The sequence below is a fragment of the Rutilus rutilus genome, assembly GCF_951802725.1.
Source record: "Rutilus rutilus genome assembly, chromosome: 1".
Taxonomy (NCBI): Eukaryota; Metazoa; Chordata; class Actinopteri; order Cypriniformes; family Leuciscidae; genus Rutilus; species Rutilus rutilus.
In genome coordinates, this window is record NC_140209.1 from 54,202,879 (window position 1) to 54,264,648 (window position 61,770).

Genomic DNA, 61,770 nt, shown 5'->3' on the forward strand with positions numbered 1-61,770 from the left:
GCATCTGCCAAATAATAACATTAATTTATATTGTATTGGATGTGTGAATCACAATCATCTTAGCCTTTTGTCAAAATGAGACCATGTGGTATAGCCTGTCATCACCATTTCAACGACCTCTCTATTTTAAAACTACAGTTGGCTCAGAATTCTCCTATATGTAGGCCTTCACCTAACAAGTTTGATTTCTCATTCTCCCCATCTTCATATGAACAGTTTATTGTTTTCTCATGTTCTGTAAAGCATCTTTGGATTTATCTTTAATCATTTTTTTTTAATAATGAGAGTAGGGTAGAGTGGGGGAAAACGCCCCCCTGGGGTAAAACGCCCCCCACCTGTTTTTCCCAAAATAACCACTAAAAGTAGTCAATATAGGTTTTTACTGTTGCTATGCACTACGTTGATAACGGGGATATACAAATCTCTATGGAGAAGCTGACACCAGCGACACATTTGAAGAGAAGAGGATTACATGGTAAATGCTATAATTTTCAGATATTAGTAAATAAGTGTTTAAGAGAATATTGTTCTGCAGGATATCGCAGTGATGTATGATAGATGAATAGTGAAGTCTGTAGTTTGAGATCATATGTTATTTATAAGGAATATAATTATATAAAAAAAATTAAACATTTTTTTAAAAAAGTCATAGCTTGTGGGGTAAAACGCCCCCTACGCTGAGGGGTAAAACGCCCCCCTGGGAGCATAGTTTCTCTATCATAATTACTATAATAAAATATTTCTGTCTATCAAATCCTTTGTTTTACACTTAATGCAGTATAACTAGGTGGTAAAATCAAAATATTTGAACAAAACATGAAAAAATTACCTCAAGTGAACATTAACTAGCTAGCTTGCTAGCAAAGTTAGCTCACTGATGGAAGGTAGTTAAATTTGGCTATTTTGGACATTGCTGAAATAAATATTAATATATATACATGTTGATACATTACTTGCCTTTTACCTTTAGAGATTAAAAACTATTGTCTGTTAATTTTGCTGTTGATCTATCAAGCAAACTAGTTTGTAAGAAAGGGGGCATTTTACCCCACCTTGGGGGGCGTTTTACCCCACCGCTGGGGCAAAACGCCCCCTTTGTACAAAAACATTTTCAGTCAAAATGCTAATTAATTATGAAGGCTAAGCAATTTTTATATTTGGTGAATAACTCCTGCCATAGTCAGTCAAAACCGGGATGGCAATTCTAGTCACATTTATGTTTTGTTTCACTGTAATGTCACATTTTCCTTAAGGGGGGCGTTTTCCCCCACTCTACCCCTATAAACTTGGCATGGTTGCATGAATAGGCTACATGTCCCGCTTTAAAAATTCTCGCTGAAACTTTCCTGAGATGCAATCTGATTTCCACTATAAATAATGCAGTTTCTGGCTGTCAGGACTTCGGAGACTGTGGAAATCCCTTATCATGCAAGTCAAACTACACGAATGCAGCCACACGATGGCACTGTTATCTTCATAAAGCCCCGGAGTTCCGCTCATGTTCAGGTCCCAGTGGAAATTAAATAACATTCTCAAAACCATATCTAGTATTTGTTCAGCTCCCAGTGGAAATAACACAACGCAAAACTAATATCGAGTGTTCATATTTTGTAAAGTGTATATTTTTCTTTCTTTCTTTCTCTGGTTCTTTAGATAGGCTGTGAACAGCATTTTGATATCCTGGGTTATCTGTAAGGCCTACATGTTTTTACGGCTCATAGGCTATTTAATCCTGGGTTACAGCATTAACGTCCTTATTTGCATATTTAAGGTCAACAGCACTGATTGGACAAATCCAGCGACCTGTTTTAAATCTTCTTCATCTGCAAAATTGTAGCCAACCACATCTGATAAAAACAGCAGAAAGAGTCTCTAAAAAAAAAAAAAAAAAATGGAGAAAAAAAGAGTAGCTATCTTCATCACTCCATTTACCGCGTTGAATAGGTGCGTTTACATGCAAGATTTTTTAACAGATTATTAATAATATTATGCTTAATATTGCGACACTGTGTAGTAGGCCTAGGCTATTATACCATAGGCTATGTATGAAATTGTGTGCCTTTAATCTGAAAAGGTCAGAATCTGCTTAAGCAAACAAACAAACAAACAAACAAACAAATAATAGTAATAATTTTGCCTATTTACTGTAAAAAAAAAAAATATATATATATATTATGACAACATATGTTTTTACATTGCTTTAACTCATCAAAATAACTTAAGCAATTTTCAGCTTTTTTCATAATTTTCAAGATTCAGCTAATTTTAAGTCAGTTTAAAGCAATTTAAGTTGTAAAGACTTAAACATCCAAGTTGACTGTACTTAATTTAAGGCAGCATTTTTATTTATTTATTTTTTTACAGTGTTCTTGCTTTGTGTTTATAAAATGTGATTTTTTTTTTAAATAAATAATATGTGCTGATGTGCATTCATTGTCCGACATTTTCCTCAGATATGGAGACTTTAAACACAGCGGGAAAGTTGCTGCTACTGGCCTACAAACTTCATGAATATTTAATGAGGTAAGACTGGTTGTCTGTTGCTAGGATACACTGTATTTAGAGTTAACCGCGACAAAAGCGATGCGAAACCTGCTCTGAAGCAGAATTTCACAACCCATGGTTAAAAACATTGCTACTCCAATTAAAAAAATTACTTGACTCTTTACCTGGCGTTTAAGTAGACTATGAAAGTTGTATCATATAGGCTACAATAACCTATTATTGTAAGACCCTTTTGAATCCAAGCATTGTTTGTTTACACAGTGTTTTGTCTACAAGCATTATTTATTCTACCAATGAATTGCACTGCAGTACAGACTAAACGCTATCAGCTCCACTGAATACCTGTCCAGCATTAAAAAAAAAAAAAAAAGCACATGGATCGTGTGTAATAAGACTACATTTCCCATGCTACACCGCGCTCGCGTCGTTCCGCTGCTGTCAGTTCGCCGATGCGAGAATCGCCCAGCAGCATCTCAACCGAGCAGCAGCGCAAACATGCACTGAAACACGCATCTTAGGACATTTCCACCCTCTTTCGGTTTGCCATGAGGGCGTGTGATGGGAATAACGGGGATGTTCGCACCGGATTACGTCTCTTTATTTTGAGAGAAATGCGGATTGTTTTGCGCTCGAGGTTTTAACGCAGAAAAAAAGATATACAAAAATGAAGAAGCAATTCAATCGGATGCGACAGCTCGCCAACCAGACTGTTGGCAGGTGAGAGCTATGATCTTAAATACGATCATTTTACTGCGTGACGGAAGTTTTTTTTTATCACTATCATTTATTTACAGAAACGAATGGGAAACCATTCTTAGCTGCAGTAGCTTCCTATTCACATAGGCTATATTTTCCCATTCAAACTTTCAGTGTTTCTTAATATAAAGCAAAATGCATATTTAAACACACAAATGCTGGTCTGAGCCATCACTACTGCTAATAGCGTCATCTTGATTGCGCAATGCATCTGTAAATAGCTTTATTCATTATCATACCCATGCGTTATTATAAAGGCATAGCTAATTAAAGGTTGTGCATCCGTGCCTTGTGCGTAACGGGTTCACTGCAGAGGCAGTTCTTCCAGCAAAAAAAAAAAATGCTTCTCGGAGGTTCCCCATGGCACTGACACAACACCCCCCTCATGCACGAGCCTCCCGGATGCATTTCCATCAAACGCAGCTTTATGTAGCACTGCTGTATCAGCACAGGTTGATTTGAATGAGGAGAATGACATGTCTCCAGTGCCAGCTGATGCAGTGGATGGATGCGGATGAGTGGGGAAATGTGAAAGGCGCAATGTTTTCATTGCACACTGATCTCTGAGAGAGAGAGAGAGAAAAAAAGAAGAAAAAAAAGGAGGAGTTGGGTGCAGTACATCAGCAAGATCTGTCAGTGATGGAGAAGGTCATCGTTGCTTCAGAATGCATAGCTTTGAATTTCCCTGCACACAGAACTTATAATGCAGCATGCATTGCGGATTGCAAAAAATAAGTTTGTTTTAGAAAGGTTGCTGCCTTGCTGTCCTGTTTACGCTGGAGTGGGTGTGCGACGCTTGACCTTTCGCTCCCCCCTCTCTTCTCACCTGATAAGGAGGGCTTGTCGTGCACAAGGCGTTGCATGGGGCCAGAAGGTGTGCATCGCTATCAGGCAGCTCCTTGCTGGGTGGTTATGCCAACGTGATGTTGTGGGTCATCATTTCAGATGCATTCTCACTGGGTGGGCTAGTAGGGTCGGTTCTCTTTTACCGCCTCTGGCTGGCATCAGCAGGCCAGTGGAAAATGGCAAGCCCAGCTCCCCAAAACCATTTCCAGCTTTGCTCAGGGCGTCCGATTTTGTGTGTGTGTGTATTTGTGCGTAAGCTCTGCATTAGTATTCCCTACCTTTCCTTGGTAATGTCCAGGGAACTGTGGCAGCGGCCCACGGTGGCATTCTGTCTGTATAGCTGTGCGGTAATGAGAAACAACATGTTTCCTGAACAACACAGTGTCCTGACTCATTAATAATATGTTCCAGGGCCGGAAAGGGCATGTTGGACTGATGTTTGCTTTGGAAAATAAATTTGCATGTTCCTGTCAGGAGTACAGAGTCGCATCTCCCCATATCAGCTGGGAGTGACACTTAGAAACCGTGTTCATGACCTTGACAGTCTTACAGAGGTAATGCAGTGCAAGAGATGTCCGATGTCTTTTGTTACGTCACTGACATATGTTAGCCATTATCAACACCATTTTACTTTTGCTTGCTACTTAAACAAATTAAAGTCAGCATGAGATCAAAGTAGACTTTATTTTATTCATTTGTGTTACTGATCTCACTGTGAACGATTTATGCATGCATAAATATATTTGAATCATTTATAATGTTATATCTTATTCTTCCTGTGATGACTGTCTTCGCTCCGCTGACGTGCATTCAGATCTCCCTTCATTTCATCATGCAATGCTTACTTTTTTATGCGCATGGAAAGAGACGCTAAAATGAAAAGTAGAATAAAATAGTAGAATAGAGTAGTAAAATAAAAAAAACGCTCAATTGAGGCGAAGGAAAAACACATTTACGGAATAAATCCTCAACAATGGATGTGATTGGATAACTGGACTAACCAGTGGACCAATCGCATCGCAGCATCTCAAATGTTGGTTTGATCGTTCTGAAATGCCTGAGCCAGAGTCTGTCATCAGAAAGATTTGGTTTATTTCCCTCACAGAAGCGTCTCACACGATTGCACTCACAAACAACAGCATCCAAATAACAGACAACATGTCAGTGTTTATTGCATTTCATCTCTCATATATGATGTAGCAATAAAGAGCCACAATGGCTTCTCCGATTGCAGCAAAACACATGGAAACGCTACTTTATTCTCAATTGTTTTATGCGCATGGCACGGATTTTTGAAGCATTTGAGCCATTTTGATGTATTTCAGAGTGAAATGATTTGATTATTTTCTGTTTTTATTCGGAACTTGATGAAGGTAAACTTAAAATATACAATTATTTATTAACTTATGAATGATATGTCTCCCATTATTTAACACTTGAGTTAAAAAGTAAAACCAACATTATAAACAGTACGGTTTAAAAGTTTAGGCTAAGTATTTTTATTTATTTTTGATTAAATGAATGATGATAATTTTAATCTTTTAATTTAATAAGGACACATTACATTAATCAAAAGTTAAATAATCCAGAAAAAAATATTATATTGATTTTTGATATTTTTTCCACAATATTTTATCCAGTCTTTTGAGCTGCAAATTAGTAATGATGCTGAAAATTCAGCTTTAACATCACAGGAACATTATTCAAATAGAAAACTGGGTAACACTTTTATTTTAATGTTACGTAGTTATGTTACTACATGTATTTACTATAGTAATAACAGTAAATTATGCATTACAAGTAACTAACCCTATAAATGAACCCTAACTGTAACTGAATAAGTGTAGTTAATTAATATTACTCAGTACTTATTTGAGTAAGTACAATGTAACTACGTCACCTTAAAATAAAGTGTAACCAAAAACAGTTATTTAAATAAGTAATCATATTTCACAATATTACTTTTTTTTTTTCTCTATTTTTAAATCAGCCTTGGTGAACAAGAAACGTCTTTCAAAACATTAAACTAATCTTACCGATCTGCAACTTTTAAACAGAATTATTGTAATTCAGACCAAATTCTGTTTGGACGAGTCATGCTTGAAGCCATTGCAACAAAATATATTTATCACACTGTACTGTGATACTGTCATACTGCAATAATGCGCATCCCTTTATGTATTTGACATTTTGTCCAGATGCTTTTATAGCTGTGTCACCCACCCTCCCTACTGTTTTAATTTGTCATCATTTGTAAATCACATTTCCTCTCGCCCTCTTTGAATGAGAACGACTACCCGCTGCTCTGTGTGTGTATTTGTGTTTGTCTAGCTCAGGGGCCAGTATTTGTGAACCTTCTCTGTGTTCTCATTCAAACTATATTTATAGTCTTCTCATTCATGTTTTTGTGGCTGTGAGTGTTTGTGGGGGTTTTTGGTGGGGTTGTGCACCATGCCTCTAGTGTTTTCTCTCTCGGGAAGTATGGCAGCCTCCCTCTTCCTTCAGATTGCCAGCTTGGTTTTACTGGGAACAGTACGTCGGAAGTGCTTATGGAGCTGTGTGTGTTTTTCGCCGTCAGCAGAGAGATTGGGAACAGTGTGTATGTTGATTAATGGCCCCGCGTTACAAACGTGCCCACACAACAGTTAGTGCCCACATGTTGCAGGGGAATACTTTTATGTATAACTGGGTGAATCTGATCTTTTTCGAAGTCATGAAGTGGACATGAAGTTTTAGACCACTGGCCTCTGACCTGGCTTCATTGGTTAAACTGCACTTAGCAGGGATGGTGTCCAGAGCTTCTATGATTGATGGCAAGTGGTTTGCAAAAGGTTTAACTGCAGTTATGCGTGCATCCCACCTGGTCTCGGACAAGCGTTGAAGGGAGCAGTCTTTTAAGGATTGCCCTCCGCTCTGGACTTGCACTAAAGAGATTGTATAAGCGGTTCAAACAGCCCAAAAATGCTTGTACACCAACAAGATTCAGAGGTCATGATTCAGAGGTCTACTCTGCACTGATTGCTCAGATGGCCCAGTCTGTTGTGATTGTTCTACTCTACTCAGACTAAACCATTTTTAGGGAGGGGAGAGGAGAACTTTACTCCTCTTTAGGGGAGAGGAGTATTTACAGAACAAGGGCCTGTATTTTGTGGGGCCTCTATAATTGTCATAATCTTTCACTCCATTAGGAACAGCCCTGCTAGTGCTCATCTTTTACATTTAAACAGCTATATCACTCACTACATGGAAGGTGTTTAAAAACTTTAAACTAGGCACTTTAAACTAGTGGTCAAACGATATATATCTCCAATATTTCAATGTCGCATTCTTTTTTTAAATAACGGCATCAGCTGATATGTTTTTTCTCTTCTGCTGGTAAGTGTCATAAGTGGGACTTTTATTTTGACAGTGCTGAGACTGTACATGCACAGGAGCTCCCATTCTCCGTCTTCATATGTTTATTGTATTTGTGCAACAATTCTAATAATTGCAATAATTCAAATAATACTTTTAATAATTTTCTAATAATTGCAAACACTATCGGTGATATCTTCGAAAATCCATATCAGTCGACATATAGTTTAAACCAGGCAATCAAACAGGGCTCTCCTGTAGCATACAGAAAATTATCAGATTAAAACTAGGACTTTTATTGTGTTTTAGCTTGTTGATTTTGCTGATTTGTCATTTTCCAGCTTAATATGATTAATGCTCCAAATGTACTTGATTTAAATGTTATTATAATATTAATTAAGATATAACTTTACCACTAAAACCATAATCAGTAGAAAAAGCGTATCATTATTGAATTTAATTTAATTTAATTTAAAACTAAAGCCAGACTATGGTCTATATAGTCTCCAATATATCGCACATCCCTGTTGTCCAATGGTTTAGTTTATGTATTGTTTCTCTGACATTATCATTCTTTGCCTTGTAAACAATGTGATGCCTCCCTTTAAAGGATAGCCTGCTAGAAAATGCTTTAAAGTTTCGCCAGTTCTAAAACTTCTCCTAAAACAGGCAGGGTCAGTGTGTGCCAGCCTGGGACAGAAGCTGAGCCTTTAGCCCCGCTACTGTAGCTCTATCATTAGCCTAGCCTATATTTGATGTAAGTCAGAGGGACAGTTTCTTTTTTCAGACATCATGGCGACCATTCGTCTATCTGCAGTGGCCTAGTTTTAAATTAGATGGGATACGCTTCTATAAGGAAGTTCTCCTTCCTTCTCTTCTCTCCCCCAGTGTCTCTGGGGCCGTGCAGGTGTGCAGTGTCAGCAGCAATGAGACTAAACTCATGCCAGTGCTGCTGGTGTGTGTTCACTGGTTAGTGGCAGTCAGTTTCTGCAGTGGGTTCACACACAGAGAGAGAGAGTAGATGACCGATATGAGTTTTTCAGTGGCAATCGAGTACAATAGTGACCACCCTCTTTTTTAAGGTGGCCTGGAAGTAAGTCAGTAAGGGGTTTGAGACCTTTAAAGGTGATATAGGATGCCCCTTTTCACAATAGGTAATATAAATCTATGATATCCCCAGAATGTGTCTGTGAAATTTCAGCTCAAAATACCCCCCAGATAATTTATTATAGCTTGTCAAATTTGCCCCTTTTTGGGTGTGATCAAAAACGCGCCGTTTTTGTGTGTGTCCCTTTAAATGCAATTGAGCTGCTACTCCGCACCCCCATTCGTTCGGATACACCAGGAATAACAAAACACGTGAGTAATCTCACTCATCCAAAATCTCAGAAATAACCAGTAGCGGAGTGCACCCTTACAGAGAGACTCAGAAAGAGGTTGTAACTTTTAGACACACCTGGACTGAATGGTTAGTGGTTACATTTATGTAGTTGTTGTGGAGTTACATTGATTCATGTTTAACTTTTACACAAGTTGACACAGTTCCCTGAGGTCTTTACAAGACAGACTTTTAATAGCTGTGACGTCAAATAGTACTGGTTACACTGTTTTGTCGCTTGCGAAAACCAAATGGCGGCGCCGTGGGTGGAAACTTGCAGATTAAGGGGCGGTAATATTATAATAAGATCCCCTTCTGACGTAGAAATCTGATCAGCTTCTTTTTTAACATGCTTGCAGAGAAAGGCTTACCAAAACGAAGTTACTGGGTTGTCACTTTTCACGTTTTCTGGGTTGGTAGATGCACCGAGGACCCGATTGTTGCACTTAAACACAGAAAAAGTCAGATTTTCATGATATGTCCCCTTTAAATTGAACTTTGAACCAAATTAACCTTCTGGATGAATGTTGTGTTGAAATCATAAAGCAACTTTGAAGTGTAATTGGATAAATACAGCACATCAAGATTCTTTCCACGGATTCCAGAACATTCCGGAACAGAACATATTAGCTGAGACCTCTAGCGTCAGGTCCTTGTAGCCACCAAACAGACACTCTTCCCCCTTTTTTTCTCTCTCTCACTCACTGCTCTTGTTCCAAAGCCCAGGCCTTTTGAAATAATACACGTTGCTGCGCAGTAATAGATGTCTGTAGCAATTAAGGGCAGGCGGCCCCTCTCTAATGCACGGTCCAATTACCCCAACAAATCCACTGTTTGGAATGGACAGTCCTCTTTTGCACTCATTGTCTCTGTCAATCTGTCTCGCCCCTCTGCCTGGCTCAGAAAGCACACACTCTCAAGCCGGAATACATTACCGCTGAGTTGGCACACAGGCTTCTCATGACGTCCCTCTGACCACAAGCAAGCATTTGCAGTCGCAAATCGAACCCAGATTGACTAGGGTTACTGAGCAGGGACTGTTGACTGTTCAATCGCCCTATTGCTCTTGTACAGGGGTTTTCAGACTTTCTGATGCCCCCAAATATGATGATCCCCAATGTGAGAGACCCTCTTCCTAAAATATCAAGCCAACTTTATAGTATAAATGTATTTTTATGCATTTTTGTGTTTTATTTGTCAATATTATAATATAATTTGATTACTCCTGTTTCCAACCTCTGTTTTGCCCGTAGAATTAAGCTGTATGTTACATTTTAGCATACAGTTGTTATTTCTTTTTACACTATTTTTCTTTAATTTCCTATCCAAGCAGAACTCTAAAGACGTACCTGCACATACAGTTCACTGCAGTTTCCAGATGAAATGAACACTAGTGGCAGTAAAACACCAACAAATGTTATTCCTTTTCAACAAATTATGAGGGGCAGATTATCAGTTATTATCATAAAAACTTATTTTCACGCGGTTCCTTGTACAACGCTTTTTACCATAGTGTATGATTTGTAAACTAGAACATCTTGATGTTTGCATGACATAACCAGCTCCATATGGATGGCTTTTCTGAAATAGTAAACTTACTCAGTTGGATACGAGTCCCATGAAGCATGATAAAAAGACCTGAATGGCATGGTTGCTTTAACAAATGCATTTTATCTCATGTTTCCTTTTGTTAACTCTATCGGTTATGTTTAGGGTACAGTTTAGTGTGGGTGGTATGTTATTTCCAAACGCCATATATAGAGCATTAACCTTTTATCACCACTCACCATACATTTCATTTCCAAACTGCAGCGAAACAACAACGTTGGCAGATTCTCATGCATCTGTTGCGGATGAAATTAAACAAGCTTTTAGCACAACTCACTGGACATTTCACTTTGAAAGTGTCGCTAAACATGCAAGATGCAATGTATTATTATTTTGCAGAAATGTCGCCACATGCATGTTTTACCATTGAGCCAGTGTGGTTCAGTTCAGATTTTTAGCCTAATTTCAGCTAGACATAGTTTATGAAACCATATTTTTATGTTATTATAATCTGAGATTGAAGTCTTTACCCCATTCACGGAATACAAAAGATTCAGTGTATCATCAACAGCATAGGTGGGCAAAGCTTTGCAATTAAGCTTGCATAACAAGTGATTCACATGATCGAAGGTTCTCTGTTTGGATTTGGCAGCTACAACAACAAGATGTCGTTCCTAAAGCTCCAGGTAGAAGATCCAGATTTGATCTGGAATGTCAAACCAACTTTGATTTGCCAGTTTAAGATTGATCAGTGCCGCTTTTAAACGTAAAGATGCGTTCCTGACGCTCAAACAACGGAGCATGACCATAACAACGGCAACGGTTAATTTTTTTATAGAAAGATTTTTAAAAAATACGGGAGAAATACAGGAAAATATTTAAACGGGATGATAGCGGGATAGCAAGGTAAAATACGGGAGAATCTTTTCTCAGAATTCTTTTCTTACGAATCAAACTTTTCTGTTGTCATGAAAATCTGTAGCACTTCTCTTGTTTTCATGACTTTGCACAAGAATCAACTTTGTGCATCTACTTTGAACATTTTGAACTTGATTCATTTTTTCTCGGGAGATGAGCTGTTCGGTGAGACCCAGATAGCAGATGACATCTGGCCCAGTTGTGGCCCACATCTCCCATATTCTTCTGGCCCACATACCACATGGAATGACGGCGATGCCTCAACCTGACTGTGTCTGGCAATAGCATACATATCCGGGCCTCATCTGGGCCAACTATGGCACGTATGGCTCAGTTCTGGCAGCGGCAAAGGTCACATGGGCCACATCTGGGCCACACACAGCAAGCCACAACTCCCACTAAAACCGGCTTGATGTGTGTGGGGCAGATACGACCCATATGACCTTTGCCGCTGCCAGACCTGAGCTATATGTGCCATAGTTGGCCCAGATGAGGCCCTGATATATGCTATCTGGGGATCATTCAGTTCTTGAGGCCTAACAAGGCTTTCTCGGTCAGGATTTCTTGCTTGATTGGACGTTTGGTTGAATCAGGGATATGTCATTACTGTTCAAGACTCTGCAGGACTTTTCTTACCTGCATTTAGCAGCGCTCATTATTTGACTGACTCATCCATTTCTCATTCGCCCATTTGGAGCTCTTACCGAGCATATGATTTGGATAACTGCTAAATTGCCGCCTTCCGGTAGCTAACTGTTCTCGATGGCTTCAGGATCATGCAGGCCACTCTGGGGGGCTTTGTTTTTTTTTTTGTTGGTGATGAAATTGTTCAGAAGGTTCCAGACCTCATTCATAAACCTTAGTGTAGTTTGCATGCCTCAAGTCGCATATTTGTTTTGCATCGCAAGAAATTTAGAGGAGCAAAAAAAAAAAAAAGCTTTTTAAAACTTAAAGCACGACATGTTCTGTGCACAATTTCTTTGGATAATCTGAACATGCACAAGCATTTGGTAACAACTTGGCTCCCCAAAGTGACATTGAATGGTATTTTAAAATGCCTTTTTAAATTATTCAAGTTCTTATATGCATAAAACATGGCCATGTTTCTCAATGAGCAGTAGAAGGAAAAAGCAAAAAGAAAGAAACTTCTCACTGCAAAGTCGAGGTATTGCCTTCTCATAGATGTAAAAGCTTGAAAGCTGTTCTTTTTGCTGGTCTTTGCTGGAGTTTCCAATAAAAGATAGATTGCTGAGTTGGAGCGGCCGTCAGTTCAGCTGTTTCAGAACATTATACAGTTACTGAAATTGAAAATGATTCAACCGTACAGCTGCTGACTGATTAGTGCTGGCAATACAAAAAGATTTAATCAACTTACAATTACAAACATTTAACCAAGTGCTAGCAGGTGAAGCTGAGTCACAAAACTGCATTTGGCCAACTACAACTGCACCTGAAGCCCTTTACCAGCACTATCATACTATGAAATAAAATATCGGAATCATAGGTTGACCCTATCAGCTACTTTCATTGGGTTTAATTCTTTATCAGAACTTGAGATATAGGGTCAGTATTGTTATTGTTAATTAAAGCTATTTCAAATTGTTTTTGTTAATTTAAATAAAGATGAAAAACTTTAATTAAATACTGTAATTACCATAATTACAAGATGTCAACACGTCACGTTCTACTAGGAGCTGTTCACGTCCTTTCACTCCGAATTATGCGTTTCTATGTCAACACTATAAATGCCAATATGAATCTGCAGCGGTCAGGTTGTACAGATGGCCAGAACTCTCCGAAAATTACCAGTTTACAAATTGTAATTATGAGTTGTACTAGGACGTGAATGCTTTTTACAAACCGTAATCTCGTAATTATGGTAATAATGATATGGCGTGAAAGCACCTAGAAACTTAAAAAAAGCAAAAAAGAAATTTGCAACTTACTGAAAATAAGTTAAACTGAAGTACTGTAAGTACTACTTTAATTACTAAAACTGAAATAGAAGCTAAATAGAAGATAGATAGATAGATAGATAGATAGATAGATAGATAGATAGATAGATAGATAGATAGATAGATAGATAGATAGATAGATAGATAGATAGATAGATAGATAACCTAAATTACTTTAAACTAAAATGAAAAAATTACTGAAATCAAATTGTGCTCAAAGGTACTATTTCAGTATGAACTCAAATATTCCTAATCATATATATATATCCACACTTATTTTAAATAGCTCTATATGTCTCTATAATATTTACTTATTCAACCTTTCTTTTTTCATCTGAAGGTTTACCATATGTATAATTTGATAATAAATTAGTCTGTTTCCTCCTGGATTGGATGCTCCATTTTGTTTGTTCCTCAGGCTAAATTCCCTGTCTAGATCTGTATTCGTCTCATGGTCATTGTCCATTTTTTTTTTTTTTTCTTTTTTTTTTTCAGAACTTTGTTTTGGCTGTTAATGATATAGGAATCTCACATTTGGTTGCCTAGTAACCATGCATCTCGGTTTTCAAAGCCTGTTCATCTACAGCATGCTGCCTACTTGATATTGATAATTACATCCTGTTATTGCAGGAAGGTGAAAAGACAAAGCAGAGCCCAAATGTACCCTACAGAGATATACTGTAATTAAATGGTTGCATATTATTTTTAGGGAAGGTAATTTGTGGAATATGCAGCATAGCTTTAAAATCAAACTTTAGGCATGGTTTCACAGATAGGGCTTCGATTAAGCTAGGATTAAGCCTTAGTTTAATTAGGACATTTAAGTAGCTTTTATAAACATGCCTTAGAAAAAAAAACATTGATTTATTGATTTATTATATAATATATATAATATTATTTAGTCATCCATGCATGTTTCATAAAAAAATGACCTCGAAATTTTTAATAAAAGTGCCATAACTCGATCCTTCCATTAAAATGTCAGTCTTCTCTCTACTGACGTATGCTGGACTTCTCCAATCATTTAGCCCAATTTAAACCCTGTGCCTTTCTTATAATCACCTGCTCTCATTCAATCTGCCTCCATCCAATCAACAAACGGTGGATAGAAACAAGTCTCTGCACTACTTTCTTTTTCTTTCCTTTATTCCGTTTCACTAGGATGTATCTTACAATAGGTAAGAAAAGATCTGATGCTACTTTCATTGCGACTTATATCGATATATGGTTTCTTGGATATACCAATGAGAGTAAACAAAGTTCTCATTTGTGTTCAATCTTGTTCAATCTCAAATGGTGTCACAATTTTTCAAGGTACAATATGATTTCAGTATATTCAATATTGTTTATCAGATTCTTCTACATTTAAATGCTATGCTATATTACTACCCTAATATATTATATAGCTCTGTATCTCTGTATTTACTTTGTCAGCAATTATCTCATATGTGTCCTAAAGAGTTGTAGGAGAAAAGTTTTAGATAAAGGTGATACTTAAAGGGGTCATGAACTGCATTATTTTATTATTTTATAATGCGGTCTGGGGTGCACTTATAATGTTAGTTTGATTACATCAAAAATGTTCATAATTTAGAAATAAAAGGCATTTTTTCCTACCCTGATTTTAGCCTCTGATTTGAACGCTCTGTTTGAAGGGGCGTGTCTGCTGTGACTTCAGTGGAAACGCCCACTGCTGTGATTGGCTGACATCTTTGAAATAGCCAAGTATTACATGTGGAACTCCCTTGAAAACTTTTTTACTATTTCAGCTCTCAAGGTTAACTTATTGTGAAAAGTGTTGATTGTAGCATTATACAGTATTTATGTCTATAGCATAATATTTGGATTGTGGCATGAAAGGTTGTCGTGATGAGCATGTAGCATGTGGTCACAGACATGTTGAGCATGAATGCAGTGATCTCATCATTGCAACTCGATTTCTACACGATTTCCTGACACGGGGCGAGAGGAGGAGCTGGGGATGGAGGAGGGTAATTAGCTCCTGAGAAACACGATAGCTGCTGATAATACTGAAGGAGCTTATATATGTATACGGTGATAGGCGTCGTATTCCTATAGGTAGACGTGGATCAGCTGAGGGTCAGCTGATGCGAGCTTAACTAACGTGACCTGCCAGAACTAACGCTACGCTTGATTTTTGGTGAGCGTCCAGAACTCAGTCACTGAAAAACTTGCGCTGTTTGATTGACAGCTCCAGCGATTGAAAAGGGAGCATGCTTAGATCGCTTTCTATTTATAATTTAATCACAGTTTAAATAACATATTATTTTCATCCTACTAAGAGAAACAATGTGAAGTTGACCGTTTAGTCACTGGTTTGATTTTCTGACACATAGACAAAGAACATATGACTGTACATGAATCATTACATATCAGAAATCACTGGTCACAGATCAGGCATTAGAATTAACACAGTTAATTACATGTTGTTGACATTGTTAAAAATAAATAACCACATTGCATTAGGATCCTTTGGAAGGTGATGTTATTTTTAGTCCAGCGTTCTCTCCTCGTCATCTCACTAACATGCCACTATATTACATCAAAATTGCAATGATGAATAGGCGTTGATCTTTTTCTGCAGAGGCAGGTCTTTCAAATATCTATGACGTTATAAATAGGCACATTCCAAAATGAGTCGTTCTTTGGGCTTGGTCTGAGTAAAAGCTGTTTTTGGACTAACAACTTACAGGATATTCTTATAGTATGATGTCCTCTTATATGTCAAAAGCTTAAGGACATTTAGAATTTATTATGCCCTTTAACATAAGTCTTGATTTTGTTTTTGCTGTCTACTAGAATATGTTTTCATGCTCGAATGATCAAAAACACATTATTTTCCCCATATTTGACATTGTTGCAGCACCTCTCTTCCCAGTCTGTCAGTAACACTCTGTTTAGTTCAAGTCTATGAAGCTCCTCCTTCTGAATAGCACAATGTGCTCTGATTGGTCAGCTGGATCAGTGTGTTGTGATTGGTCGTGTGACACGCCCCTTACCATAACCGTGAGTTTCAACACTACTAACTAACTCAACCAGGACCCGCCCCTTTATTTTGCTTATGCCTTGGGCAGAAATTATTTCAATGAGGGAAATTGTGACGTGCTCGTTCCCGGAAAGAAAACATAAGAGTTTCAGGGAGTTCAGAAACAGTGCGCACTGATATACAGAATAACTCGCTTTCCAGTGACTTTGTGCTTTGTAATTTTGCAGACCTTTTTCATGCTCAAACAGCAGCATTACACACTAAAGAAAGTTGAAAATGTAAAAAAGCATAATAGGACCCCTTTTAAAACACAACTTAGAACTCCATTAAATCTCCTCAGCTGTGAAAGAGTATCGTCTGAGCAAAAACTTTTGCACATCATTTGATGGGTTTTGCATTTGATGGTGTACCTTCAGGTCAGACATCTGGGCATATGTAATGTGCTGCAGGGAAAGGAAGGTTTAGCTATTTTTATAAATCAGATTTTACACTCCCTGAATGAATGATGTTTCAGAATGTGTGTGTTCCTTGCAGTTATTCTTGCATATTTAACAGAGTGGTGACCTAGTTCACTGCACGTCCCTCAGTAAGTGGGTTTCTCTGTTTTACTCGCCTCGTGTCATTCCCCGGCTTTCGTTCTTATCATCTCAGGGTAGCGCTTATGTGTCTCGCTGCATTTTTAGGCAGAACTTTTCATAAATATACTCTGTACAGAGAGACTCTAAAAGCAGGTCTCGCATGAAGAAAATGCAGTTCACCGCCAACGCTCCAGGCCTCCTCCTGCTCGCTCTCTCTTTCTCTCCGTTTCCCAGTTATTAAAATGTAGCATCTCTTGTGTGAGAGGGAGAGTGGGCGGCACAGTGGGAGAGGAGTGTATTACTCTCTCTAGATCAGATATACTCATCTTAGGTGCAGAGTGAGGAGGAGGAGGAGGAGGAGGAGGAGGAGGAAGAGTTTGAGCTGCCAGTTTCCTCTGCACCATTTTTCATGGCTGTGCTGGAAGGTAAAAAGTCAGCCTGGTCGAATATGGACGAATCGCAAGTGTGACCCCACATCATCTCATATTCTGTTATGGGGCTGAACCGTCTTAAGGCTAAAATCCAAAAATCGCCTCTGGGGTTAAACCCAGGAGCTTTGAGGCGCTTGTTAAAGGGGACATCTCATGGAAAATCTGATTTTCTTTGCTCTTTTGAAATATAACAGTTTGATGTAGTGTGTAGATGTCCTCTGACATTCAAAATGCAAAGCTCCGTCCTCACAGATCTTTTATGGAAAATAAGCCACAAAAACCGGGATAGTATTGCCTTGACAACCATGAGCATGTGAACATACAGTATGACCGCCCACGTTCACATATCAGTGTCTATTCAGTAGCCTATTCAGCATCTTGGCCTGGCATGATGAACAACAGTGTGACTGTCAGTAAGCAGAGATTAGCCAATCATAATAGAGCTAATTTGCTTTGAAGCCTTAAAGGTACATGAGCAAAAACGTGGTTTATTTTAAAGGGTCATTTTCTCTTTCGAAAGGATTGCTTTGAATCATGTGAATACCTTTTCTTACCTTCAACGTCTAACACTATAACAAATTAGAATTATAGTGCAGGCTGTGAAGGACCAAACACATATGAATAATATGCCTTTTCATTCTATTTATTACAAACAAATCACATTGAAGTCTCTTTGTTGAACATCTTCAGATTAAACATTTTGTTGGCTGCTATTACTAATAGCCATCATCTTTTCTGACCGTAAGTCAATGAGTTATCTGTAAATTACAACGATGGTCGCAGACACTGAGGTGTATCTTTTAGCTGAGGGGTTGTGATATGACCGAGTAATGATGTCTGAATGGGTGACTTTTTTACTTTGTAATTAATTATTAGCCTGTGTATTTGTACTAGTTTAAACCTTTCAGGGATGTGTTTTCCAAAAGCATTGTTAGCCAGCTATTGTCGCAAGTTCCATTGTTACCAACTAGTTCTAATATATATATATATATATATATATAATCACGATTAATCGCATCTAACAAAGTTTGTGTTTATATAATATGTACATACACACACACACACACACACACACACACACACACAAATATATATATATATATATATATAGAGGTATAATAGAGCAAACAACCGAAACAATTTTTTATGTAGCTACTGATTCAGTTTACTTAGAAGGCTTTTGAAAAAAAGGGAAAATTGTGTCATTATTAATCATTAAACACTACCGTTCAAAGTCAGTGAGGTTTTTTGAAAGAAGTCTCTTATGTTTACTCAGGCTGCATTAATTTGATCAAAATACAGGAATATTGCGAAATATTATTACAATTTTGAATAACAATTTTCTATGTTCATATATTGTAAAATGTAATTTATTCGTGTGATCAAAGCTGAATTTTCAGCATCATTACTCCAGTCTTCAGTGTCACATGATCCTTCAGAAATCATTCTAATATGATGATTTGATGCACAAGAAACATTTATTATTATTATCAATGTTGAAAACAGTTGTGCCTAATATTTTTGTGGAAACTGTGATACATTTTATTTCAGGATTATTTGATGAATAGAAAGTTCAAAAGACCAGCATATATTTGATATAGAAAACCTTTGTAACATTAGAAATGACTTTTCTGTCACTTATTGCTGAATTATGTACAATTTTTTTATTCTATAGAAAAACTAACATTAATCATAGTTTGAAATGATATGGGAGAGTAAATTAAGTGTACCTTTAAGGCTTTAGATTCAGGCATCTTAATTCTGTCAGTGCATGATAAGTAAGTACAGAAAGATGGTGACAGATGTCAGTGTCAAACTGCTTTTACATCACTTCTAAATGGGTTTCTTCCCACACGATTACTTAGCACAGACCCCTCTCTCTATCCACTTCTTATAAAGTTGATGTAGGCCACTTCATACAGTATTTACAAATAAAATACAAATAGTCGCACATACAAACTACGTCCTTCCTTCCACATCCTGTCTATGTTTGAGGTCAGTAAGACCACAGTGTTTGGGTTTATATCCCGTCTGCCCAAAATGCAACTGTGCAGTTGGCTCTTGACGTGATAGGCAGTTCAAATGCATGTCAGAAATCCCAGGAGGAAACTCCTCCCTCTGAAAACAAACAGCGTAGAGGAGCTCGTCTCTTTAAAGATCCATACTGATACAGAGCCCTGGCTTTGATCTTACTTCTGAGAACAATGCCCTCTGGCCTGAGTGGCACCGGGGCTGTGGGAGCCACTGAAGTGTCCGCTTAAACATATGCTCCTGTCATCTCGCCCGCTCTCTGAGGCTCGTCTTCTGTCCGACTACCTGTCGGGCTCAAATGGCTCTCTGAAGCAGTGTAGTCAACCAATGAAGGCTTCAACTGGATGGATGTGTCTTCCTGCTGGACTTGGGTATCGGTCTCTCGCAGCCTAAACAGCACTGGTTTCCAAATGCAAAGGAAAAACGCGAGTGTTTGTGAAAGTTAAACTCTGTCATATGAACAAATTCAAATTCAAAAGTCAATATGAATGACCTATTTACTTTCTTAATGCCCGTTTCTGGTTACACCGTGGCATGTGACAATATGTAGCCTACGGTATACGTACACTATTGATCAAAAGTTTGGGGTCAGTACGATTTTTTAAAAGAAAATAACAATTGGATTAATCGAAGATCCATTTAATTGATCAAAAGTGACATTTATGATGTTACAAAAGATTTCTATTTTAATTGGTTTCCACAAAAATATTAAGCAGCACAACTCTTTTCAACATTGGCAATGCCTTGTTGATGCCAGAGGTCAGAGGAGAATGATCAGACTGATTTAAGCTGGATGAAAGGCAACAGTAACTCAAATATCCACTTGTTACAACTGACGTCTGCAGGAGAGCATCTCTGAAGGATCAACATGTCGAACCTTGAAGCAGATGAACTACAGAAGCAGAAGACACACACCACTCCTGTCAGATGAGAACTGGAAACTGAGGCTCAACAAAATCAGACAATAGAAGATTGGAAAAATGTTGTCTGGTCTGATGAGTCTGGATTTATGCTGAGACATTCAGATTGTAGGATCAGAATTTGGCATAATCAACATGAAAGCATGCATCCGTCCTGTCTTGAATCAAAGGGTCAGGCTGCTACTGGTGTAATGGTGTGTTAGACATTTTCTTGGCACACTTTTGGCCTTTAGTACCAATTGAGCATCATTTAAACGCCACAGCCTACCTGAGTATTGTTGCTGACCACGTCCATCCCTTTATGACCACAGTGTATCATCTTCTGATGGCCACTTCCAGCAGGATAACTCTCCATGTCACAAAGCTCAAATCATCTCTTGGTTTCTTGAACATGACAGTGAGTTCACTAAACTCAATGGCCTCCACAGTCACCAGTTCTCAATCCAATAAAGCAGCTTTGGGATGTGAAGGAATGGGAGATTCGCATCATGGATGAGCAGATGATAAATCTGCAGCAACTGTGCGATGATATCATGTCAATATGGACCAAAACCTCTGAGGAATATTTCCAGCACATTGTTGAATCTATGCCATGAATAATTAAGGCAGTTCTGAAGGCAAAGGGTCCAACCCTGTACTAGCAAGGTGTACATAAAGTGGCTGGTGAAATAAACTACGAAACGAAGCAGTAGTGCTGCACATAACATAATACTACAACATCTTAAACTGTCCCAGGCCTGGTCATCTCTCCTTCAACTGTCATCACTCCTGCTTTTATTCTAAAATAAGATACTTAAAAACTAGATTTAAAAGTGTATTTCTAATTTTAAATGGCCGTCAATGGAGAACGCATTTCTTTTCCGTCAAAGGCTCCAGCAGAGAGTTCTGCAGTGTGTAGGGACCTTTCCTCGAGGGCTGTTTGCACACATGCAGGATGACAGATGCTCTGCTTTCTGCATCATGTTGCATGTAGATCATGCAGAGGATATATCAGGATGAAGATGAGAAAAAATGTTGCCGAATGCAAGTAAACAGAATTTTTGGCGTTGTGTACACACCTGTTAATTTCCATATTTGCTATTTTGGTCCAGGCAAATAAAATGATCTTTTGCTCACAGTCTTTTAACATGACTTTCTTATTTTCTCTGTATTCATATAGAACATCCTTAAAGTCCCCCTGTGGTGAAAATCAAGCTTTTAATGTTGTTTATATGTCTATGTGGTGTTTTTAATATGCTCTAAGACAAACCATTCAAACACCATTGCTGACTATTTTCGGCAGTCTCAAAAACGTGAAATCTCTGGTGTTTCTGACATCACAAACTACCTTGTAACCAATCAGGGCTGCGTTTCCCAAAAGCATCGTAAGCCTAAGTAGATCGTAAAAACGATCGTACGACTGATCTTAATATTACGGTCTGTTTCCCAAAAACATCGTAACTTAAGTAGCACTTGAAAATCATCGTAGATCTACGAGTGCTCTGGAGTAATCGTAAATCCCGAAGTGCGTCGTAAGAAGACAGAGTTATGAGGTCACCTGCAGGACAACCGGCAGATTACACCTTTAACTTTATTCAAATGCAATGTGATTATAATATAAGGTTTTGATTGTACTTTGTTGTACCCTTTATTACTTTATTATTATTATTATTATTTGTTAAATGAATGTATAAATAAAATAATTAAAAAGGTCAGAAAACAAAACAAAAAATAGAAATAATTTAATCTAATAATTTTAATAAAAATGAAATGAATGAACAAAAAATAAATAAAAGATGTGATATGCTTCAAAGACTGGGAAAAAAAGGAAAAAATCTGACAATGACTTGCTGATATGCACGAAAACCAGCCATGTATTGGGCATTTCTTGGTTGGCCATCATGTGGTCCCATGCCATCTTTGTCCTCCTAGTCCTCCACCACCTCTTCATCTTATTCCTCCCTGTTAAGCAAGGACACTCTCATATGCCCTGACAACAACTACAAACATTCTCAAACTGCTGAGGTGTTGTGGCTGCAGTCTGGACAACAGAAGATGGAGGCTGAGGCCTGGGAGGGTTGTTTGGAGGACTAGGAGATGGTAGGTGCTGGGAGATGGCAGATGAAACTGATGAAGGACCTGACTCAGGCTGTCAATACCACCACAAATGCCATCTGAAGCACTTGTGCCAAGCATTGACAAGGCCTTTTCCTCCTCTGCTGTGAGAAGGGAGGACTCATTGGGCACCACCTGTTTTATTAAATGTTGTCCTCTGCAGTGCCCTTTTCCTTTTAGCAAGGCTGGCAAAGTCCTGCCACTTCTTCCTGATCTTCTAATGCCACTAGTTGCAGTCAGTTTTCTAGCAAAATCCCAGATTTTCAGGTTTTGTTTATTTGTATGACTTCCCTTAAACCTGCTGAAAATAATGTTTGTATAGCTCTAAAATGACATTAATCTCCTCCTATTTCTTAGATTTTTTTGGTTCAGCCATTTTGTTGGTGTAGGTTTGCTGGTAAACACTTGTAGGTTTGTGCTTTTGTGGATTATTGGCCTCGTAGAAAATGCATATCAGTTGAAAACAATTAGTTTAAACATTTCAAAATACAAGCGTGTGCTACAATTACGAGCCATTCTACAAGGTGACATTTCAGCACTTGACAAATGGACAGCGACTCTTAAGTAGCACGTAGAACGCGTTCTCGCGCGTTCATGTTAAGTGCATTTTTGGGAAACGCGCGTGGAATTGCGGCGAGCGTTCGTAACCTTGCACGTAGAGAACGCTCTTAAGAGCTAAGATACATCGTTATTGGGAAACCCGGCCCAGGTCAATGTGTAATCGTCAACGAGTGGATCTCTGAGCTGGTGTGAGTGAGTGGAGGCGGGGCTAATTTACATATTCATAGAACCGCGTATATTAAATGAGGCAAGGGTGACAGGGTGATACATTCAAGCTAAGGCATGAAGAATTTTTTTTAAAGGATTTTTTTTTTTTTTATATATGTAATTTTGGTGATCAAAGATGAGTTTTAAAGGATAAAAATATTGACTACAGGGGGACTTTAATGACTTAATATTAAGAGGAACTCCTTTTACTGAGCCCTGTTTTGTACCCTATTCTTCGAAAGTGCCGAACAGTCTTCAAACTGTTGTAGGCCTGACAAAGTGCTTGAAATAAGATGGAGGAAGAAGTGGAGCCAAGGAACAGATGGCAAAAACAATCCCTCCACCACAGGGCTGTTGGCATCAGATAAGAGCCCTGATAGCAGCACTATTCTTCTCTGCAGTGATAAAGTCTCATTCTGTCTTTAAATAAAAGCAGTAGAATGGCTATTATGCGGATCGGCCCGACAGCGGCGTGGCTCTGCTCGAGTCACAATAGCAGGAAGAGGTTTTGCAGACGGGACAGGAAGTGGGAAGGAGAAAGGCTGAGCCTGTGTGGCTGCTGTCTTGACTGTTCGGAGGTCTGTGATCAGGGCGCTCCGTACACACATTGTTCCTGCGGTCCCCTTGGTGTCAGGCACCACCCCGCTCACACAGGAAGCCACGGGACAGGCTGAGTTCGGAAATCTTTGGCTGGGAGTAGACCGAGCTCATATAGACCTGAATGGCAGTGATTTCATTCACTCAGTTTTCCGGGAATTAGAAGGATGGTCATGCATTGATGTGAGTTAGAGGACTACTTGTCTGTACCTCTGCCCTATATATATATAGGGCACAGAACTGCCCGACGCGAAGCGGATTCTTGCAAATTCTTGCGGATTCTCACAAATATTGCTCCATTTTAACATTATTAAAAATACAAAATGAGTGACTGAAACAATATTTGTTTGTTCACACCGAGTTTCCTTTTCCATTTATTTTCATGATCTGAGGTGAATTATCCATTGTCTCTCCCAGTATGGCTATAAATTTAATGCAAGATGACATTGAAACTCACATTGAATTCTTTTAACGTTAAATAAAGCACATAGTAAGTATCTGAGATTATTATTGCCATACTTTGGATGTTGTTGTTCAAGCCGCGACGGCGCAAGAAATAGAACAAATTTATTTCTAAAATATAATCCCTTGTCGCTCATTACACTGTAAAAAAACGGCAGCTGTGGTTGCCAGAAATTTACTGTAAAAATTACAGTAGCAGCATTTTAGGATTTACAGACTTAACTTAAATTTACAGTAAAAAAAAATGTATTTAATAATCTGATATAATGTTAATTTACCAACGTATTGAAGCACTAATATCTGTTTTGTACCGTTGTAATACACTGACAACCATCAATCACAGAGGTGATGAATCACATGATAATTCAAAGCTCATCACAAGCAGCTTTTCCACAAACCTAGAAAAATAATACGAGCACAGTGTCATTCACACAAACACTAAACACCACCATGGTAACACACATGACATTTTTAAAATGCAATAAACATTAATTTAACAACATAACATAAAATGTAACATAAAACCCTAATTTGCATAACTGATTAGAAAAAACTAAGAAACACTATGAAGAAACGTAGTTATTTCAACAAAAATACATCAAATGTGAAGTGTCACGCAGGGAATTGTGGGAATGTCAATTTACTGGTTTTCAATGTAAATTATAGCCTGGCTAACGTCAGACCAAGTCTCATTGAGACTTGGTCTGGGAACTACGTGCGCATTTTCTCGTATTTGAGGCGTGGTTTACGAATGCCCAGAGCCGTTTATTGGGCGCTATGAATGTCTATCAAATGCGCCTGTATGTAGCTCATAGCCAATCGCTTCAATTATACCAGATGACGTATGTAGAGTGACAGAAATTCGACGAGGAAAAAGACGATGGGTCAAAGATTTATTTGTACACGATGGCGTTTAGCGAATATTACCGTTTGTGCAAGATAAACATGAGGGTAGAAGGTAACGTCGAGTCTGATAAACAAACTGCTTCGGTGTCGTCATCATCTTGCTGCTCCCTCCCCGTTCTGTGATTGGTTCCCTTTTTCAGGGGAAAAATTGTCCCATGGTGTCCAGACTGCCATAGCAGCGTGAATAGAATCGCGCTGCGAGCAAGGCAGTATGGGGAAACCCAGGCTATGTAAATTATACAATGACCAAAAATTGTGAATTTAACAGTATTTTACTGTAAAATTACATTAAATGTACGGTAGATCTATCACAGTTATTAACCGTATATAGTACGGAAACGTTCTGTTAACCAATTAACAGTTTTTCACCGTAGCATTTTTACAGTCTTTTACTGTTAAAATCACGATAATTTTTTTACAGGACAAAATTTGGATTAAAGGCCCGTTCACACCAAGGTTGATAACTATATGTCCACCCCACTAGAACAATAACGGTGAAAATGGGAAATATCAATGCAGTGCATTGCAACCTAAAAAAAGAAACATCTCTGCAAGGTGTTTGCAAACTAATTGCTGCATCTGAGAGTTCTGCTGCTGCCCGCGAGTCATTTTGAAGAGTGAGTGGAGGAGAGTTTGGATGTGCGTGGGACAATCTCCCCGGTCAGTGCCTCAGCTCTGGCCCGGCCCCAGCAGGCCGGCTCTCTCAGAGCACTAGGCCATTCACATGCATCATCTGTTCTCCTCTGCCAGGCCGCTTGTTTGTTTTTTCTTTGCCTTGGGAAATTTGCAGAGTAGGAGAGCAGTTCAGCTTGAAGCATCTGTTTTTTTTATCAATAGACCTGAAAAAGGAGGATACTGCTGCCCAAAAGCATGTTCAAATTCAAAACTGAATTGTTAAAAGACACGTAAGGAATTATAATAATTTAAATAACTGCAGGCTATTTATGATTGGCATGCGGTGTAGCATCTTGGCTCATTAATATAATATGTTTGCTCGCAGGTGTGAGTATTGGCTATTTTAAAATGGCTATAATTGTGACTCATCTAATCAGAGTCAGAACTGTTTATTTTATAACATAATTTTTCTCATACAGACTGAATTAGAAGAGTCGTTGCAGAGAAAGTTCTACAATTTTGTGAAAGATTATGAAAACAAACAAATTTTTTTTTCTCTGATGAATCATGCACAATAAGACTAGGGACATTTATATGGAAAGTCAATAGGGTCTGTTTCATGTCGTCTTCAAAGAGAACAGACAGACTGAGTGATGAGTCACCAACAGAAGGAAAACCAGCATTCTGATGTTAAGGGCAAAAATCCCTCGAAATTGACAAATGTTGTTTAGGAGGATGTTATATTTTAATTATTAATTGCTGCTAAAATAGGGGCTAAAATAAAGGGCTTCAGATTTTGAAAAGTCGTGTATGCGTCAAAGAATTACAAAAAAAAGCTCCAATTTGAAGGTATAGGATTAAATATGCCTTAAACCTTCATAAAACAGGAGTGTATTAGTTATCTAATCAATTAAAATATAATTGAATTAAAAATGTAATAATTAAATAATTACAAATTTATTACATTTTAATCATTATTTAAATAAAATATGAAGTAATTGTAATTATATATTTATTAATTACAAATAATTTAATTCAAATGTTCCAGCATGCCCAAGTCGCAACATGGTCACTGCTAATTTTGCAGTCTGGAAAATAATTGACAAATAAATCTTGAAATTTTGAGACTTTTTCTCATTTAGGGTCATGCCTAAAAAAAATTATATTACGATTATGTAATTTATAAATTGTGGTGATTTGTATTGAATCCATTTAGGGTCAATTTGTCTCCCCTCCTTAAAAATCATAGATTCTGAACACAATTCAGGGGTTTAAATAATTCACACAGCAGATCCCAAACTACTCCAAATGGTGTTCAATGTGTAGCAATAGTGTTTCCTTTAGTGTAATTTATTATTTATTGTCAGGCTGGGGTGAACATACTGTAAGTAATAAGTTTTACCCTTGAAGCTCTACAGGAAGGTTTTAGAACTGCAGACCTCTAAATGTGCATTTTCAGGTGTAGGAATATTACAAGAAAGGTCGTTCAGAGATACACTTACCCAAGCGTGCTTGCGGTTTGTGAAGGATATATACTTGTATGCCAATTATAACAGTGATTTGTTTGCTTTTTTCATTGCATTTGTATTGCATTTTCCCACCTTGTAAATTCTTGAAAATTGCAACACTGTTCTAAAATTGCCTCTTTCTTTTAAAGTGCCACTGTGATATTTTAAAGGTTCCTAATTTTGTTTTGGAGGTATCCTATACAATAGATTTACATGCATCTAAAATAAAATAAAAACACCTTAATTTTCTCATAATAGGCTATACATTGCACATCACCTCATTTCTCAGAGCGTCTGAAAACGATTCATTCGAAGATTCAGGGTGTTTTCACACCTCATTTGTTTTGTTCCGAAACAGGGACTTAATTTGTTACAATGTTGCATTTTCTTCTTGGTTCGGTTCGCTTTCACAAGGCAACCTTTCAAAGCGCACCAAAATATGTTCACGCAAGTCACATGCGAGTACAACTGTCCTCTTATTGGTCAGTGTTTCCTCCGCGTCATCCATCAAGATGATTGACAAGTTCACTCCATGAGCTTATTGTGGCTTTATTTGTAACTGTCGAGACACCCGCAAACACTATATTAAAGTGGACGTCATTCTCGCTGTTATATTATAGGCTACTACTGTATACTACATTTGTATTAATACTGCAGCAAATTCGAACGTGCTGTCTCCCAGCGCTTTCTAGAGGTTAACAGTGTCAAGACACACGCAAACACTATACGAATGTTATAATGCAGCTAGAGCAGGAATCAAGGCTTTATCGGGACAGCATTTTCACACGGAGAAGCGTAATTAGGCTACACAACATTTTAAGATAAAGAGGTGCTCTTTTGATTGCTGTCTTCACATATGCCTTGCCTAAATGGTCAGATAGCCCAGTCTGTTATGATTGGTCTACTTTGCTCTGATTGGTCAGATGGCTAACTCTGCTCTGATTGGTCAGATGACCCAGTGTGTTGTGATTTGTCTGCTCTGCTCTGATTGGTCTGATGGTCCAGTCTGTTGTGATTGGTCAACTCTGCTCTGATTAGTCAGATGGTCCAGTCTGTTGTGATTGTTCTGCTCTGCTCTGATTGGTCAGATGGCTAACTCTGCTCTGATTGGTCAGATGGCCCAGTCTGTTGTGATTGGTCTACTCTGCTCTGATTGGTCAGTTGACCCAGTCTATTGTGATTGGTCAACTCTGCTCTGATTAGTCAGATGGTCCAGTCTGTTGTGATTGGTCTGCTCTGCTCTGATTGGTCAGATGGCTAACTCTGCTCTGATTGGTCAGATGTCCCAGTCTGTTGTAATTGGTCAACTATGCTCTGATTAGTCAGATGGCCCAGTCTGTTGTGATTGGTCTACCGTTAACAGCGCATGTCGGAAACAAAATGCCTATTACCATATCTGAATTTGAGCGCCGGATCCCCCAATGGCGTCAGTTTTTCCGTATCAATTCCAGTGTGAGTCCTCATCCTTTTGAAGTGCACGCAAAAAGGATTTGCTTTCGCAGTGTTGAAAACTGTGTAATCTCGACATGTTGACAACACAAAACAAACTCTTCCAGGCCTCAGCAACATCAGTGTTTGATGGTCAAAATAGACATTGTTCCTGGGCAGCTAGTGAAGACCATATAGGCTGGCATTATGCACATTTTTTTTTACACTGTAGGTATAACTTGAAGTGAAACTGGAATTACTGACGACTCATTTCAGCTGTTCAGAATCGTTTCTGTCTTTTAGGAGACAATAGCTTTATTTGTCATGCAAACTTTGCAGACCCTTTACATTCATAGACAGCTATATTACACACTGAATGAAAGGTAATATTCGGAAAAGCATAATAGGGGCGCTTTAAACACATGCTGCTGACTTTACCTTAGATATAAAATGCTCCTCTCAGTACATCAAGACCCTCTTTTACACTAACAAATCACTGTCGTCGTGGATGGGAAGGATATGTGCTGTGTCTATTTTCATTCACCGGCATTTGCTGCCATGGCAACCTGCTCTTCTGTATGTATGTGAGCGCCATATGGGTCATGCTGCTTATCTGAGGCTCAGCAGAAAGAGAACCTGCTCTGCATCCTCGCTGTGGCTTCAGACTTGCTGTGATTCATTATGAATGTATAATGGCTAGAGTTCAATACGCTGCATTCATAGGGGATCATGAAAGTGTTTTCATGTCTCGTGAATGTATGTGACCTGGAGGGGGTTGGGGGCGGAGTTGACCATCCACTAATTTCTGAAAAGTTTATCTCCTCAGTTTGAATTGCCAGTCATAGTATCTAGGGAATGTTGATTTGTTGTTCTTATAATATTACAGTATAGCCTATTCAATGTAAGATATTGGTCTGGTGTCAAATAGAATGGTAATAAGTGCAGAACCAGTTGTAATCGTGTCTTAGTAGTTGGTGCTTAGAGTTTCTTTCGAAGTCAATAATAAATTCTAATGGTACAAGTTTCATCGTGGATTAGATGTTTTTTTTATTGTATACAGAGAGCATTTTTTTCAGCAGTTTATTAAAAAACTTTTTTTAACTTACAATACAACTCAAAGTCATTATCACATTTTTTGAGGTTGCATTCATAATCATGTTTAGCATGTGTTTCTGCATATTGTGTCCTAAAGCTGCAGTCAGTAACCTTTTTGTGTTCAAAATTTACAACATATAATAAGCGAGTACATCATTTTCCAAACCGTGTTTTTGTCTTATCCTGTATCACTGCGGTAGGCTAAACCTATAACAAATGTTTATATTGGGACTATTTTAGACTGGTATGGGTCGTACTACTGCGGAGTAGCACAGTATCTGCGTGACTCGTCATAGAAACAAACAGAGAAAAGTAGTTCCGGCTACAATGTTCTCATGCAGTGTTTTGTTTATTAACCGTTAACGCGCCAAAAGTTACGGACTGCAGCTTTAATAAATACTTACAGAAGGCAATTATAGTCATTCCGAGGTGCTCCCATAGCTAAATTATTCAACCTCTTGCTCATGCAACACCTAAATGTCTGTTTTCTATCATATTACAGGGCTGAAAAAACAGAGGTATTGAGTGAAGACCTGCTACAGGTGAGAATAAATCTGTACTGAGATCAGTGTGAACACAACCGCACACACATACGGCATATACTTAGCTCTAATCTACACTGTTGTAATGTAGTCTATACTCTTATCTACACTACCCTGTGTGTATGTTTCATACGTGCTTATTTTGCATTCAGGTGGAGAAACGTTTAGACCTGGTAAAGCAGGTCTCTCATAGCACACATAAGAAGCTGACTGCCTGTCTGCAGGGACAACAAGGCACCGATTTAGACAAGAGATCAGTCAAATCGCCCGCGGTAAGTCAGTTCTACACGTCTGTTACGTCTGTTTTCTCCACTGCAATTGTTTACTCTCATAACAACTTGATTGTGATTTTTCCCTAAACAGAAAAAGTTGCCCCTGACGACACTTGCTCAATGTATGGTGGAGGGAGCAGCTGTGTTAGGAGACGACTCTCTTTTTGGGTGAGAGCTCACATACGTTAAGTAGGCTACTTGTTGCCTTTGTATTTCGACCTCTAACTAAATTCTCAAACTGTTTTGTCTTGGGCTGAATCCTAATTCACATTCTGTCCATTGTGTATAGTATGCCAGATTAGGATTAATGCATCCAGGATCATGTTGCATGGGCATGAATGGGCATCAATGGAGAAAATGCTTTGAAATCCACTTTGCTAAAAAGTGATTTTCTTGCTCAGTATTTTTGTCTTGTTTCCAGTGCAAATATCTAAACATTCTTAAATCAAGAAACGTAATTGAAAAGCAAAATGACTTACGATATTAACTTGTTTTCTTGAAGAAAAAATACATTTATATTTTGAATAAAGTTTTTTTTTTTTTTTACCCCATTGGCAAATATTCTTTGTATACATTCTACTTAAAAAAAAAAAAAAAAAAATGAAAATCAGTAAAATGGTCTTTGCCCTGTTTTGTTATTTTTCTTCCAACAAAAGACACAAAGACCATTTTACTGATTTTTATTTTACATGACCACCAGCAATAGCATCAGTAATCCCAGAAAGTATACATTTAATTTCGATAAATTATTCAGAAACAAGACTTGTTGTCTAACAAGAAGCAAAATGACAAAGTAACCAACATTTTAACGAGATAAATATATATATAAAAAAAAAAAACGCAATTCAAAGGGAATTCAAGTTTATTTTTCTTATCCTTCTGTCAGATTATTTTTCTTGACTTTCAGAAAACAAGATTTATGTCATTTTGCATGTTTCTTGTTATAGAGAATGTTAGATATTTGTACTGGAAAACAAGACAAAAATAGTGAGTGAGAAAATCACTTTTTGAAGTGCAGATATTAGATGAACAGGTTCAGTATTTTATGTCCTTAAGTAAAAAAAAAAAAAAGGCAAAATGGAAAATGTGGGAAATTGACAGATGGGACTAAAAAATGGTAGCAACACATGAAGCCAAAAAAAAAAAAAGTTGTGAAATGTTCAGATTCAGTGATATCACTTCTCAGCCCTCACTCATTTCAGACAGATTTTATATTTTAACAAAAATACTAGGCCTATTTGTATTGTAATAAAGATTGATATTGAAATGAAATGGCTAATCAATTACTTTGATTGGGCACCCCAAATGTAACTCAAAGCAGAACTAGAGCAATTAATCATAGCTTTAAATAAATGACAGGAGACCTATGCATCACACTCAGTGATATTTTAGTATTTTGTATTTATCATTGTATTTACTATTATTTGAATGAGATTTTTTAGATTCTTAGTTTTCATTGTAATAATATAGTTATAAAGGGCAATGACATGAGAAATAAATTTGTCCTTGATCTTTTGACAGTAAGAGTATAGTGCAAGTTTATAGTGCAAGTTTTTGAAAATGGTCTCCGTGTAAACAACACAAAAAACACGAATCTTTGAAGACGATGATGTCATGCACATGCGTATTACGTGTTCAGTCTATAGTGTTTCTTCGCCATCTAATGGCCTGGCAGCAGAATACAGCGTTTTTAGTCATTTTCGCGAATCTGTGTGAATGGGGATCGTTTTGACTATGTCTAAACGTGACTATAGACTATGTCTATGTCTGTCTAGACAGTAATATGTCTGTACTTTGTCTGTACGCGGAAAGCTCAAAGGAAAAACAATGCATATCGTTGTCGTGTAAACGTACCCTTTGACTCAATATTAAACACACTCCAGCACAATAGGTGGCAGCATGCATCTCTTTAAGTTGTTTTGCAACCTGCCAGTAAACCCAGTCAAAATGAAGAAAGATGTTTTTTTGCAGCCAGGTGGTGTAGTTATAGCACATATCTGCAGGGTAGGGATCATGGGATCATGTTAACATGACAAGCCTTGACTTCTTTGGTTTGTCTTCATAGTTTGAGAGTTTGGTTTCTAAATGTCTCTTGTCATGCAATCTGTTTTGGTTTGCATTTGGATTGTTTATATGAAGGGACAGATGAAACAGCACCAAAGTACCACAGTGTCTGATTGGGCACACACCGTTTGACATCGACATCAAAAGATATGGCTAGCATGTCATGCTCACATCCAACTTCTTGAGAGCTTTCATGATATTCACTCATGTTTGTGAATGAACCAGGATGCAGTCCTGATTTCGTTGACTAGTTTGACTGTCTGGTGGTCTTTCTGCAGTAAGATGCTGAATCTTTGTGGCGAAACGGAGGAGAAGTTGGCTCAAGAGCTGCTCGTCTTTGAGTTACAGATTGAAAGAGATGTTGTGGAGCCTCTGTATGTGCTGGCTGAGGTGAGCATGTTGTTTTTTTTTTTCTTGCAATGTTATGCTGAAATCCACATCTTGTGTACTTTTTCCACAATCATATAATGCAATGCAATACAGTCAAAGTGTTCATGTTGAAATATTGCTAACAATATAAAAGTTATTCTTATGTTTAGTTTTAACAGCAAAAAGACACGTGAACCATGAACCGTGTCAGTCAGATGACAGAAGGCATGTACTAGATTTAGTTTACAACAGGTTTTTCAGCAAAGTTTTTATGTTGATCATTTAAATGCTTTCAGTTTATCGTGCATGAAGGTCTTGTTTTTATTTCTCATATGTGCACGGTTTTATGTTAAGGTGGAAATTCCGAACATTCAAAAACAGCGAAAACATTTAGCCAAACTTGTCCTGGACATGGATTCTGCAAGGACACGGTATGAACTATTATGGTTGATTCCTGAGATTTGATTCTTCAGCATTATCCACATTGTGCTCTGATGGTGTCATTTGTCCTCCTGGGCTATAGGTGGCAACAGTCATCCAAGTCTTCAAGTCACCCTAGTAATGTGCAGCAGGGCGGAGCCAAGTCTGATGCCCTGAGAGAGGAAATGGAGGAGACGGCCAATCGGATGGAGATCTGCAGGGTGACGATTTCTCTCACTCTTTCTTCTGCATTTAAAGGTCCACTGAAGTGCCTTGGAACGCACAGCTTTGTATGATGGGGTCATAATTTCCACTGAAACAGGAAGCTAAGGCGGGACATACTGAATTGCTCCTCCCACTTTTCAAATAGCCAGTAGCGTTTAGTTTACCTCACAGACTGCAAGTCATACTTTGACAGCACCATGAAAGCGAATCCGAGCGCTGATGATATGTTGGATTCAATAGTAGAGGTGTGAATAAATTCTAGCCATTTCATTCTTATCCAATATACAGTTGGAAAACAGAATAAAACTCGAGCGTTTGAGCAACCAAACACACATCTCCAACCAATATTGCTCGCTTTGGCCAGGTGGTCTTTATAGCATTGGGGGCGGAGCTTTAGATTCTAGAGAGCATTTGATTGGACAGAAGATGTGATTTAAGCGCTGAAGTCCGCGGTGATGTCATAAAAATCGGTGATCCATTTTAGCGGAAGTGAGAGACTGTAAGTTTTGAATGCTTATATCTCCTAAATGTGAATTTTGTCATTGTTTTGGAACACACCAGCTTATTCATAACTTTAAGGCCAACATATTCATACTAAAAGCTAAAAAACTAAAAGATTTATTTCAGGGGGCCTTTAATGAAACAATTCACTAAAAGCAAAGCAAAGCAAAGCTTACATGCTCTTACTTAGTAGCCTCCATCTCAAAATGTTTTGCTTGTTTTATTAGAAATGAGAAATTTCAGATATTCATGATGATGTACCTGTTTCCCTCTCTGTAGGACCAGTTATCAGCGGACATGTACAACTTTGTGGCCAAAGAAATAGACTATGCAAACTACTTTCAAACGGCAAGTACCTCTGGACACTAAAGGTGAAGTGTGTACTTTTGGTGGGAATACCTTGGGAATGCTTACAACATGTGTATGTCCTCTTATTGGTCTTGCTGTAGCTCATAGAGGTTCAGGCAGAGTACCACAAGAAGTCTTTGGAGATTCTGCAGAGTGTGCTGCCACAGATCAAAGCTCAGCAGGGTAAGACTCACCACTTCAGTGTCTGAACATATACAAGTTTGGTTAAGTGGTGTCTTTCAAATGCGTGTGTGGATCTGTTAGTAAACTTGTTTCTGCAGCTTTTAACAGATTGAAAATGATGCATTTTAACATCTATCATGATGTGTTCCAGAGGCCTGGATAGAGAAGCCTTCATATGGAAAGGCCTTAGAGGAACATCTCGCCATCAGTGGCAGGGAGATTGCATTTCCTATCGAGGCGTGCGTCACCATGCTGCTAGAATGTGGCATGGAGGAAGAGGTGCGAGACTGCTGAGAAATAACACGACGTGCCTTATGTATACACAGTTTGTCTAACAAACTGAGGGACGAGTCATAACTATTGTCTGTGGTAATCAACGGCATTTCACAGATGTCATTCAGAGACATTATACTGTAGATAACCCTAAATATTCACTGGATAGTTCACCCACAAATGAAAATTTTGTCATTACTTACTCACCCTCAAGTTGTTCCAAACTTGTTTTCTTGAGTTTCTTTCTTTTGTTGAAGACCATTTGTAACCAAACCATTGACTTCCATAGTAGAAAAATAAAAATACTATGGAAGTCAAATTTGCTCCTGGAGGGGTTCTGCATGGTTTAGCTCCAACCCTAATTAAACACACCTGAACCAGCTAATCTAGGTTTTCAGGATTATTATGCTTCGTGCAAAACGGAATACTTCTCTACTTTAAAGTATGCAAAAAAAGTACGGCAAAGAGTATGTCTGAATACATGGTATTAAAAAAAACAGAAGGCGCAAAGTACCTGGAGACCTACTACTTCCGCAGTACGCATACAATGGATACGGGAGAGGATTTATGAAGACCTGACTGACGATGTATGTCACATAACAGTAACAACATGGCTGATATAGTACATCCGAATATCATTCATAATATAAAGAACGCACTTTTTTTAAAGCACTTTTCGTGAAATAAATTCATATGTAGTACCTACTCAGTATGTGATTTTGCCACAAGAAACATTCAGGCAAGTGTGTTTGGGCAGGTTGGAGCAAAACTCTACAGGACATTGGCTCTCCAGGAGCAGAACTGGACAACACTGCTGTATTGGTGTCCCAATTAGCATTGTAGCCTATGTGTTTCTTCAAAGTCTTCCATTGTGTAGCCTACAGTGAGTGGACTATTCAAGTGGTTCTCAACCTTTTTTACTCAAAAGTCCCCCATTGTGCAACACAATGTTTGAAGGGAGCCAATATAGGCTATTTCCTGTATTTCTGCTGTAATCATGACAAAGCTGCTTGTTTTCAAACCTTTTTTTAACTGAAACTGGGTGTATTAATATACATCAATTTTTTTGTGATCTCAGTAATTACAAACAGTTATTGAGATATTTATAATATTATATAAGAAATACATTTCATTTTTGTTTTTTTAGCATGTTCATTTAGGGAAAGAATTAAAAAATAATATATATATTAATAATTTATTAATTCAAATGCTTTTTGCCATTTGGCGCCTCAAGATTACTAAATGAATGAATTGCCGAGGCCCTCTAGTGGGCCCTGGCCTCCTGGTTGAGAACTCTTCCTGTCACTTCAGGGTTTATTTCGGGTGGCTCCCTCGGCCTCCAAGCTGAAGAAACTTAAGGCGTCACTGGACTGCGGGGTTCTTGATGTGCAGGAGTACTCAGCCGACCCACATGCCATCGCAGGTGAGCATCTGTTACTTTCCTATTAGTTTCCTATTGTTCACTGATCTACCCGCAGTGTCCTTTTAGTCGATCGCAGCTACAAAGGCTCAGACCCTACGGCAGTTCACATTAAATTCTGTCTCAGGTTAATTTGATCTCATTACAGCGGACCTGAAGCGTGACCTAGTAGCCGCCAGGTAGGGGGGCACAGATGACAGTCGCTACATGCTGGTTGTGGCTTTTGACAGCTCATTTGTCAGGCTTCCCTTTAGTATTTTAAGCAGGGAAAGGCACACCTCCACACACATCCTATCACAAGTGCTAAGTTTCCCTCTTTCTCCATGTCCCTTCCTCTTTCACTCTCTCCTTCTCTCCACTGACCTCTTCCCTTCCTCATCTGCTTCCCTCAGGGGCGTTGAAGTCTTATCTTCGTGAACTTCCAGAACCTCTAATGTCCTTTGAACTCTATGATGAATGGATTCAAGCCTCAAAGTGAGTATTGACGGTCTACACCAACACACATGCCATTTCCCAGCACCATTTGCCATTTTCATATTGATGTGAGACATAAGGTCTGTTTCAAAAACATATTGAGCTGCCTACCTGGCGGAATCAAATGTGAGTTGTCAATTGAGCAAATCTTAATGTAGTTCTATTTTATGTAGAAATTATATTAATATCAATGTATTAGTAGTACACATGTAAGTTTACTATTTCAGAGTTTTACAGAAGAAGACTTCCTACCAAGAAAACTGCCAACTTCATACATTTTATACAGCATACTTGAAAAAAACAACAACATACTTGTATGTTAAAGCATATGAGCAAGTATTAAAGCATACTTGTACGCTTTCTTTTAGTGAACTTAACATAACACTTACAGTTTACTCATACCGTGGAAGAGCTGCCTGTAAAATCAACCCAATATAAATATGTTTCAGTGTAGGTTAATAGCAGAAGAGATCAAGTTCAGTTCCATGCATGAACACACAGCAGTTTATCCTTATTCTGTACCTTAATGCATCTCTCCTTATGGCCATTCTCTAGTATTCAAGATATGGACAAAAGGCTTCAAGCCCTGTTGGGTACATGTGAGAAACTATCATCAGACAATTTGAACAACTTCAGGTTTGTGGTGCTTATTTACTTATTATTTGTTATTTCTGACAAGGTCATGAATGCAACAGCTCATTAGCAGAGAGGAGTGTCACATCTCGGTCATATCATGAGCGATGTGGCAATTACTTTACTGTCAGGAAGTGTGTGTTTTTCTGTATATTCAGAGTTCATTAGCCCTGCTGAGAATATTTTTGAGTTTGGAAATATAATTTAGTCAGTCTAAGCTGTTTAATGTGCCAACTGTATAGATGCTGTCTTCTAGCTAGGACAAATTCATCCTTTCATTTATCCCTAAATGACGTGGCTAAAGAGAGCTAAGCTAAGAGCCACAATAATGAATATTATATCATTATCATCAAGGAATAAATTCGAACAAAGCTACGCTTTAAGAAAATAAGGAGGCCTGTTCATATTGGTTGCGCATTTTCTTTACAATGCCACTGTCAAATCCTGTAAATATTTGGCACGTCTTTACTTCTAACCCACATGACAAGGTTTCCCGATATAGGCTGTGGGTCATTGCTGTTTGACTGCACCTGGCTTGAGTCAGACCTACTGAAATATTGATAATATACAGCGACAGGAATAGCAAATGTATGAGTGAATGCCAGGGCTAAAACCTTTTGTCAAACTGAGATTTAAACTGAAACTGTTTCTCCCCTCTTTTCTAAACAGATATCTAATCAAATTCTTAGCCAAACTCACAGAGTATCAAGACGCTAATAAAATGACACCAGGTAACATTGCAATAGTTCTTGGACCCAACCTTCTGTGGACACATTCAGAAGGGTGAGTGCATGTCCTATGTTTGGCTTACTTCTCTCATTTATGTGGATAGCAGCAAATTCACAAAGCAATTCAGTGCCAAATGAAAATTCTGTTATTGCTTACAGTGCATACATATGACTTATGACTTTGTTACTTTTCTTATGTGGAGCATAGTGTTGTTATTGTTAACTAAAACTATTAAATATTTTCTTTAAAGTGCCCCATTATGCTTTTTTTCAATATTACCTTACATGTAGTGTGTAATATAGCAGTTTCCAGACATCCCACCCTGCAAAAACTAATTTCCGAGAGGTAGAGCACCACTCTTAACAAGTGACAGATACATATTATACTACATTGTATTATATTAGATTCATTCGCGTAAGCCACTTAACACGGGTTCGTTCATTCAATACTATTTGTCCACTGAAAGTGAAAATGATGTAGGCTAGAGTGTCATGAAATAAGAAGGGAGTCTCGACGAACTTCAAACAGAAGAGGTCACACAGGAGACGCATTTGAAACGTGTGTTAGTACCTGGTGTAAACGATAATGAAAGGAAAACTAAAAATGTCAAATTAGAAGCTAGTTCAAAATATGAATAAATACTTCAATAGTACAACAATTATTTTAAAATTACACTGCAGAACGAATGAAGAATCCATACAACAACCATTCATAGTGACCACGTCTATCAAGCTTCAAGAACGACATCAATACACACCATTAAAGTCATGTTAACAGTTTCTGTGTAGAACAGAGTGACATTCAAGTTTTTTTTTGGAGCTCTACAGATGTAGTCACCATGAATTGTTTTTTTTATAGAGAAGATCTGCATGAAGATTGTTCAAAATGTTACCCTTTGTGTTCCACAAAAGAAAAAAAGTCATATAGGTTTGGATCGACATGAATGAATGACATTTTTGGGTAAACTATTTCTTTAATGGATCTAGTAGTTTTATATTATGAAATGTGTAGATCAAATGGGGCATTGTTCTTCACAGAAACATGACGGAAATGATGACCACCGTGTCCCTGCAAATCGTTGGCATCATTGAGCCGATCATCCAGCATGCTGACTGGTTCTTCCCTGGAGGTTAGATAGAAAGAGTTGTGAAAGCATATTCGCACATACCCACGAGCGTGTTCTCCTGTGAGATTTTGGACTAATTTGTCTTTGCTATTCTTAGATATTGAGTTCAACCTGACAGGCAGCTATGGCAGCCCGGTACACACCAATCACAACTCCAACTACAGCTCCATGCCCTCGCCAGATATGGACCAATCAGATCGCAAGCAGCAGCACGAGCAGAGCCGACGCCCACTCAGTGTTGCTACTGACAACATGATGCTTGAATTCTACAAGAAGGATGGGTAGGTTGTTCTGCGCTCTTGTCTGCCTCCTCCATCACTGACATTTTTCATTTCCCCTCCCACACGCTTCCATTACCTTCTCATACCGGCCTTACTTCTTAAAGGGACAGTTCACCCAAAAATGAAGATTCTGTCATCATTTACTCACACTTATGCCATTGAAAATCTGTATGACTTTTTTTTGCTTTCATGAAACAAAAGGTGAATTTTTGAAGAATATCTTGGCTAGTAGGGCTGGACAGTGAATCAAAATGAAACCGAAATCGCAATATGGCTGATTTAATTAAATAAATGCACTGCGTGTTTCAGAGTGAAGCACGGCACTGTGCAAATGCTGCTCCACACAAACTCATCTCTGAATTATTTGTACCATTGAGGGTGTTTTGTAAATAATTTCAGAGCTTGACCTCATCCAGATTCACCTTAATTATATAGAGAAGAGTGGCCAGGATGTTCACCTTTAATGTTCCATTAAAAAAAGAAAGTCACATGGGTTTGGATGAGAATGGATTTGGATTCTTTCCTGTGAGTGTGAACTATCCCTTTAAATTAAACACTGCACTATTATCATTGCACTAACTGCCCATTACCGACAGGGTTAGATAGTGCCGCTTAAACCAATTAGAAGTGGCGGATGAGACAGCGGCGGATAGCTAATGTGTTCAGCGAGTAATTCACTTAGACTGGGACTTCAGTCATGTCGTTATTCAGTAACCTTTCTGTGTCATTTGTTCTCAATTGGAGTTGAACTCCGGGAACATCTCAGCGACTCCTTCAACCTCCCTCGAATAGAGCTGGTCTCGGGCTGATGGGCTGCCACGGTCTCTATGGTTACGTGGATGGAGTGTTGAAGGAGGGCCGCAGCTCCCTTATCATTCACTGAGGGGGCTGGATTTCTGCCTCTATCGACAGACACGTGGCAGATGTGCCAGGCTCTGACTCATGCCACCTGCAATGCTCCAGCAGGTGGAAAAATACCGCATACGGAGGAGGATATCCAGACTTCTGTTAGTCAGAGCCCTACTCCAGACCCCCTTACAGAAAAATACTGGGTTCTGGCAAACATTTGGCAAACATTGATGGCAATAATATTAACTGCAGAGATGTGTCAAAACATTATGTGTGTGTGTGTGTGTGTGTGTATATGAAGAGTTCAGATGCAAAAGCCTCTAAGTGCCATCTGAAATTTTCTTCTAGAATGATCATTTTTTTATAAAGCTTGTATATTTAAGTTCAGTAATTTCCCTTAAATGACAATTAATAGGTAATTTGCATTGCCATTTAAGTGAAATTATTGAACTTAAATATACAAGCTTGATAAAAATGATCATTCTAGAAGAAAATTTCAGATGGCACTTAGAGGCTTTTGCATCTGAACTCTTCATATATATATATATATATATATATATATATATATATTGTTTTACAGTGCGTAATTTGACACCTTAGGTAAGTAAGTTGAATCTGACCTAAATTATAAGCACTTTAAAATACTTACAGTCTGACAGAAGACTTCTCCGTGGTCTGTTCTGGCTGAAAGTCATAAATCAATGCCCCAGGTGGCAGACTTTGTTAGAAGTAAATAGAATTAAATGTATGATTACAATTTGTTTTTCTGTCAGTATTAGTACTGCTACAAATACTCAATATAAACGAAAGTACAAATATCGAAAAGTTTTTCAATGAAGGCAATATCAGCGATGGTTCTGGTGCCGGAGAAGCTTTTCGGGTGGTCGCAAAGCAGAATCTTTTCCGTTTTCCGTTTAATTGTGAATAAAAGCCTAAATTTGATCTTTCATCTGCTCAATTAGATTTGTTCACCATGTTTTACGTAAATTGACTTTCAACGGAGCAACCGAAATCTCTCAGGTTTTATTCAAATTATCTTCATAGTGTTTTAAAGATGAACAACATGATGGTGAGTAACTGATGGGAAAAATGTCATTTTTGTGTGAACTGTCCTTTTAATCCCACTTGAAAATTGTTTATGTGTAACCCTGACTTTCCAAGGTCAACTATTCAGCAAATCAGTTGATGTAATTATTATTCACAATTCAAGCCACATAGGCACAGTTCATTGATGGAAACTTCATAAGTAATCAAGATGAAAACAGTGGGAGAGGAGAGATATACTATATATTTTACAAAATGATGTATAGATTACATAACAGTTAATGATGCGGATCAAGCGTATTTTAGGACTGATTTGTTTTGTTAAAGCAGAGGATATGCGTCTAATTGTTTATGTCCACAGCTCCCGGGGTAAAGGCAATTACAGTAAATGAGGCTTAATGGTGTCGCAGCAGGAAAGAGTGCCAGCTGCTCATTTAGACTGACATGTTCTCACCTCTGGACCGCCCTGATCCACCAAACACTGTCAAACTACACATGTCCCCCACTGCACTCTACATGGTTCATCGTTCAGCTGTCATTCCCTGTCTCCATGTCATTTCCTTCTTATAGACATGTAAACACACTGCGTTTCCTCTAAAATCATTGTTTTATCTTCACTTAATGCAGCATTAGGAAAATTCAAAGGTACTGTCCACCACATTTCCTGTAATCCTGTGAGCTTTCTTTTGCTTTGGTCCCAATTTATATTGTGTTTTAACTACAATGTACTTACATTTAAATAAATCACTTGATGCAATGGACATACTGTGTGCATATATGCTTTTACATTGTACTTATATCTTAAAAATACCTGCATGTAATTACAGGTGTAGTTGATTTCTGTAATTACATCACTGTTGTCCCTTCCCTTAGGCCGTGTGTCCATCAAAGCGTTTTTTTCTTTCTTTCTTGCGGTTAGCGTATTTTCCCAATTGTTTTCAACGGGAGCACTGCATATTTTACAAAAGACAGCAGCGAGATGAAGTGCTGAGCATCTATTTCACCCTGAGCGCTAATCGCTTCTGCATTTTTTTTTTTTACCTGTCGCCGAGAGTTGAAGAATGTTCAAGTTTGGGTAAAACGCAGTGCTCATCACTGTCACTTTTTACCCGGCCGCCCAATCACAGTGGAGGAGGGGCGGGACTAATACCACACCGACCAACCGCCACATTCTGCTTGTACAACAATAACAAACGACAACACCAAGCACATCTCTTCATCCAAAACTAGTGGCAGAGCAAGTGCATTACGTGTTGACATTTTTTGTATTCAGAAACCAACTATTTGCGAAATCAGATACTAGTAACACTTCCGCAGATATTCCGTATCAGTGTGTAGTCTTAACTGAAAAAAATTAAATAAACGCTGCGCCGCTCTCTTTACCCGTATCCTACCTCAATAGCAGCAAAAGTATTTTACAATACAACATTTATCTATTTTTTTTGACGTAAGTACATAGTAGTTAAAGACACCTAATATAAAGTGGGATCCATTTTTTTTATAACTTAAAGGCACACTATGCAGTTTCCATTTTTCTCAAACAGCGACCCCTAGAGTCGTTGTGGAGTACTTGGATTTAACGTTACTGTCGTAAATACCACTCACGCAGAGCCGTCGCTTTCTTCGTTTTCTTCGTCGACTCTGCCATGATTCACATCTGAAATGCGTGCTAGTGTCTTCCATAGAGGCTGCTTCATATGTTGTTGATGTACGTGACGTCGTGCCGTAAAGCAAGTCGTGATTCTTGCGAGATTTGGCGGGGCGCCACCTATCAAACCTGCATTGCTGGTTTTGCCAGCGGCGTCCCCCCCCCGCTTTGCTATCGGGATGATTCGCCCTACTACGAGTTTGTTTGCCATCGAAATTATTTTGAAGCTGTTATATTAAAGTACAAATCTTGCATAGTGTGACTTTAAAGGGATAGTTCACCCAAAAATGAAAATTCATGCATCATTTACTCACCCTCAAGTTGTTCCAAACCCATATGAATTTCTTTTTTCTGCTGAACACAAAGATGAAGAAATAAACTCATACAGGTTTGGAACAACTTGAGGGTGAGTAAATGATGACAGAATTTTCATTTTTGGGTGAACTATCCCTTTAATTAACGTTCCTTATGTTATTATTGCAAATGTTTGGGGTCAGTGATTTTTTTAAAAGAATGCATTAAACTGATCAAAAACGTTAAGGCATTTATAATGTTACAATAGGTAATATTTCAACTTTCTATTCATCAAACAATCCTGAAAAAAATGTATTACGGTTTCCAAAAAAATTTATAAATTAAACAGCACAGCTGTTTTCAACATTGATGATAATAATATATGTTTCTTGAGCATCAAATCATCATATTAGAATGATTTCTAAAGGATCATTTGAAGACTGTAGTAATGATGCTGAAAATACAGCTTTGATATCAAAGAATTAAATTACATTTTAAAATACATTGAAATTATTGTAATAATATTTAACAATATTACTGTTTTTACTGCTTTTTTTTTTTTTATCAAATAAATTCAGCCTTGGTGAACATAAGTCTTCTTTCAAAAACATTCAAATAATCTTACCAACCCCAAACTTGGTGAATACAGTATGAATCAAAATTGAAAACAAAAATATTTTACATTTATATATTGTAATAATTACAATAATTAATGTTAATTTTAACTATAAAAGTTACTAGAAAGTGTTTTGACATCAATTAGTAAATGTCAAACGATGTTTCTTTTTATAAGAATATACATGATCATAACTGAAGGTTGATCACATCTGGCATCTGTAATAAATGACAATATTTTGAATGAATGTTCCAGAAATACTTTGTACTTCACCACATCTGTTTTTGCTCTCAAAGATAATGACCCATGCTGGCTTGTATGTAACAACGCACAAGTTGATGTAATGATTAAGAGGGTTAGCCGTTCTGTGCAGTGCATCTAGATGTTGTGTTGTGTTTACGACTGACTCAGTTGTGGTCTTTCTGTGGGCAGTGTGGGTGTCAGAGTGATGGACACATCGTGGGTGAAGGGCAAAAGTACCTCGACGCTGTCCCGCAAATCCTCGTCCACGCCTCCCAGCGCACAGCCGCCCGGCTCTCCTGCGGACACGCTGATCTCTGAACAGCCCGGTGAGCTGGCCACATCTCCAATCCCCACCCCCCCTCCTGGAGACAGGGGCAGGTAAAAAAAAAAACAACACCACGTGATCCTCTACCTGTTTTCCATTGACATTTCAATGTACTGTGTATGCATTTCACAGTAGAATTAACTTGTGACATCATTGTTTTCCATTCAGCGATTAACTCTCTTGCTTTCCCTGCATTTGTGTATTAATGACATTTCCTCTGCTTTTTCATGCTTTTCTCGTTGTACTTACCGTTTTATTTTTCCCTCACCGAGTCTATATAAATAGACGTCATTTATTTTTTTCTTTGCGTAGTGCAGTCAGTATGGGCCGCGTACACACTGCAGTTGAATACAGTTGCCAGTCCTCCATCCTTTTCTGTACACACTGAGTTCAGTTGTTTACCAGAGTGAGATCCGCATTCTGCAACTGAATTAATCACATTTACATTAAATCTGTGCTGTGTGTACAGAACCAACCTCAACAACTAGTTATTGTAATGTACTGTAATTAAGGCAAGACACTACAGGCAAAAAACATTTTGTTTTTTGTTTTTTGTCTAATGCACTGCTCAATTTTGAGGTTTTGGACTCTTCGCATAACTTGTTTTCTTTTCAGGTTAGTGGAAAGAAAACATCCAAAATACACATTTAAGTGTTTTTTTTATCACACTGTATCTATTTGCATCTGCAGATTTCTATTACACTACAAAGGCTGTTTTCTCAAATGCTTTTTTTTTCTCATGCATCAAGTCAGAAATCTTTATTACTAAGTTTTATTACTATCAATAATTTTAAGTTTTTTTTTTTTTTTTTTTTTTCACAGAAGGGTTTGTTAATATATAATTCACCTCATTTATATAACATTTTATTCCTATTTTTCCATTTTTTTTCCTGCCTGTTTGACAGTATTTTCTAATTTATGGAGAAATGGTGTGGACCTTTTTTTTTACAGTCTATGGTGTGGACAAACAAAACATAATTTTGTGGACAAATTGGAGATATGTCCACAAAATGAAACCTGACTTTATCCAGTGTTCCAATTTCTGTTCTGGAATATTTTTTAAATTTCATATTTAACTAGATAATGCTTATTTTGTATATTTAAGCATAACATTTAAGCAGAAAACGTGTAATACAAAACGATTGTCTTCATGTACTGCGATTAATCAACTAGGGAATTCATGGTGATATCGGTTGCACTTTATTTTACAGTACGTGTACTTACAGTGTACTTACCTAAGAGAATACTGGGTAATATAAGGTAACCACCCAAAGGTTAGATTTAGGAGTAGGTTCAGGGTTAGTAAGTAGTTATTACCCAGTTATTGCAATTACTATAAAAAGTACATAGTATGCACATGGGGAACAGGACTGTAAAATAAAGTGCTACCGTGATATCTGTTAGTTCAAAATTTTACCCTATTCATCTGTAGTGTCTTGCCTTAAAAGCCCATGCAAAATGTGAGTCTCTCTTCTTCTGGTGCAGGACAAGAAAAAGTCAGTGAAACACTATCATTCAAAAGTTTGGGGTCAGTAAGGGGGTAACACTTTATTTTGATACTCCCCAGCAGACATTCTACTGTGACTATAAGTAACTCTGCAACTACATTTCAACTTATTCTAACCCTACCAGTCTACTAATACTATACTAATACTCTGATGAGAGTTAGTAGACATGTAGGTGCAACATTACTTATAGTCAACAAGAACATGTTAAATGAACCATCAAAATAAAGTTTTTTTTTTTTTTTTTTTGCGAGGTGGGGAGTTAATATATTTTTTAAATTTTTTATTATTTAGCAAGAATGTATTAAATTGATCAAAAGTGACAGTAAAGGCTTTTTTAATGATGCAGACCTAGGTAGCTATTTTAGGCCCCGTCCACACTACTGCGTTTTCGTTTAGAAACGGAGAATTAAAACGAATACTATCTCCGTCCACACAAGCGTTTTAGCTGCGTATTAGAATTGATCTCCGTCCACATTAAAACGACTGAAAACGCGGATCACGTGACCATTCACCAACACTGGGCATGCGCGAGCCGGTGTAAACACAACTTCATTGATAAAATTATCCCACCATGCGCTGGTTCTTCCCAGGTTAACCCAAAACCGACGCTCCATGTACACGGTCGATACCGGGAATTGTCAAACGTAAACTATTTTATCGGGAATTGTCAGTTGCACACGGGAATTGTCACATTGTCACTATTTTACCGGGAATTGTCACAGATCGCTCGAATAATAGCTTGCCTCCGGCGCATGTAGGCAGTTAGCATTGTAAAATGCAGAATTTACTTGCACAACAGCTGCTAGAAAAGATATAGCCTACGCCATGACTGATGACACCCAATCATAGATCCGAGCGTGAGCCTCTACTACGTCATCGTTTCTAAAGTCCTCCGTTTTGACCCGTCCAGACTAAAACGCCCTCCGGAGATTCAAAACGAAAAACGGGTCGGCAGCGTTTCTAAACTTCTCCGTTTTGGGTCTCCGTTTTTGCCGTTTTAGTGTGGACGGGAGGTGCAAACGTAGCAAAAGGTCTCCGTTTTTAAACGAAAACGCAGTAGTGTGGACGGGGCCTTAGTCATCATAAGCTCTCTTTTGAAACATAAAGACTCTTCCAAACAATATAGAAGGGATTTAATCTGCCTTATATGATAGTTTTGGAAACGGAAGTACTTCCCAAAATCAATTGCAATAAACTACATTAAAAATATCTTTACAGTTTCTCATTTGCAATTTCAAGAGTGACTCGTGTATTTTGTTCACACCCAAAACGATAATTTAGAGGATTCACTTCTGGATTTGGCAGTGTGTACAGGCCTATATATATATATATCATTTAGTGAGGTTAAAATGTCACAGTTCGGAACAGTTTATCTCATGAATGTAAGACATTCTTGCTGTTCCCATTCATTTAATTTCACTAAAACTCTACCCATAAGCCCATATGTAAATCATACATTAATGAAGTGAAGGTCACGCCATGGTTCAGTCATTGCATTTAGGGTTTGCGATGGCTGATGATTTGACTGGCTTACCTCCCCTCCTCTGACACTCTTTCAGGCAATGAAAGGGTTTTTGTGTCTGTGTTTAACTGCTCTGGGTTTTCATCGCATTTGGAGACCTTGGTTTAAGCGCCAGCTCTAGATAGATTATTGCATATTCACCAAACTCTCTCTGATGTTTGGTTGTTTTAACAGAGATTTTTGTTTCTTCCCTCGGTGCAGTGCGCAGACACAAGGTCATTTTCAGTTTTTCCATTTTAATGCATTGCTGTGCTTTTCCTCCCAACGGAGATGGAAGCGTTTCCTTGCGCCTGTTTTTCGTTGCTACGCTTGCTGTTTGCTAAACCTGTTGCTCATTGCCGTGCGCTAAACTGGCTAAATGCTCATACCAGCTTGAGACAAACATGCGGACCGAAGGATCCTGAGAGTGTGATCAGTATTGTATAACGCCAGCGAGCCACAGCTGGAGCTCAACATCCATCCGTGTGCAGTTGACCAGAGCTCTCTCTCCTGTGTTTGCTCTTTATTGTTTCCAATATCTGCAGCTCAGACGACGTGTCGCCCAATCGGCCGGATTCCTCACATGTCTATGCGTCCCACGTGGAGGAGCGGCCACCCCCTCCTTACCCTTCCTCGTCCTCCCACCACTTCTACCCAAAACCCCCTCCCTGCGCTCGGCCCGTGGCGCCCGGCCCCGAGTCGCAGCCTCCCAGCTCCCCGCCTCCACCCCTGCGCTGGGCCGGCTTCGGCCCACCCTTGCCCTTGCTCCTGCCCCTGCCCCAGCCACATCCTTCCTCCTCTTCCTCTTCCTCCTCCTCCTCACTCGATATCAACTCCAACCCCAAGCCTAGCTGCCTGCACTTTCCCAAACACGGCCCAGTGTGTGACGCCCCGCATGCCGCTCCGCCTGACGCCAATGCCTCGCCCCTCTACATTAAAACCCCTCTCGTGCTGACCCGCCACGACGTGTCCCTCGGAAACCCCCCTAGCCTCCCCTCCTCCGCCCCCCCGCCGTGGGCCGCCTGTCCATGTGCCCGCGACAGAGGACCCCCCAGGCTGACTAGGTAAATACCACCTGCCTGCGGCCACCCTGCCTTCGCAACACACTGTGACGTCCACCAGGGCTCCCCACACTGTCTGAGCGCTCACCTCAGATCACTCCATACTGGCTCCATCCCGTTTTTTTTTTTTTTTTTTTTTTACTTTCTTTGTGATGTTATTGCTTTTTCAGCCTCATCACACAGATTCCGTAACATTGTCATTGTCCAGGGAAGCCTGAGGTTGCCTAGCAACCGATGATGTCACTGGCCTTTAGCGAAAGTGTATCCTTCAAATAGAAATCAGTGCTATTGTAGTAGCACTGAAATACCATTATGGTTTTTATTAATGTTTTGAATCTGTTTTTATATTTTGCATTCTCATTTTAATTTGTTAGTAATTTTGTTGTAATTTTTTGTAGTTCTTCAAATGTCTATATATTTTATATCAATATTTTGAATCAGTTTTTATTTTTGTATTTTTCATTTTAGTTAGATAACAGTAATTTTGTTGTTTGTCATTTTTAGTAGTTTTTAATCGGGTTTCATTTTTGTATTTTCTGTTGTTGTTTTAAAAGTTTTGGTAATTTTTATGTTTTTTTTTTTCATCTTTAGTAGTTTGTTTTTTAAATGTATATCTATAAAGTTTTTATTGATTTTAAATTCAGTTTTAGTTATTTAGTTATTATTAGTGCTGTCAAATCAATAATTCATGATGAATTGCATCTAAAATAAAAGTTATATATATATATGTATGTGTGTGTTTATGTATGCATGCATACGTGTGTGTATATATTTTTTTTATATAAACATTTACACACACATGCACATATATTTAATGCGATTAATCGCGATTAATTGATTTGACCACTAATAATAACTAAATATCTGAAATATATATATTAAATATATATAATAACTTACAACTTTAGTTGTTTTTTAGTTTTTTTAACTTAACCCTATTAAATTAAAATGAGTAATGTTTAAGCTTTTTCATTTTATTTTATTTCAGTTGGTTGCTTTTAGTTTTAGTGTCAGTTTTATTGAACTATAATTCCCCTGCTAGAAATAAGTACGTGGATGGAGCAGCACATGGTGACATGGATGCTTATGAATGTATTGATTGAGTCATGAGGTCTGTTTGCTCACTGGGATAGTCATACTAGATGTGCAAGTACGTAAACACCAGCATCTCTGTTCCAAACCCTAATGAGCTGCCCACCTAAGCTCTTTTAGTCATCATTGGCACTCTCGCAACACAAACACTCTTACAAACAACGGGAAACTGATTTATTCTGCCTTATAAGATAGCGTTGGAAAATAGAAACGTAAGGACTACTTCCCAAAATCAATTGCAATGAACTCTTGCAATTGTAAAGGCACTTACATTTACTCCGTACTGAGAAGTTCCATTGAAGTAAAATCCAATATTTATGTGGCATTTGAGGTTTTAGCTTATAATTATGGTAATATCTGAAGCTATAGCTCTGCAGTGATTATATTGGTTAACTTTAGGCCAACCTGAAAGTTAGCGTCACTCCACCTGGTTCCCTCGACAAAAAGCCAGGATTTTTCCATTGGCTTTTGGATCGTTGCAGAAAATAAATCAACAAAAGTTTATAATTCTTACACGTTTTGTTCACACTTTAAAAAACATAATATGATCAGTCAGTTTTGACAACATGTGTTTTTACATTGCGATAACTCACCAGATTTTTGGAACAAAGCAATAGACACTTGAAATGGCCACTTAAAATGTAATAATTTGAGCAAGATTTAAGTCTTCCCTACTGAGTAGCCGTCTGAATTTGACAACTGCACTGGAAAATGAAACAACGCTTACCAAATCAAATTAGAATTCAAATGTTTCACAGCAATATAGGCCACAAATTTAATTGAGGTGGGAATTGTGTATATGAATGCTCTTTTTTTGGACCATCAGTGTCCCGAGTTGTTTGAAGGGTTGGAGGAATGTCAATGGAATAACAAGAATTCCCATCGCGTTCTGCACATGCAGACTCCATCAATGCAATAAATATCAATCTAAGATCTTTATTAGGAGCGCTTAGCATCAAAACGCACAGTATTAGCCATTTTACCAATGATGTTGACTGTGTATTGCAATGGTACAAGTTCCCCACCCCATATACCCTTGTGAGCCTTCATTCAAAAGTCGCAGGGAAAGGGAACTGCAGAGATTGAGTCATAGATGTGACGGATTCATTTCAAAACATAGTCACATTGAGGCGTTCTCTGCATGTATGCACGGATATATGTGGACGACTTGTGTCCATGTGTGCATATAGATGCATCTTCCTTAGAGTTTAGCAGAGAGGCGCCTGAATAGAGCTGTCTGAGGGAAAAACAAGCTTCACATGCTCAGTCATATTAAAGATACATGCTGCGTGTGTGTGTGTGTGTGTGTGTGTGTGTGTGTGTGTGTGTGTGTGTGTGTGTGTGTGTGTGTGTGTGCGTGTGTGTAGGTGTGTGTGTGTGTGTGTTTGCTGGGCAAGGACACTCAATCCCCCTCCTGCTGATGTGGATGAGAAACCCGGTGTAAATCCACCTTCACATGTCTTTGGAGACAAAAAAACATCACACTCACATGAAAGCAGATTTTAGTTGTGGATGTTTTAAAATCTCCTTCATGTTATCTGAGAATTTACAGTAGCAACAACATTGTTTTTTTTTTTTTTTTTTTTTTTTGCAATGGAAGCTTGTTTCTTCCACAGAAGAAAAAATATAAAAGATAAGTGTGACTTTTTATCTCAAAGTTCTGACTTCTCATAATTGCAAGTTTATATAAAAAATATATTTTAAAAAACCTTGCAATTGCGAGAAATAAAGTCAGAATTGCGTGATATAAACTCACGATTGTGAGTTATAAAGTCCAAATTGTGAGATATAAACTCACAATAGTAAAAAAAAATATATATATTCTGTGGCAGAAAGGAGCTTCTATATTTAGCTCATCTGGTTAAGCATGGTGCCAGAAACATGGGTTCGATTCCCAGATCAATTATGCCAATGCTTTGTCAAGGTCTTTTCAGACACAATCAAAACCGGCAGGATGTTGTTTAACACTTTAGTTTTGATGATTGGGGACATGAGGGGTCCTTGTCATTAATGATATGGTGTGTGCAGACTGATGGCAGGCAGTCATGTTTGTCTCTCTCTCCAGCACTCTGAAGAGCAAGGAGCTCTCTCCTGTGATTGGCCACAAGGCTGGGCAGGCGGCAGGAGCAACAGTGCCCCCTGTCAGCGGTCAGCAGAGCAACAGCCAGTCTCCTCACTCGGCCGAGCACAGTCCTCACACCTTACGCAATGGTTCGTCCCAGTGGGGTTCCTCTTTAATGGTTTTATCAAATTTCATGTAGAGATAAAATCCTCTTTAAAATTGGTATAACATCTGACTTGGGTGATCAGACAGATCAGTGTATACACGTCTAGATTGATTTAGTCACATTTGTCCTTTTAATGTCAAGATTAATTTACTTGAGAAGGAAAATTACTTTAGATATTAAGTTAAAAAAAAACAAAAAAAAACTTGTTTTAAGCATAAACACTTAATTTTGAAAACAAGACTTAAACGTGAGACATAATTTTGCTTTTCAAGTCTTCAAAAAGTGAGCAAGAAATGTTTTTTTAATAACTCCCCCAAAACTTAATGATATCTATTTATTATTTTAAAAATACTTCTAACTATAAGGTATTGATAAAATATAATATAAAATATATTTTTTTAAACTATGAAAATTATGATTAAGATGTGTACACACATGCATTAAAGGTGAAAGAAAAATGCTATTCGTTTTATTTGATAATTACATAGTGACATTTTTAATTTAATTCAATTCAATTCACATTTATTTGTATAGCGCTTTTCACAATACACATCGTTTCAAAGCAGCTTTACAGAAAATTACACATTACAATTTAGAGTGATCTGTTATCAGAGGTAACGGTCTAAGTTATGTATTTCAGAAATGTACATATAGAAATCACAGTTAGCTAAAAATTTATTAATTTAAATTGTAATAATTTAAGGCAGAAATAATGAGCTCGTTGAAGTAATGAATACTTGTTAGAGTCATTCAATTTAAACAAATTCCCAAGATGCATTGCACACAATTCACGCTTCGCCCAAAACAGATGTTAATACCAGGTTTAAACAGGGTCGTGGAGTAAAAGCTACTTGCATGCATCTGACTTTGTCTTATCTCTCTCCCTACAGCGTCTAAGAAACTGGCCCCTGTGCCGCCCAAGATTCCCTACTGCCAGTCGGGGGGGATGTCAGACCAATCCACAGGTCAGCCGTCTCCGGTTAGCCTGTCCCCCACTCCCCCAAGCACCCCCTCCCCGTACGGTTTGGGCTGTCCCACTGGACACGCGCCCACCTCTTCCCCTGGCCAGACCCCATTAGGGGGACCCCATACGTTGTCCTCGCCGCCCTCTCTGACTGGTACGCTCACAAAGTCAAGGCCCACCCCAAAGCCCAGGCAGAGACCCAGCCTACCCCCTCCCCAGCCACCCACCGTCCCTCCTACGGTCCCCCAGCCCCTGGAGCAGGGTCTACTTGACGGATTGTCCCCTGGAGAGAGCATGTCCACAGGTAAACATGCCTCAGTGGCAACATCACGAGTGGGAGTCCAGCGTCCCTCTCTCAAACTGTCTGTCTCTCCGTCCTACGCAAGCGATGGACTTTAAAGAGCCAGATCCCCTATGAAATGTGAAGAGATTTGTTTGTCTTAAATATGGGGCACCCATAGATTCAGTTGCCTTTGAGATGTACACTATGATAATTATTTTTTTAATTCCTATGATTATATTTTAGCTATATTTTAGACTATAAAAAGTGGAAACAAAGGGAATTCACTCAAAACCCAGGGATGTAGCATATATTTTACTAGAAAGTGAAGTGTGTAATTTTTGCACAACCAACGGAAATGTAAAAATAATTAATGTTTCCATTCAGGTTTTATACCGACAATTCTGCCCCACCACAAACTAAACGCCAAACTCAAACTCATGCTATTACTTGAGCAAGAAGCTGATGGACATGTCAGACTCCACTTAGTTTACACTCTTTAGAGTAGTCAACCTGCAGACGATTCCCACAGTACAAAAAAAAATTAGCAAGCACTTGCTGAAAATCATCCACTCCCAATTTAATTGGCTTGCTTTACTTTCAACTTTCGCACTGAAAGTGCAGTCACATTTAGAGTTGTTAAGTGAATTTTCGCAGGCGAAATCCAGTCACTTCAATAGGAATCCACGTAAAACGAGAATTACATGTGAGGGTGAAAGATTTCCCCATGCAGATTTTGCAAGCACTTTCTGGAAACCGTCAACTGTTTGGTGAATTTTCGTGAGCTAAATCCAATCATTTCAGTAGGAATCCACATCTTTATGGCGAAAGTCTGAGAAAAATGTAAAAATTACACACTTCACCTTTAGGACGAGCCCTACTTGTTTTCTCAGCTTCAGTGTGCGACTGTTTCCCTAAAGTAAGGTTCTGTGGTCTTTGTATCATTCTAGTGGCCCGCTGTATGGCACTGATTGTATGTTCTATCATGTGAGGCGTGTCTGTCAGTCATTCTCCTGAGCACTGATTGATGTATGACTCTTTTATCCCCTGTCATCGTTGTGCACCTTGCAGCTGTGTGAGGCCAGGGACTGAGTGTGGGCTGAGTGTGAGGGGGACATTTAGGGTAAGCCAGAACCTGCTGTGCCCGTGCCATAGCCTCATCTCACACCATCTGGCCTGGTGCTGTGGCTGAATCTGGGGCCTACCGCAGCCTTGCTCTCTGTCTCATACCGTAACACTTCCTTCTCCAGCTCTGTCATTCTCTCCAAGTTGCGGGACTGCTTCTGGCTTCTTCATTCTGTCAGTGTAGTCTGTGCATGGTGTGAGACTGGTCTGTGCATGGCTTATGGCCTTACTTTCCTGAGCAACACCACATATTTGCCAACGTCGTCGCTTATGAAGTTCATTTCAACGTCTCTGGCCCTGACCTCACATCGTGATCCATTCCCCCTCCTAATATCCTCACCACCGCATCGGTGGACATTGGTAAACACCCAACCAAACTCTTTTTGAGTTGAGTCCATCACAGGGTGGCAGTTCTTCGCACAGTCATGACTACGCCATCCGCGTCCATCTCATGCTTACACAGGGGAGGTCATCACAATCAGATACAGTCCACCAATCCACAAAGTCCACTGACAACGTTCTTAATGTTACCACATCTTCAATTTGCTCCCATCTTGTTGTCTATGTGTGGAGTATTTTAATCATTGTGGTCAGTGTTGGGGGTAACGCGTTACAAGTAACGTGCGTAACAGGTAACCTGTGTTACAGGTAATGTGCGTTACAAGTAACACATTATGTAATCAAATTTTGTGTCAGGTAGCAAGTAATGTTACTTTTTTAATTTACGCTAAGATACTTTTTCAAAAAAGTAACACGTAACTATGGAAGCTTGTTTCCGCCACAAAATAAAACATTTTAAAAGATAATTGCGACTTTTTATCTCACAATTGCGAGTCAGAATTGCGAGATATAAAGTCAGAATTGTGTGAAATAAAGTCGCAATTGCGTGTTATAAAGTCAGAATTGCGTGAAATTGCGTGTTATAAAGTCAGAATTGTGTGTTATAAAGTCAGAATTGTGAGATATAAACACAATTGTGAGTTATAAAGTCCAATTCTAAGGAAAAAAAGACAAGACTTTTTTTTTTTTTACCTCAGAATAGTTTATATCTCACAATTCTGACTTTATAACACGCAATTGCGACTTTATATCATGCAATTCTGACTTTATATCTCCCAATTGCGACTTTATTTCTCAGAATTGCGACTTTATATCTCGCAATTGCGACTTTATTTCTCAGAATTGCGACTTTATATCACGCAATTGCGACTTTATTTCCCAGAATTGCGACTTGATATCTCGCAATTGCGACTTTATTCTCAGAATTGCGACTTTATATCACGCAATTGCGACTTTATTTCCCAGAAATGCGACTTTATATCTCGCAATTGCGACTTTATTTCTCAGAATTGCGACTTTATATCACGCAATTGCGACTTTATTTCTCAGAATTGCGACTTTATATCTCGCAATTGCGACTTTATTTCTCAGAATTGCGACTTTATATCACGCAATTGCGACTTTATTTCTCAGAATTGCGACTTTATATCACGCAATTGCGACTTTATTTCTCAGAATTGCGACTTTATATCTCGCAATTGCGACTTTATTTCTTAGAATTGCGACTTTATATCACGCAATTGCGACTTTATTTACCAGAATTGCGACTTTATAACACGCAATTCTGACTTTTTATCTCGCAATTGCGACTTTATTTCTCAGAATTGCGACTTTATTTCTCACAATTCTGACTTCATATCTCGCAGTTGTGAGAAAAAAAGTCACAATTCTGACTTGAAAAACAGTCAGAATTGTGAGATAAAAAGTCGCAATTATTATTATTTATTTATTATTCATTGGCGGAAACATGCTTCCATACGTAACAGATAATGGCACATACCGGTAATATGTAACAAGTTACACTACTTTTCGGCTTATTGTCCGATACAATTGGAAAATAAATGAATCTTTACACTGTCAAATTAAGGCTCCAAATCCTGTGCATTGGCGGATAAAAGGCATAGTAAAGTCACCTTATAATCTGTAACATGTTACAAATGGAGACAAATGTGTTATGCATTGTTTCCAGCTATTGCAATTCCTGTGTAAAAACATTTAATGCAGTCATTGTGTGACATGTTTCATGCTATATTTGTTGTTGCAGGCAAATTATGTCAGGGGACAAATACTTTTTCACAGCAAAAAAATACCTCAGAATTTATACAAACATCTGCAAGCCAAGCAGGAAACCACAGTTACAGAAGGCTTCTTGACGGCGAGACAGTATAACACAAAATATCATGTTACTTTCTGTAAAAGGTAACAATGTAACTGGATTAGCTACTTTTTAGGAGCATGGTAAATGTAACACGTTAGGGGCCGTTCACACAGTACTCGTTTTGCCATTCCACTGTGCTGCTTTTTCATAGTTTTGCAGTGTAAACGCTCTAGACAGACGTGTTCGACCGTTGCTGTCATGTCTTTTGCAGCATCTCACGCATAACACGGTATTCTAAAAAGGCGGCACTCAAACTAAAAGAAGTTCAAATTTAAAAAAGAAAAACAGCAAAAACGCGTTCTGTGTGATCCGGCCCATACTTTTTAAAGTAACATTCCCCAGCACTGATTGTGGTGAACTGCTGATTCAGTTATTTTTACTTTCTGAAAAACTGCAAAAAGCTTTACGTATTACTTTATATTTTTATGAGCATAGCAGAGATTGAAGCAGGAGGAGCAAGCACTACAGGCTTAATATATGAAACGAAACCTATTTCACCTTCCTTCCCAATGGCTCGGTGTGACAGAAAGAATCCCTGTGTAGAATGCCAGGAAACAGTCTGATGTGCCTCTCTCCTGCTGCAACACACATTCAACACCCTTCGCTGACTTCGCCTCTAACAGTGGCCTTGGAACTGAAATTACTTTTTGCTTTCTCTCTCCTTGTGTTTTTTCAACATCCTCATCATCGCCATTTCCATCGTTTCTCTCTGTTTTACTGTAAACATGTCTTGTCACTTCACTTTTGTGGCCATTGCTCTCATTTCCCATGATCCTGTAGCAGATTACTTCAGTTTGGATATTCCCTCCATCAATGTCAATCTGGATAGCCTGTTGGACGAGTTCAGGGTGGGCCCATGTCGGAGCTCCTTTGCTGCGGTCAGCTCTCCGGAGGGGGAGTCCGTGTCTGAGGAGGAGGGCCAAAGCACCACGCTATGACCCCTGAGCCCACCAAGCAACTTCGCCCAGAACTTGCCATCTTCTGCTGAGGCCCAACTGGAACCCCATCTTGGCCAAACCCTGAGTCACGAATACTAGACTAGAGAAGACGCCAACCACACAACAGGTGCCATAAAAAGCAACAGAATGGATTTTGTTCAAATTGCCACTGGAGGAACCTGGAGTTTTGTTACGTTACCTGTTTCTCTCTGAACGATTCTGTCTGTTTCGTTTTGTTGTTGTGTTGTTGGTTTTGTTTGATTGGGATGGATTTTTTTTGTGATTATTTCTGCCTTATCAGAGCTGCAATTACAATACAATGCACATAGGGGGCAGTCTGCAGACTTTAAAGGAACCTCATAAACTTTATCTTGCTGAAGGCTTGGAACGGAGACCCACCCTCACAGTATGAGAGTGGGACATCGTTGTTTTCCCTACAGGGTCGATGCCATGCTCTTTATGGGTCACTTGGCATATAGCATGTTTAAGTCTAATTTTGCAATGCTGAGTTCTTTCTTTCTTTCTTTCTTTCTTTCTTTCTTTCTTTCTTTCTTTCTTTCTTTCTTTCTTTCTATCTTTCTATCTCTCCAAATCTAAACTACACACTACTTTAGCAATCCAATCCAATTGGCCTTTCGCTAAGCCTCGCCTTAAAATGCTACTACTACTCTCTGGCCTTAGCAACTATTTCCGCCTATTATATTATCTGACAAGTGCTCATATCTAGGCTGCGTTCCAAAGTGGATAAATCCGTCTCAGAAGGGCAGTTCGAAGTGAGACCAATCATGGCCGCCATATTGAAGGGTGGCTCAAAACTGGCCACTTCAAAGGGCCCTTCGAAATGAAGGATTCGAAGGGTACAACTAATGGGCCATTCGCTCCCATGATTCTTTGATTCACAGGCAAGTAGCACACACAATTGTGTGATTACGGCACATCTTTAATTGGCTCGGCAAAGATGTGTTTTTTTTTTGGTCCCTATTCCCTTCATTCCTTCGAATCTCTCACTTTGGAGGGTACACCCTTCATAGGGATTAGGGTGTAGGTATTAGTCCTTCACAATGGAATGCAGGGAAAATGCAGATCTATGGAAGTCCTATGTGTTAAGATAGTTTTAAATGGAATTTTACAAAAGAAATATCAAAGAATTCAATAAACTCTTGTTGCCGGGGCTTTTCAAATAGTGATAAAAGATACCCACACGGTATAAGAAAAAAGTTGCTGCCTTAAATTTTTAAGTACAATCAACTTGGATGTTTAAGTCATTTCTTAAATGACATTAATTTAAATGACATTAATTTAAATTACAACTTAAATTACATTAATTATATGATCAATAAGTTATGACATGTTTTTAGATTGCTTTAACTCAAAATCAAAATAAGTTAAGCAATTTTGAACTTATTCATTATTAATTTTTTCAAGTCAGTTTAATGTAACTTAAGTTGAAATGACTTAAACATCCAAGTTGATTGTACTTAAAATTTAAGGTAGAAACTTACTTTTCAGTGTGGGGGATTCAGTAAAGGTTCTCAGAGTGAGTAATATAAACTGAGGCAAGGAGCTTAGCGGAGGGTCAATTCAATTAATATTTTGTGCGTTTATCTGCGCTACAACATTATCCAGAATCGCACATAATACAGTAATAGCAACACAGTGACAACTGCTGCATTAGAGTGTATTTTCTTAAAGACTCAATAAATAAAAAAGTGTCTGAAAGCAAGGTAGGAAACCCAGGGTTCCCACAGTCATGAAAAATATCAGGGAATGTTAATTGTGTCATGGGAAAAGAATAACATTTTTTTTAATTCCTGTTAAAAAATATGGATTTATGGATGGACAACTGTTCATGGAAATTCTTTGGTCAGAAGGTGTGGGAACCCTGGAAATATCTATTCCTCACCCTTTACCCACAAAACAGAAACAGTACTTGTGCTAAAATGGGTCACTGCGAACACGTTTCTGCAAATGTGTTTCTTCATTATCAGGACATTAGGCAGCCACTACTGAGATCAACCACTGGTTCGGTTCTAATGCACTGCCTTGCATTTTCTGTTGTGTTTCCGCATCCATATGCCCTCCAAAGTGCTTCAAAATGCAGTGCCACACTATCCTTTATGTATATACCAATACTGTATATAAAGATGTGTAGATAAGCGTCAACGAGAGGACAAATGTAAAGGCAAATATGAGTTATATATTCATAAATGTGACATGCCATATTTATCTTGTATAGAGATAATGTTCTAAGTATTATTTTGTCCCTGAACACTTTTTGTCAGGTTCATATAGCAAGTGAGTTTTTTGCACTTTTGTAAGCCATGAACTAGTTGTATAAATATGAATGCAGACTTTGGCAGAAGTTTAGGTAGACTTGCTCCCGAGAGAGATTTTATCCCTAAACCGACTTTATCAATAACAGCCTTAATCAACAGCATAAATCAACAACTTATTATTAGAAAATATGTTAAGTCGTCGACAGATTATACTAATTGTATATCTGTTCATTCTTAGTATTGTACAGCAACTGGCTGATTATATAAATAAAAATACACTGGCCCTAAAATGTTTTGGACACTTAAAATGTCTACAAACAAATGTTAGATCTTTTCTCAGAACTAACTACCTAGCCCTTTTTCCCCCCCAATTACTTTTAATCAACTAGTGGTTTTTAGTGGATGTACAATGTCAGTTCCCCATTGGTGTCGTTCATCACATGAACTACAGTATCAACATGATCCACTAATGTTTGACAACCACAATGTGTCCACATACTTTTTAGGGCCACTATATAGCGTATCTCCCCATAAAATCAATGGAAAGATACTGATTTATAACTTGGCAGGGATCCTTTTTGTGAAATGTCATCTCAAAGATATCAGGCCCTTAAATCCTTCAGAGTCTCGTTGCTTTTCCCAGACACATAGTCGGATGCCACACTGAGATGGCACGAGTCTGGCCATTTGTTTCATCGGTAAACAAGACTATACGAGACTACCAGATGCTGCAATTTCTCTTGTCTGAACTTTTACACACAAAAAAAAACGCAGGACTTTATTAAGGTCAAAGAAACATTTGCTCACTTCTGTCCCGTGGAAGGAATGGGCACAACACAATCTCTGTTGATATACGAAGGACTCTACTTCCAACGGTGGATAGCCATGGCTTCTGTTTTTCTCTTTGAATAAGCATTGGTGTTCGTCAGGGACAAAAGGACTTTTTTTTTTTTTTTTTTTTTTTTTTTTGCTGAAATCTGTGATATGCCTCAGTGTGTGTTCTTGATGAAATATAGTCTAATGATTATTGGTGACTGAGTAATAGTTGTAGTGATTACACAATGATGCCCTCACATTCAGTATTTATAACCTGAAGCTAACGGCGAGTTTCGTGCGTACGTGAGGTTCTGTCTGTGCCGTTTCCCGCGGTGTTCTGTGAGGAGGCCGTTGTGTCTGTTCGAGTGTGCTGACTGAATGTGATTTTGCCTATACTTGGAAGTGCACTAGCGTAAAGGCCCCTTATTGCAGCTGCAATAGAAGCATGGTTTATTTTCTTTATGAACATGAAACTTTTGCTCATCTATCTCTGTTAGCAATCATAATGAATGCTAATGTTGTTGTTAATGAATACGTGGGGTGGGGGGGGTGGGGTGGGGGGGGGGGGTTATACAGTATGTACATGCATTCTCATTCCCATTCCAACACTGAATCGGTTACTTTACGCTTTTCTAAGGTGAAAAGGCACAGCTATACGTTATCTAAGGGGCCGTTTACACAACATCGTTAAAAACTGAAAAATGCGTTTTGGCTGTTCATTTACACGCCAATTCAGAAAATGGGTTTCAAAGTAGAAGTTTTTGAAAGCAATACTGCTATCGTCTCTGTGTAACTACAAAAACGAGTATTTGTGAAAACGGTAACATCATTCGCATGCTTGTTACGCGTTCAGTCTATAGGCGCATCGTATTTCTTTACAAAGTGACATCGCCATCTACTGGCCTGGCATGAATAATACAGCGGTTTTAGTCGCAGATCCGTTTGAATAGGGATCGGTTTGGCAACGTTGTTGTCTGTACGCATAAAAAAGAAAACGTAAACGAAAAACTTTTTCGTTTTTAGTACATCTTTGTCATGTAAACGGACCCTCAATCTGATATGTAAATTAAACTAGATTCATCAGATTCAGTTTTTTTTTTTTTTTTTTTTTTTTACTCAAAACAGAATGGATGTAATAGCCATGGAACTTTTTAAAGAATCACAGCTGATGAACTGTACAAACA

At 38.4% G+C, this 61,770-nt stretch overlaps 1 protein-coding gene across 4 annotated transcripts; it reads left to right on the plus strand.

Annotated features, from left to right (window-relative positions):
• Positions 1–2,972: 2,972 nt before the first annotated feature.
• arhgap44a (Rho GTPase activating protein 44a) lies at positions 2,973–57,621 on the plus strand. 4 transcript variants are annotated; one of them, XM_084419573.1, is made up of 23 exons: positions 2,973–3,222; positions 30,203–30,242; positions 30,395–30,514; positions 30,606–30,682; positions 32,857–32,968; positions 33,302–33,378; positions 33,471–33,588; positions 34,373–34,441; positions 34,543–34,624; positions 34,776–34,903; positions 36,209–36,320; positions 36,710–36,791; positions 37,347–37,427; positions 38,094–38,207; positions 39,191–39,282; positions 39,377–39,560; positions 42,081–42,098; positions 44,444–44,632; positions 48,134–48,652; positions 51,807–51,952; positions 52,860–53,237; positions 54,285–54,336; positions 57,337–57,449. In XM_084419573.1, the coding sequence occupies exons 1-22, from the start codon at positions 3,170–3,172 to the stop codon at positions 54,290–54,292; spliced, it is 2,799 nt and encodes a 932-aa protein (XP_084275699.1). In that variant the 5' UTR covers positions 2,973–3,169; the 3' UTR covers positions 54,293–54,336; positions 57,337–57,449. The 4 variants fall into 4 exon arrangements, with proteins under 4 accessions (XP_084275699.1, XP_084275698.1, XP_084275700.1 ...); XM_084419572.1 differs by lacking the exon at positions 54,285–54,336 and having other exon boundaries at positions 57,337–57,621; XM_084419574.1 differs by lacking the exon at positions 54,285–54,336 and having other exon boundaries at positions 52,860–52,934; positions 57,337–57,621.
• The last annotated feature ends 4,149 nt before the right edge of the window (positions 57,622–61,770 follow it).

Coding starts and splice junctions, on each gene's coding strand:
- arhgap44a (XM_084419572.1), top strand. CDS start 3,170: ATGAAGAAGCAATTCAATCGGATGCGACAGCTCGCCAACCAGACTGTT. Junction 34,625..34,775: donor ACAGATCAAAGCTCAGCAGG/GTAAGACTCACC, acceptor GATGTGTTCCAG/AGGCCTGGATAGAGAAGCCT. Junction 48,653..51,806: donor GGACCCCCCAGGCTGACTAG/GTAAATACCACC, acceptor CTCTCTCTCCAG/CACTCTGAAGAGCAAGGAGC.